At 36.2% G+C, this 72,089-nt stretch overlaps 1 protein-coding gene and 1 pseudogene across 1 annotated transcript; both read left to right on the top strand.

The window, feature by feature from the left end:
• Positions 1–21,666: 21,666 nt before the first annotated feature.
• LOC141487301 (uncharacterized) lies at positions 21,667–25,376 on the top strand. The gene is made up of 3 exons (XM_074186219.1): positions 21,667–22,173; positions 24,432–24,653; positions 24,711–25,376. Exons 1-3 carry the CDS (start codon positions 22,003–22,005, stop codon positions 25,356–25,358), a joined length of 1,041 nt encoding a protein of 346 aa, XP_074042320.1. The 5' UTR covers positions 21,667–22,002; the 3' UTR covers positions 25,359–25,376.
• Positions 25,377–61,144: 35,768 nt separating this feature from the next.
• LOC111506439 (cullin-1 pseudogene) lies at positions 61,145–64,600 on the top strand (annotated as a pseudogene).
• The last annotated feature ends 7,489 nt before the right edge of the window (positions 64,601–72,089 follow it).

Here is a 72,089-nt window from a genome sequence, read left to right as displayed (position 1 = left end):
ACGACGTTTCGATTGTTAGTATCTACAATCGTCTTCGGTTAATGATTGGACTGATTCCTCCGAGAGATGACTATTTTTAGGTCGTTCGAGGATGTTCCTCTCTGTGCAAGATCTCAGCTTGGGACCACTCGATGTTGGGTTGATGGGTCCAAACATGGTCTGCTATTCCTGATTTGCTGGTTTCCCCTCGCTGTGTGTGTTTCTTGTGCTCGGCAATGCGAACTTTCAACAGCCTCTTAGTTTCATCAATATAGGATTTTCCTCACTCACTGGGTATCCGGTAAATGCAATTCTTGGAATCGCAGTCTGCATTTGGTGGCCTGGTTTTCCTGAGGCTGTTACGGATACTGTTACCGGATCTGAAGCAGGTTCTGATGTTGTACTTGGAACCAATTCTTCTTATCCTCTCCGATAATCTTCTGTTGTAGGGAAGTGCAAGCACTTATTGTGACGGCTTTTTTTCCTTGCGAGGCCCCTGCTATCTTTCAGCCAAAGTCTTTTCTACCATAGCTTTGGAGTAGTCATTCTGGATACCCTGTGAGTGCGGAGAATCCTATATTGGTGAAACTAAGAGGCCATTGAATGTTCGTATTGCCGAGCACAAGAAACACACACAGCGAGGGAAAACCAGCAAATCAGGATTAGCAGACCATGTTTGGACCCATCAACATAACATCGAGTGGTCCCAAGCTGAGATCTTGCACAGAGAGGAACATTGGTTTAGGAGAAAATTCAAGGAAGCCGCATACATGTTGTCCAACAATGTATTCAGCCAAGCCAGCGTAGAAATACGCAACATATGGAAATCCATCACCAAGCAAAAAATGGTCAACTCCCGCCAAACGGTCATCTCCCACGGAACCAGTGAAGCGGAAAATGGAAAGCGGGGATAAGTGAAAGTACTCGAACGACTTAAAAATAGTCATCTCTCGGAGGAATCAGTCCAGTCATCACCCTAAGACGATTGTAGATAATAACAATCGAAACGTCGTGAACTAACGTGACTTGGAATCTCTCCACTTTTCATTTTTATTTTCTTTTTTCATTTCTTTATTTTCATTTATTCAGTTGTTCTATTTTTACTTGTATTTTATTTCACTATTATTTCATTTCAGGTTTATTCTGCTTTATATAATAATAATTCTTCTTTTTTAGTTGTTTCAGGGATTTCAAATCATTTTATATAGTAGACAATGGAAGTGCGAACTAGTGAAATTCATATAAAATGTCTATAAAACAAAGCCGTAAATTCACTTACAGATTAATATACCCCCAGATCAAGAAATGGGTAATTCTAACATATTTTGATGAAAGAAAGAGATAATTGCGGGTTTCTTCGGATAAAACAATGTGGAAGTGGCATGCAGATCACATGCCAGGTTATATGATTTCCTTTCCAAGGCAAAAGATAAAGTGGACAAGTTGGAGAAATCTGGAATTCATAAGGTCAACTGTCCGGAGTGTAATAGTGTTAATGTGGAACAATGTGGTCGAAATTTCGAAAAACGGTATGCTGAACATGCAAGTTCCCGAATCTAAACGATACGGAAATCAATTATTTGGAATCCTTGGAAATTCATAAGCATAAACGTTACGGGTGCAGCCTCTTAAATGATCAAATCGATCTGGTTTATCCACCGGTTTTCAAATTAGCATATCCACATTGTCCCAAGTGAACAAAATTCAGGTATTCAATTAAACTAAGTACCTCTATTTATATCTACAGTGGTGTTATATAAGGGCTAATGTGATCAATCATTTTTAGTTCAATGTATAGGTTTGAAAATGTCCTTATAGGATGAAACTGCAGTAATGTTAGTTACAAATAAATGTGGTGAAAATTATAGAAAGTTTCAATTCTCTTTTCTTTATTAGTTGTTTTTGCTTCAGTATCAGATTTCTAGAAGAGATTTTAAGTATATTTAACTACCCACTATCGAAAAAATGGCATTGCCGAAAATCAAAAATCTATGAGAAATATACAATTTTCTATGACATGAAGAATTATGCAGCAGAAAATGTGACTCCTTGTCGTTATAATCTATATGCACTTCCGAATCACCCTGGATCTACCTACAGCGGACATTATACAGCATTCTGCAGACATCCTTATACTGGCACGTGGCACGAATACAATGATTCACACGTGTCACCAATTTCACCAAAATCGCTTGTGAGTGGAGATGCATACATCCTCTTTTATGAAAAGGAGGAAACAAGTTCGCACCTTTGAGCGTTTTGAAATGTTATTTTTGTACTGGTGTTTTTAATGTTATAATGAAATAGTTATGTAAGAAAAAAAATGCTTTAGGTATTGAATCACAGAATTGAATTGACAGATATATGTTTGAAAAAAAAATCTAAGAAAAATATGATTTAAAAACTCTGAAAGTAGAATCTATGTAGTTTTCGTACATTTATATTTTTTTCGATCTATATATCTATACCATTATGCTGACTTCATGGTGAAGTCAAAGCACAAGGAAAAAAATTCTTGAAATATTTTGTATTTGATCGATTGAAATCTCACAAACATTTGACTGGATGTTGTTGACACGTTTCACCAAACTTTATTTTCGAACTCGTGCGTACTTTCTTCAAAATCTGTTATTAACTGGCATCCTTCGGAAAATGTTCCAGATAGCATTCCATCGAGTATTTTTAGTTTCGCTGGCATGTTTATTTTCTTCCACAAAACTATTTGTTAATAGAGCTCGCGGGGTTTTAGCTACACCATGAATGCGACGTTCTCCACGCCTGCTGCTTTCAGCTCAAGACAAATGAAGCATCTGTCATTCCTTCTGGAATATTTTTCATTACGCTGTAATGAACGAAGTGAGATTCCTTCTGAATGATTTTTGAGACAAAGACGAATCACTTCAAATAATTAATGTTGATAATTGGTTGAACTAATCAGAAAGCCCGAAATATTTCAGCTTGTCAAATCTAGGAAGCGACTTCGAAGTGTTAGTTTAGGATTTTCTCTAACATACTGTTTTCGTGTTTCGATGTTTCGTGTCCCAAAAAACGGTCCTATAGGAAATCCTATCAGAAAAGCTGAATAACTCATGACATCATTGATGGAAGCAAAAAATTAAAGGAAGTGTTCTGGCTTCTCTCAAATTCCCAAAACTCTGAACCTCACTTGATTGATCAGTATGAATCAAGATTGCGAAAGCACAAACATATTGTGAAGTTGTCAAAAAAAACTATTTTAAGTCTAAAATAAACCAGTCAGAAAACAAAACTAGAGAGACTTGGAAGATTATAAATGAAGAATTAGGAAGAAGCACAAACAACTCGAAAAAAATAATAACTCCCAAACATGATGATGGGTCTACAAATGACTCAGATAAACTAATCGAACTATTTGCTGAATATTTCTCGAACGCAGCTAAAAATTCCGTATCTAATAACTCCGGCCAAAACGTGTCTTTACCCTTTACTGTTACTGAAAATATAACCATTATTGAACCTTTCCAATCCTATCCGGTTACGGAATGTGAGATTACAAATGCCTTTTCAGAAATGTAAAACAAAAAAAAGAACTATCAATTGTACCTTCAACATACCTACTCAATAAATCAATCTCTAATTCAAAGATACTATTCAGAATTTCTGAAAAAAACACACGTTATACCTGTGTATAAAAAAGAACATCCCTCAGAAAGGGACAACTATTGGCAAATATATTTGCTTTGCTCGATATCAAAATATTTGAAAAAGTTGTAGACATTGGGGTTATTGGTCATTTAGAAACAAATAGGCTGCTATGTATGTCTCAGCATGGTTTTAGGAAAAATAAATCTATCTTATAGAGAAGAGAGTGATTTTATCACCCCAAATAACGTTATTGACAAAATCTCTGAAATTACTTTTACAGTTACAGAATCATATTCATAACTATTCAATGTTCAAAATATTATTTTAAGTGACGTTGTACAAATTGATGTTGTTCTTGATTCTAAAAACCAAATACCAAATAATGGACGTTGTTGATAAATACCTACAACGCTTATGTTGTTTTTGTTTCGTTCAGCAGGATTTTTCGTGTTGAGGTAGAGTTTGTTCTTGTCTTTTTTTCCATTGTTCATTTTGCAATATGAGAAACTCGTGAAAAAATAACTTGAATTTGAAAATTAGTGGTGAACAAAGCGGTATTCTCACTCGTTATTTCATAATGTGCTCAAAAAGCTGACATTTTTCAAGGAGTTTGATTCGAGGAACATTTGAAGTGAAAGGAACAAAAAAATTCGGATTATTCGACGAAACAAATTTTGAAATGACTCTTCTTTCAAATTATCTACGAGAACAATCCGTTCAGGCTAGTTTCAACTCACCTACACCCAATTCTGGCAGTTGAATTGCCAACAGCATATGCAGAAATAATTTCAGTGAAGAATCCTGCACTGACACCTGTCGGATATAATCCAACACCCGTCGTGGTATTAGCCAGGGGACTGACCTTAACGGATTGTTTAAAAAAATCTGTTCAAAATCTGTTTTTGAGTTAAACGGTTAAAGTTACTGTTCTAGTTGATAATTTGATTTCTAGCCAAGTATTCCTATATTTTATGTACAAACACTTCTTTTCAAAACTATAATTACTATATTTACTGGTGGTTTTCCCCAATTTTCAGTTATCTTTATCTGATATGGTTTGTCAGAAAATTGGGGATGATTGAATTATCATTAGAAATTTCTCATTTACGAATTTTTTGTAACGAAATATTTCCAAACCCTCAGCAATTATTTCAAAATCATTGAACTGTGAAATAAGTCAAGCCAATTTAACACATCAGTAGTCAAATCAGTTTGAAATGTTCTTTAGATGAATTTCATGAGTCAATTAACTCAGGAAGAAGAATCGGTACGAGAATTGTCATTAGTTAATTTCATCCGTATTAAAAAAAAAAGTTATTTGGAGAACACGAAACATCCATAATTATATTCTCAACAAATCTGTTGAAGTTTTTTGATATTCTTGAAAAAATAAGAAACAAGACACTTCTTCAGTTTTTTCGATATCTCCAAAACCGGGCCTCACATTTTCCACTTTACTTCATCGATTATGAAAATTTCATTTCATGGTAACTCCTTCATCTTGAAAAATACTAATTTGAACCCATTAAAAGTGGCAACCTGATAATACTTTCCAGTTTCCATTCAAAACCTCCGAATTCAACAGCTTCCTGAGTTTTTATGTTGTTACAACCCCAAATTCAATCTTAGTATACCTACCTTTTTCATTATCCTGAAAATGGTCGTGATGAACCCGAAGCGGCACTGAAACCGAGGAGATATGAGAGCTTTTGTACTCACGTAGTGGTAAAAGTGAGACATCATGCTATACCTGAAAATGAAAGAGGTCACAAACATAATGGAGTATTATTACTACGTAGATGTTCACCCGAAAGATGTCGTAAAAAGGATGACTTTCAACCGAAATTTCAGAATCATCTTTGTTAGCGAGATCGGAGTATCATACGCGCCTTCACAGGAAAATTATACCCTTCCTGGGCTTTTTCACTACGACTTCAAGGAAATATATGTAGGAACTCGAAATTTGTTCAGCTTACACCTGAGTTGACGATAGCTGTTGTTGAAGCTGATGGAAATATTGAAGATGCCAAACAGAAGAACGATGGAAATCTAAGCTTCAGTATGGAAAATGAGTTTGTGTGGCACCCCTGGTAACCGAAGGCCCAAGTTCACCCATTTGTTTTATATAAAAGATCTTGAACTTTATGCCTCTTGAGAAAAGGCTATACATCAGTCCTCGAGTATGGTGGAAGAGTACCAACACGCATGCTATCAGTATGAAATTCTGGATAGACAAATGTGCACGGGGGCATCTCAAAAAATAACGATGCGGGGACTAGTGAAGCATCCTGCATCATCTTGACGCCAAAGAAACGTAGACTCGCAAGAAGTAACAGCAGTGAAGAATTCTCTCCGCGGCAAATATCAGCACAAAATCCAACAGATCTGGTCATTGGAACTGTCAGGTATAAACAAAGGTGCTACAACGAATATGCTTGACGTTTCAATCTTAGTCTACTTGTTTGTGGTAGTAAAGAGTAGTGAAGATTTCGATTCTGATCGAGGTGATTATAACTTTGTCACCGAGTTGGAACCCGTTCAGCTAATTACAGATATAAATGCAGCAGAAATTACTTCACTCCTGCGGCAATACATAATAATCGGCTTTATCCATCGAAAAATTACAAATTCAACACAGTGTAACAATCGATGAAAGGCGAAGTTCAGCTTGTGCTGTTTTTCAACTCAACCTATAAAATACATGAAAGCACTAATGCATGGGGTCTTCTACCACAATGAAGACCTTGGTTTATCAAAGCGACTGACATTCGCTTTCTTCAAGTTGAGTGAGCTGAAGTTGTAAACTTAGGGGTTTATTTTGACCTGCCAGGATGAATATTACTGAAGTTTTTTCCCAACAGCAAATCGTTATTTTCAACACCTCGACACGTGTTTCGATCACCAAGTGATCATCTTCCTCTTTGAAGATAATCACTTGATGATCGAAACATGTGTCGAGGTGTTAAAAATAACGATTTGGTGTTGGGAAAAAATTTCAGTAATATTCATTACTACACCAAAGGTTCCAAACAGTGCATCAAAAGTACTGCCAGGATGGGTAATTCAATACCTTACTCTAACGCAGTCGCGTGATGGTTATAGAGGTTCCTGACACAAGGTCTAATGCCTGCCGCGTCTGAGACCATGGTGCACTTGCTGTGTTGAACATATGCGGTCTGAGCCTATAGCAGCCTTTAGACTGCTTTATCACCACCTACGGTTACTCTTACGTTATTGATGTTGCCCTACGCTTCGGTGGATATTGAATCCGCTGTGGGGAAGAGGAAGTGCCGAATTCGTTGGAACTTTTCGTTCCCCACCCCCAGGCCTATACAAGCTAATGAGCCTGATGTAGTCCTTCTCGACCACCAGGGCAAAAAGATTTTTCAGCTCTTGACGAGACGAATATCGACAGAAAGGGGAAGGAGAAATGAGTAAAATATCGTAGACTCTATCTAGACCACTATGTCAAGATGGTTGTTCTGATTATTGGAGTCCTTGGTGGAATTATGGCCTCTCAGCTCTCGAATCTCAAAATCATGCCGGCTTGCCGTACTGAGATAGAAATCTCAACCGGACAAATGTAGAAGGCTGTCATTCTTGGCTCACTGTACTTACTCAGGGCTCTTGATTCGCACTCACCCCACGGGGGTGTGTGGAGTGGTCGTTGGTTGATTATGCTGGTACGCTCTCCTGAATGTATCGATGGGATAGGACTTGAGCAGCGTGAACTTAAGTAGAGTAATAATAATAATGTTTATTTTTATATAATCGTATACATTGATGCAAATTACATACAGTGAATTCAAAAATAAATAAACAAAATTATTACAGAAACCATAGGGATCTATAGCTTGTTGGTGACAAAATATATTATAAATTCAGGAAATATAATATAGCAAAACAAAGCAAGAAAAGAAAATACCAGCAATAATACTTGTATGAAATTTAAAATATTCTGAGGATTGCGCTTCGATGTGTGACGCGAAAAAATTTTTTCATTATCTTTTCAAATAAACTAAACGAATCGACTCTGTTACATATATCTTATAGATATTCGGGAAAATAGTTGTAATTTTTTGTTGTCAAGTATATAATGATATGGAAACGCTTATTTTCCTGGTACATAATGCGAGAACATGTAGGTGTTCCTGTAGTTGTGCTCGATACTCTGGACTTTTCTTTTTATAAACATAAACATTTAATTATTTTAAAAATAAAATAAATACAACAATAAAAATTAATTGGCGCTCCGGGGCGACTTCATTGATTCCAGTGGCGCATTTGCTCTTTCAGCTGCAGGAAAACCCGGAAAAACCTGCAGCACCACATCATCTGAAGATCTTGATCTGACAATGTCCTCTCTCTCATAAAACAAAATGTAGGGTGTCTCCAGAGGCTCCAATAAATTCAGTGCATCGCCAGAACACTTCGTGACACGACTATCGTCAAACTCACACCAGTCCGTTTCTTCTTTGACCAAGGAGTAATAATGACCAAATTCAACGCCAGAACCACAGTGAACAATGACTGCATGAATATTATAACAGTGGTCTGCTAGGTTGAAATGTTCATCTATTTCGAACTTTCCAAGGAGTTTCTTGCTTCCGTTAGAGGTTGAGTCTTGTTTGAAAATCATCAGTGTTATTATTAGATTGACTGGTGCCTCATAAACTGTAAACATATATATTACTGTTAACATATAACTGCCTTATACCTGGTTATTCACTCTCAGCGAGAATACCATCCGAAAGGTGAGTTTTTTGGAAAATTATTATTTTTTTCAGATGGATCTCTGCTGCACCCCCACCCACATAGCAATAGATATTCCAGGTATATTTCATGATGAGTAGTAAACAGTTTGAGCTTCAGAAAAATCTTAGTTTTCAGAGATTCTTATGATGCACTGTTTGGAACCTTTGGTGTGATAATGAATATTACTGGAGTTTTTTATCAACACCAAATCGCTATTTTTAACACCTCGACACATGTTTTCGCTATTTTTGACACCTCTACACGTGTTCCGATCACCAAGTGATCATCTTCAAGAGGAAGATGAAACTAGAAACTATCGCGAAGCTAATGCTATTTATGCTATGAAGATATACCCTACAGGTAAACCCTACAGGTGTATCACCCATACAGGTATATCAACCTTAATTAATTTTACAATTTTGCCTACCACCCATACAGGTATACCACCCTAAGTTATCCCACAATTTTGCCCTATCTATCATTTCACAAATATTTAAATGTTATAGCTGTATATAAAAAACAATTTTCAGCTATATAAGAAAAATTAATTTCACAATATTGCCTATCTAAATCTATTTCTGCAATGTGTCCTTATGTAGTAATCAGTGAACCCAACAATATTATTTTAACAAGCTATACAGTATGCTATTTGGTATAAGTCCGTCATCGTTATTCATAATATTGTTGCAAAATATGATGGGCGACTGCTGAATTTTCAAGTCTTCCATATTGTAAGTGTTCTATGTGTTCCTTATATCTTATTTTAATAGATCTTCTTGTCTGTACATAATATTTTGCATCGCAATCCTTACATTCAATTTCGTAAATTCCAGACTTTTCCGAATTCTTGACTCTGTCTTTTGGACTTCCCAAAAGGCTCTGTAGTGTATAACTTGATTTAAAAACCACCTTCATACCTAGTTCCTTGAAAATCTTTCCAAAGTTCTTGGTGGTATGGAACTGAGATGTATTTATCTTGATTTTTGTCCTTTCTGAAAGTCGAGATTTCGTTGATTCTTAACTTAACCTAAACTTTTTCTTTCTTATCATGTCATCTTCAATACCCCTCGAGAAACCGTTAGTGGCTGCTATTTCCTGTATTGTACGTCTTTATTTTGTGAACCTATCATGTGTTAGAGGGAAAGTCAAAAGACGATGCACTAAGAAATTCAACCCAGCACGTTTGTGCTGTCCACAATTATGTGAACTGTCACGAATATACCTGTACGTGCTTGTTTCTTTTCTGAATATATCGAATTCTAACCCTCCATATTGGCTCCTCATTACCAAAACGTCAAGAAATGGTAGTTGTCTCTTATTTTCTAACTCATACGTGAATTTTATTGATGGACATCTATTATTTTAAAAAGAAAAAAAGTCCTCAATATTCGATTTTTTGGTATCTTTGGTATCGCGAAAATATCATCCACATACCTTAGCCAAATCCTAGGAAAATACTTCGACTTTTCTTTGGTTTCCATTTCGAATCTGCTCATGAACAGGTCTGCCAGGTAGGGGGACAAGGGGTTTCCCATGACCGTTCCTTTCTGTAGTTCATAAAAGCAACCTTCTACCTGGAACCGATTTTGTTTCATACATAAATTAGTAAGAGAAACGAATTCCTCGATTTCGTTATCATTGAAATTATTTTTCTCTAGTAATTCCCTGAAGTATTGCAAGGTCTGTGGAATTGGAACGCTAGGATATGAGGAACTTACATCAAAAGAAACCAAAAAAACCAAAAGATCATCACTTGGTGATCGAAACAGGTGTTAAAAATAGCGATTTGGTGTTGGGCAAAACTCCAGTAATTTTCAGAGGTTATTCACACTACACAATAAAACGAAGAATATCTCATGTCATCATTTATGATAATACTAAGAAATATAGTGCTTACTTTATTTCAGATAACAGTTTCATTGAGAATTATTGGAATGTTATCAATACTACTTACTTCAAAAAATATTCAATCTGTTTCCCTGAATCCAATAATGAATGTGATTAGGATTGCATCGTTGGTATACTTGATATCTGCAGATATGAGTTTCTGGAGATCTGAGGTTTTCTACTGTGCCATAGTATGGTGATGTCACTTGCGAACAACGTGAACTTGCCTTCCATATTCAACGATGTCAGATCATTTATTCACGAAAAAAAAATGATGGGACTAAGGATAGACCTCTGAGGGAGTCCACTGTATGAACTAACTGCAGTTCATAATGAAGTTTCACTAATTGGTCTCCTATTGGTGGGATATGATTCAAATCACTCATAAGTTTTTTCGACAATTTTCATAATGAAACAATTTTTTCAAGCAGTATTTCGTGACTATCACAATGGATCAACAAATCGGTATGAAATTTTGTGGAAAAATGGAATTAGTTGCTGAAAATACAGGTTGACATTGAAAATCCATGAGTTCTGTAGAATAACAATAATATCCAATAAATCATACCCAAAATTCTACTCTGTAACCGTAAAATGTGACAAAACCATTCCAACTAATTTTATCGTCGGTTGGATTCATTAATAGAATAGTCTCATTGAACGCAGCAACCGCGGGATGAAATTGAATAGAGATTTCGAGTAAGACAAAGTCGGAATATTCACGTAGCATCAAATAGTCTAAGAGCTGGTGAAGTATTTCTTTATCAGGAAAATTAATGAATAAAAATTAATTTCAATGAACTGTGCGAAACCATTTCCAATATTATTAATGAATGACTAACGACATCCATCAAGGAACGTTCAATACTGCAGCAGAAATTGAGGCAAACTGACCATTGCTATTACAAATTCAGATCTGTAAATACTTAGGAAGAGCATCATTTCAATATTCGACTTTGGTTTTTCAACAAACATAATCACAAGAAGATCAGAGTCTTTTTATTGCAGGAAAAAGTACTTAGTGCACTGTTACTCTACTGGAGAGCATTTTGAGTATCCATTCTCCCACTACCAGAGGTACATTCCTGTAGTGTAGTTGCTGGGCAATTGTTGAAAAGGTTGTTTCATCGAACGCTCCCTTGATATCTATGAATATACTCTGGATGGATTCTTTTTTGTCTAATGATCTTTGGTTTCTACCAACCACATGGTGAATGGCCGAATCAGTAGACTTCCTGGAGTATATGCATGCTGATTTGGATGGAGTGGGTTATAAACAAATACCTCATCTTTTATGTACCGCTCCCATAGCCTCTTCATAGTTTTCAAAATTAACGATGTGAGACTAATTGATCGGAATGCTGTTAGTAAGGTGTAGTCCATCCTACCTGGTTTGGGTATAAATACCACTCGTACTCCTCTCCACTCACTGGAAATATACCTCAGAGCTAGAGAGGCTCTGAATATTCCAACCAGGTGTGGCATAAGAATATCCAATCCCCACTGAAGTAGGGCTGGTCTTATACCGTCAGGTCCTGGTGACTTGAAGGAGGAAAAGCCCGATATGGTCCAACTTATCTAGGCTCCATCAATTACTGCTTTAATAGATTGCCAGTCGTATTGTGAGGGTGTTTTTGGTACTTCCTTTCAGTTTGTTGTTTCAGAAAAGACAGAACCTGGAAAGTGAGTTTCCATAAGAATCTCAGCACTCTCTTGGAGGTTGGCGGCTTTGTCGCCGTTTTCCCTTGTCAGGATGCCGATACTCTCAGGGTGGTCATTTAAGAGTGCCTTCTGTAGCCTAGGAGCTAGGCTTCTCTTTGTTTTCATCTGCAAACTTTTTTGAACTCTCTGAGTTCGAATCTTGTAAGTATTGCCTTGTTGCAGGTCGTTCTTGCTGTCTTCCTGAGGTGTTCCACTCCAGAGCACCACCATGTATTGGTTGTGTCACATCTGTTGGAATCATCCTCACCGAACAGAATTTCTTGTAGGCAATGTATATTTTGTTCTGAATAGATACCGTGTACCTTTTCAGTCCTTCATTATTGCCAGGAGTCAGTATATCTGTTTCTTGCAGAGCTCCTTTTAAGAGTCGATTGTAGAGAGCTACAATCGGGTTACGGGATTTAACAGTGGTCCTTAGATTCTGGCTCACTATATAGGTCAGCCAGCGGTGGTCTGACATAGAAATATGGTCCGACACTTGCCAGTTTTAGATTTTGTTTGATATTTTGGATGTCGTCAGCGTGATATCTACTAACCTTTAGCTACGGGAGTTAATAAATGTCGGTTCTGTGCCTCCTTTCAAGATTATTAGATCTTTCTCAGTTATAAATTCATACACGGACTTACCTGCCTCAGCTCAAGTGGTGAGAGTTTGAGTCGCAACCCAATATAATAATCTTCACTCTCTGGTTGCAGTAGTGATTCAATAGTACCTCTATTTCTCTGTTGAATAACTAATATGCATTTTGAAAAACTTGAATATTAAAACATACAACAATCAATTGTGCAAGTTTCTCATGAATATAACTCAAACTATAACCAACAAAATACGGCAGCAGCTCTCCGACTATAAAGCCCGCCAGGCGTAACTTATTTCCAGACATAATTAGTCGCGGCCCGTCGCGGCGTCACGCAGAGCGCCCCGCCTGCCTTCTAGATGTTGCTGTGACATCTTCATCGTCATCCAGCATGCTGCGAACCTTTCATTAATTCAACGTGTCCGATCTTTGATGGTCCGCGCCAGATGTTGGAGCGCGGCCGTATTAATAAGTAACTTTCTCGATATTTTGCGAGTAATACGAGGTTCATTAACGTCGAATCTTATCTGATTTGTTGGCAAACTAGCCGCGTGGTGTGGAAATTACCATTCAGAAGTTTTATCATGGACCCGAACTTGGCTCATGTAGGCTTGAGAGAGTTTTTGATAGATGAGCATAATATTTAGAGGTATTTTTCAGAAATGGCGACAATGAAATAACTTTTTCAATAAACAGTTTTATCTTATGGGGTTAGGTCCAACGAGAGTGGGTCTATTCGATCCTCTACCGCAACCCGGAAGGGTTCATACCTATTCACACTCGACCAAATAAACCCAGCTTCTCAACGAAGCCGATTGTTTGGCAAAGCCTGAAGCGATACCAATGACAGGTTCTGGTCCAACGAACCACTTCTTTGCATGGGAGTCAGCGGCCTCATTGGCTTCCAGGCCAGTATGGCCAGGAATCCAGACTAGAGACAATCTATCGAGAAGAGTTGTATATGGCAATTTGCTACCAATTTAGACGTTGCTCGGTAGGAGCCAAGAACTTTCAACGCCACTTGACTGTACGAGAATATTTTTATCGACTTGTGATGAGGTTGGATTCTTCCAATCTCCCCGCATAAAATTCAATAGCATAGATATCCGCTAGAAATACAGTCGGAAGGTGTTTTTGATCCTTCTGTGAACCAACATGCATTACTCAGCTACAATTAATCTAGCATAATAATCATCTGAAAATAAGGGTTAATTGATGGATGTAACCGTTACTACGTGGTAGGAAATCATTATGAAAAATGAGAACTGAAACTTTCTATGTTCCATGCATCTTACCACTTTTATTTGTAACTGACGATACTGCAGTTTCGTTCTATAGGTAAGGGCATTTTCAAACTCATACATTAAACTGTTCATTGTATAAGTTTGAAAATGTCATGTCATGAAAATGTGCAGAAACGTTGGTTACAAATAAAAGTGCTAAATAATATAGAAAGTTACATGAAGTACTTGTTCACAACCCACTTCGGCCCTTCACCATGTGGTTGGCAGAATCGAGAGATCTGCCAACCAGATCAAAGATATCGAAGAAGCGTTTGATAAAACAACCTTTTCAACAATTATCCAGCAACTACACTCCAGAAATGGACCCCTGGTAGTAGGAGGATGGATACTCCAGATGCTCTCTAGTAGAGCAATAAGTATAAATCTAGAAGAAATCACAGTGAAAGGACTGGTCATGAGGGGATGTCCACAGGGAGGGGTCTTGTCACCCCTTCTCTGGAACATAGTTCTGGATACCCTAATTAATCACCTTAACAAAAATAGATTCTATACAATTGCATACGCAGATGACATAGTTATCTTGCAGACCGGCAAATTTGTAAACACACTGTACGATAGAGCGCAGGATGGACTCAAATTAATAGAAACATGGTGTGAGGAACACTCACTGTCGATCAATCCCAAAAAAACTGAGATGGTCCTTTTCACCAGGAAAATAAGTTTAACGGGCTTAAAACCTCCCGAAGTCTTCGAAAGCAAACTAAACTTCTCTGAAGAGGTGAAATATCTTGGTACTATTCTCAACAAGAAGCTAACATGGAACTCTCATCTACAGAGCAGAGCAAAAAGAGCATACGTGGCTTATGAGCTATGTCGGAGGACATTGGGACGCGCATGGGGTCTTTCACCCCATGTGGTCGCCTGGATCTGCAATAATAAGACCTATGTTACCATATGGAGCCATTGTATGGGGACCGAAAGTTCTACAAGCAACGGCCATCCAAAAATTATATCAAATACAGCGACTGGCTTGTATAAAAACATCACAGGAGCCATGAGAACAACATCAACCGCGGCAATGGAATTAATCACGGGTCTGACCCCTCTGGATCTGTACGTTAAGGAGGTTGCGTTAGTGGCCATGGTACGATTGCGTACGGCTGGTGTGAACCTCGAAGTAGGAATGGGTCAATTGAGGCTGGGCATATAGCGGGAAGCGCTTACTGCGCAACCTCTGCTGCAGGCAACAAGTGATGCAATTGAACCCAGGTTTGTGTTTAATAAACCCTACGAAATACAAATTAAGCAGAACACAGAGTCAAATGCTACAAATGCAATACGGATTTATACAGGCGGCTCAAAAACCAAAGAAGGCTCAGGATGTGGAGTGTACTCCAGATCACTGAGCCTGAAGATTAAGTGGGGAATGGGAAGAAATACCAGCGTGGTCCAAACAGAACTGGCTGGTATCTCAATCGCCACAAAAGAAATAACAAAGAAAAGCATTTCTGGCAAAAATATAACAATTTGCACTAATAGCAGACAAGCACTATTAGCCTTGAGCAGACAGTGTGTTACCTCAGGGCTAATACTAGAGTGCCACCAAGATTTAGCCAAAGCCTCGGTAGATAATAACATTATCCTGAGGTGAGTTAAAGGCCACGACAGGAGTAAAGGTAATCGCATTGCCGACTCTTTAGCCAAGGAAGCGGGTGGACTAAGAATTTTAGGACCCTTTGGCACCTACGGCCTGATGACTTCGACAATTACGGAACTAGTCAAATGTTACACCCATGCTCAATCCTTGAAGAGATGGGATGAAATCAAAAGATGTAATCTTGCCAGGATCAACTTGGGCGACCCTGGGAAGCTAGTGCCGAAGAAATATCTGGCGATGACCAGGAAAAATCTACGCCTTACAGTAGGATTTCTGACTGGCCACTGTCAGCTAAAGAAACACCTACATAATATGGGGCTAGTGGACACACCTCTATGCATGATGTGTAACAGGAAGATGAGACTGTCAGGCATGTCCTGTGCGAGTGCCCGGAGTTATCGTCAATAAGAAAGTATGTGTTCGGCGAGTCTTGGCCTACACCTGCCGATATGAAGGAGATGTCTCCCAGCGACCTGTCCACCTTCCTGGAAAGGACAGGATGAACGATGACCTAGGAGGACAACCCCTCGGGAGGATGTGCAATGGGTCACATGTGGCCTAAGTGCGTGGGCTTACACTCACCCTCCCTACTCTACAGATACAGAATATAGAAAGTTTCAATACTTATTTTTCATGAAAATTGGGATACTTCACAAATGAACATATAAGGTCTTTGAAATTCTCATTTGATTTCAGTTAAATAAGGTATCACATCACTTTGACCGTTTTTGTAATATATTCGTTTTCATACATTTTAGAGACAATTCAGCTATTATAAATTGTTCTATGAAACATTTATGAAACAATGACGTTAATCTGATAAAACAAACTTGCTGGTAACCCCACGCAGATAGGCGTTGCGTACGCCTATATTTTGTTCATACATTTTTTTTGAATATCTCCTAATCAATATACAGATATATGGGAAAACATCATTATTGATACAATCATCATTATATCTTTCATGAACAGGTACATTGTTTCTCTATTCAGTTTTTATCTAATAATAACATCGAATGCATAAACAAGAATAACTTGTCTTTTATAAACAGGTACATAGTTTTTTCATTCAACAATTTAACGATGTTTGCTCATATTTATTCTCATGACTAATTTTAGACTTCATGACAGAAAGTTTGTTATGATATCAAAGTGTAGAGAGATCTTTAACGTTACACCGTTCTGAGAACAAATCTGTTTTGATTGAATATGCTTCGGCACAATATTTCTGGTTATGTTCCGCGAAAATTAAATACTGCTAGGAAGGAATCCATCAAATATTTCACGATGCTGACAGATTTGTTCGTTAACTACATGGAATTTCAATGAGTTCATCGCCAAGAAAAACAACCCTGGAAGGATGTAAAAACTAAGGTTTTTCAGAGACTTTTGACAGGGAACAAGGACAGGAATATGCCTTTCATCACCACATCACACTATCAGTCAAAAAAAAAATCATTTGTATGAATATGCCGGGAAAATGAAGATCTCATTCAGTGACGAGTCGAAATAACAAGTTCTGATACAAAAAACACCAAAATAATATTTTATTTATTAGATTTACCTGATTATTACAGAGGAAAATATTGTAAAATTGAATTAGGACTAGTACATGAGGCAATATTATGAAATTAATTTTATATAGCTTGTTAAAAAAAAAGCTCGTTTTATTGATATTAATTTGGTGAAATTAATTAAACAACAATAAAAATTAATTGTTGCTCCGGGGCGACTTCATTGATTCCAGTGGCGCATTTGCTTTTTTAGCTACAGGAAACTCCGGAAAAACCTGCAGCACCACATCATCTGAAGATCTTGATCTAACAATGTCCTCTCTCTTATAAAACAAAATGTAGGCAATAAATTCAATGCATCGCCAGAACACTTCGTGACACGACTATCGTCAAACATAAACCAGTCCGTTTCTTCTTTGACCAAGGCGTAATAATGACCAAATTCAACGCCAGAATCACAGTGAACAATGACTGCATGAATATTATAATAGAGGTCTGCTAGATTGAAGTGTTCATCTATTTCGAACCTTCGTAAGAGTTTGGTGTTTATGTCAGAGATTGATTCGTGTTTGAAAATTATTAGTGTTATTATCAGATTTACTGGTGTCTCAGCTATACTTGTTTCCTTGTAACAGATAGTTAGTTTGGCGCATGTTTGGCAATACATTCGATCATCACCTGGTTAAAAGTTCAATTTTCAGATGATTCAGCAATAAGCTTTGCACGGAATAGTTATTAGTCATAATAGGAAACGCTAGTTAAAGTTCCAGAAAGTAATATTGGTTTTTGCTACCTCTTAAACATTCACTAAAAGGAAACGAGTGAGGATTTTTCCAGCAAAAGATTTACAAACAGAACACGAAATAGACTGTACGGAATCATTCAATACAGAGCGGTCAGGAGTATTGATTCTGCTTTTGTTTTGCTCACGAAGAGTATTCAACAAGAACCCCGAGAATTCGGAATAATCCTCTTGTTGTCTAATGCATATCTAGTGGACTCCAACGATTCCAGAAAATCGGTTGGAGGAAAAAATGATAGATTCTTACAAAACTGTAGCTGCATGAACAGGTGTTTGAGTTTGGTGAATAAGCAGAAAACATTCTCGTTCTCGTTCATCATTAAAACCTCGTTCTTAAAATTATTCATAAACAATACTTGTAAAATGCTATTCATGTAGCAAGTGTTTCCTAAATTATCTAATCAAATTTTCTTTCCAAAGTTTTCAGGATAACTCTCTACTGATTCGTAAGAAAGAACATGTTTCACATAATCTGCATAAGAACCATTTCTCAAGCTGCGATCGATCCTTCCAAGTGATGTAGGGGTTCGTAGGGGGATCGATTCAGCTCTTGCATCATGAAGCTCTTCCACTGAAAGGGAACCAGAACCATGAGGACTGCAACCCATATTTGGGGGGCAAGAATGACCTAAGTCCATTGACCGCACTAAAAAAGAAGAAGGTGGATCAATCACTTGCGAAGTAACCTTAATAGGAGACTGATGAATATTCACATATCTCGACTTGTTGCGAAGAGATTTCAGTTCCGTACTGAAATTAGGGCAATGCATGATCTTACCAAAATTATGTGAAGTATAGTTCCAAGGACCGAAGCAGCATTACCACGTTGAATAGCAATACTAATTCTTTCTACCAAAAAAGAGGTAGAACTGTGATCTTTCGTTGCTTTCGTTGCTCAAAAGTTACAACCGCTACTGGATGGAACAGATCGTTGTTACCAAGATTTTGGAATTTTTTCGTTTCAATTTTTTGTCAGACAATGCTGCGGTTCCAGCAGACTTCGAATTTTCGGCTAGATGGGTAGCCGCGACTGTGTCAACGCAAGTGAAGTCCCATACCACAGGTTTACCGTATTTCCATGATATAAGAGACATACCAACTGGTCGTTAACCATCATCTCTAATAATTGAAATAATATTTTAATTATTAGATTTACCTGACTTTTACATTAGGACTCATTGTAAAATCAATTCAAGACTAGTAGATAAGGCAATATTGTGAAACCAATTTAAGGCACTCTGGCGTAGGTACCTAGAACAGGTATCTGAGGTATAAATATTGTATTGAAGTGCTAAAATAGTTCTCAGTTCTCCAATGATGGAGAATTAGAAATCCAAAAACCTTTCTCCCTCATAAAAATATCCATTCGAAATTATAATAAATTTCTGTCTATTGTTCCACACTCGATCAATTTTCACAAAAAATCTAAATATTCTCCTTTTGACTGATTTTTATTCAGTTTGTTTTATTCAGCTCTCATCAGTGTCAACGGAGGGACTTTTTTTCTCGCGAAAAGGTCAGAATACAAAAAATCTTTGTCAAGTCCTCGAAAGATAACCATTGTTGATAGTGCATATTCTCTGAATAGTCTCCGCTCATTTGTAAAAACATTCAATACCCTGCTTTCAGCAAAGGAAATGATAAATCTTCAAAGTATGTTTGAAAACACCGCGAATTCGTGCAGAAACGTTTCACACCCCTCTCTTGGGTTCTGATCCCCATTTTCATCCGAGTTTCTGCTACATAATCAATTACAAAGAGAAATATTCTTTGAAGTACATGGGAATTCTTCGAAATGAAACTTTTGAATACTTTCAAATATCTGTGTACAAAACTTTCCGGAGAACTTTGAGTAATTAAAGAGTAGCGAAACCCTACAAAGAATCGCTAAAAAGCTCGGCAAGGAATTTCTTGAACAAAGTTGAAAGCAGAACGAGATAAAAACTGCAACGCAACGTAAAAAAGTGCAGAGTCATTAGCGCTTCTTTTCTGTGTCAACAAAATGAGGCTGCTGCAGAAATTGATTGAGAAAAAAGTTTTTCGGACCAATCAGTTCCTGGAGCAAATTTAATTTTCTCGCTGAAATAGTAGTCCCTGCCACTTGAAATGATCTGAACGGCAAATAACTATTCGCTGCTACGTCTATAGTTTTTGTTGACTGGAGCACTGGAATTCTTCCAATATTTTGTTCACAGGCGTCTCTTAGGAGAAGCTCAGAGAAAAAATGGGGCTGCAGTTCAGAATAGTGAATAGTTCATCACTGGACAGACTGTGACAAGGTACTGTGAAAAAAGTAACTTCGGGGTAACAATATTCAGTCTGAATTGATGATTTTCAAATTGACGAAATTGATTATTTCTTTCAAACCGATGACATGAAAAAGCTGAAGGCTATTTCAACAAAATAGAATTTCACAGCGATGAAACGTGTTTTTCAACAGCGACAAAACTGATAGCTATAACTCTCAGGATCTATTATTGTATCATTCTCATTATCTGAATCACTGTTACTGTCCTATTCAAATCAAATCAGTGGAATCCAATATTCAAATATGAGGGTGATTGAACATCGAAATCATGCATGAATGCTTCTACAGAAATCCGCAGAATTTCTTAAGTTTTGACTTCCATTTTCTAATAGCATATGATTTGAAATCTCTGAAAGAACAAATACAAATGAAAATTGAAATGAATAGCTGAAAATAACAATCATATCAAACAGAAAACACTGAAATGAAATGACAATAAAATGAAAATAAGCAAAAATTTCAAAATTGAATAATTAACACGAAATAAAAATTGGAAGATTTCAAGCCAAGTTACTTAACGACAATTCAATTGTTAAGGTGATGAGTGGACAATTCCTCCGAGGGATGACAATTAATAGGTCATTCGAGTGCTTTCACTTATCCCCTATTTCCCCTCCTCGCTTTACCAGGTTAGCGATCGTTCAGCGGGAGTTGCCCGTTCCAATCTGTTGGTTATCTCTACGTTAGTTTGGCTGAATGTATTAATGGACAACATAAATGCAGCTTCTTTGAACTTCCTTCTAAACCAGTGTTCTTCGCTGTGAATGATCTCAGCTTTATGAACCAAACATGCTCTGCTATTCCTGATTTGCCGCTTTCCAATCGCTGTCTGTATTTCTTGTGCTCGGCAATGTGAAATTTCAATGGCCTATTAGTTTCACCGATATAGAATTCAACGCACTCACAGGGTTTCCAGTAAATGCAATTCTTGAAACCGCAGTCCGCGTGAATCATTCAAGGATTTCCTCTTTTTGTGTAATTTTGAGTGATTTTACCAATGATGAAAATTTCAAAATCGATATTTCCCATACGTTAACCGATTGAAAAAATCATTGCGAATGGAATCTCTTGACTTTGTACTTTTGTGATTGTCAAACAAACCTTCAATTCTGTTGTGAAAAAACAAGTCAATTAAAATCTGTTTTCCGTTAATCAGCTTAGCAAAAAATATACTACGAAGTCTATTACGGATGGTCCGACCCGTCACCTAATGAAAACCTTATCTATGATCATAATGAAACAATTTTCACAAACTTTTTTTCATCTAGTCGCGTCTTGCTAATACCGTGACAAAACGCGTCTATTGATAAAAAGTCGATGTAACCAGGTGTCGATAATTAGAACATGAGGGTAGATTGAGAGTATAAATTAGAACTATTGTCTTGATAATGGTATGAAATTCACAAAAAATCAATTAAGTCTTCATGTTCATGTAACCACATTATTCACTCCTTGTACTTGCACCACAGACTGTTAGGAGAGAACCTCTAACTTCAGGACTCGGTGTCTTACTTGGAGGTAACTTTCACGAGGACCCTCGAGTAGGAGACCGACCTTAGAGAAACTCTGGACAGAGTCCGTAATAGTTATTTATGTATCAAGGGAATTAGGAGGGCCTTAATTACCGATGGCAAAGTTTGCGTCCCGAGGGCCTCTGGCCCGAGGGACAGCAATTGCCTGAGGTTATTAAGGCTCATTAATTCCCGTGGTACATAGATAATTTTATTTCTGACCGATTTCAATAAAATTTTGTTCATTTTTGAAACGGAAAAATGTACCAATTCATTACCTTCCCGGTATATTTGAATCAGGTACCGTTGATTATAGTAGAGTTTTCTTGTTGCTAGGTTGTTGCTATGTTACTTGTTTATAAACAGAACTTTGTTATCAAGCTGTGTTTGCGGTGAAAACGTGTTTTCTACCCCAAATATAATGGAGGATATTTTGAAAAAAGCTGAACAAGCAAGAGAATCATTAATTCCATCGAAAAGTGAAGCCGTATACCAAAAAGAATACAAGATATATCTGGACTGGCTGACACGGAAAAATGTTATGCCAAAAGATGTCACTGAAACTGTATTTCTGGCATATTTTCAAGAACTGGTAAGGAATTTTCTATGTTTTTCGGTAGATTTGGTAGTAATTGTATTTATTTTTTTTTTTTTTTTTTTTTGACGAATCTCTTTCTTTCTAAGAAAGTTCAGAAAGAAAGAGATTCGTCAAAAAAACTGTGGAAGTTAGTTAATGAGGTTGTTGCTAGAAATGAAGGAGACAAAATATGTAATGTAAAAGACGATAATGAATTAATCAGTGATGGAGAACATATGGCGAATATATTCAATAACTACTTCATTAATGTAGGTAAACAACTAGCTGATAGGATAAATAAACCAAGTACCTATGCAGAACAACGAACAGTGAGTTGTCAATCGATATTTCTGTATCCAGCAACTGAAACAGAAATAAAAAATATTATAGGTCAGGAATTGAAAGCTAATAAAGCCCCCGGATTTGATGGGATAACTTCTGAAACGCTGAAAAAAATAGTCCATTATATAAGTTACCCTCTAACAGCGATAATAAATAGTGTACTAGAAACAGGACATTTTCCAACCGCCTTCAAAAATAGCATTGTTACACCTGTTTTCAAGACTGGAGATAAACATACTGTAGCGAACTACAGACCGATATCCTTGATATCAAGTCTAGCTAAAGTTCTAGAAAAAGTAATAAAGGTCAGAGTCAATACATTCCTTGAAAAAAATAAATTACTCTCTAACTCTCAATTCGGATTTAGGGAACATAAATCTACTCAAGATGCGATACACTCCTTAACAAACACTATTTACAATAGCCTAGATAAAGGAGAACCAGTAATAGGTATTTTTCTAGACTTGGCGAAGGCATTCGACACCGTTGATCATTCAATACTTTTAGAAGTACTAGAAGATATGGGAATTAGAGGTACAGCACATTGTTTATTCAAAAGTTATCTAGAAAATCGAAAACAGCAAGTTAAAATTAAAAATAAATTGAGCAAAACACAAAAAATAACATGTGGTGTGCCTCAGGGAACGGTGTTGGGTCCTTTGCTATTCACTATTTATTTAAATAATCTATTTCTACTTGAAAAATATGGCCAAATAACCAGTTTTGCCGATGATACGGTTGTAATATATAAAGACACGAACTGTTATGACTTGAAATTGAAAATTGAAAATGATTTCACAAAAATAAAATCTTGGTTAGATAATAGGCTTTTATCAATCAATTTCAAAAAAACATTTCATCTACCATTTAGCAATTTTGAAACTTCCCTCCCAAACTACAACATTACCATACAAAATTCATTTGTTATACGACCCACAAATAAAATAAAATATTTAGGAATTATGTTGGATTGTTGTTTTAAATGGAATATCCACATTGACTATCTGATACAAAAACTGAGATGCATACTGTACAGATATAAGAAAATAGTAGAATATTTGAATTCAAGAGAAAAAATCATAGTGTATCAGAGTCTTGTGGAATCACATTTGAAATATGGGATTATAGGTTGGGGCGGTGTTTCAAAAACATATTGTAATACGTTACAAGTGTCCCAAAATAAATTTTTAAGAATCCTGTTGAACAAACATCGAATGTACCCCACAGAATTACTATTTTCTGAAACAAATCTTCTTGACATTCGACAGCTGTTTTATATGCAGGTCAACATATGGCAATACGCAAACAGATTCAAATTAAAACGTATCATTCATACTTATGAAACAAGAAATAAGGATAGATGTGTTGCACCTACTATGAGAAGAAATATCGGACAAAGGAGTTATTCATACCTGGGAGTGAAATTTTATAACAACCTACCGGAATATGTCAGAAGTGAAAATAATATAAGAAAATTCAAAAGGAGCCTCATAGCTCATATCAGAAGTAGATCCAGGAGAGAGATTCGTGAGTTGATTGAAATACAATAATGATAATGATAATAATCATAAATATAGCTACACATCGCTGAGTGATTGTCAAGATAATACTGGCAAACCATAATTGAATGATGCTGTCTTGTTTCTACAATTCAAATTTTACCTTTTATTCTTCTTGTTTTTTTATACAAATCTCTTAATTTTCCTTATTGTTTTTATATACTTATATACAACCTATGTGATAGAATATTGTGTTTAGTGTACTAAATTAATTATTGTAAAAGATGTAAATATGTGTTGTGTTACCACGTACAAGTTGTTGAAGCTCTCAACAACTTCTGTTGGTTCATTGTAATGTTTATTGTTTTTAACGTGTATTACTTTAGTATGTTCATTTACTATCAATAAACAACATTCATTCATTCGTTTCAGTCAGAAACGTATAGTCCGAATTCTTTATGGACTAAATGGTCAATGCTAAAATCGATGGTGACTATACATGAGAAACGAGATATCACCAAGTTCAATGAACTACAGGCTTTTTTGAAACGGAAGAGTAAGAGTTATAAGCCGAAAAAGTCTGCTGTTTTATCTCCTAAAGATGTTATCAGATTCCTAAAGGACGCTCCTAATGATATTCATTTATTGCATAAGGTAATTTTTTTCTTATTTTCCTTTTTGTGTGTATTTATTTCCTTTTTTTTGTTATAGGTTGTTTTGATTATGGGTTATTTTGGAGGATGCAGAAGTCAGGAACTTTTGAATATGAAGATATCGGATATAGAGGACCGGGATTCCGTTATGGTAGTGAACGTACCGGAAAGTAAAACTGGTGTATCGAAGAAATTTACAGTTGTGGATGAAAAAGAGTTCTCAGCTTTGCCTTTATTAAGACTTTATATGTCTTTGCGTCCTAAAGGTATTGAACGATTTTTTTTGAGATTCCGACAAAATAAATGTACATCTCAGCCAATTGGCAAAAACATGTTTGGGAAAATCCCCAGCAAAATCGCAATGTATTTAGGATTGCCAAACTCATCTTCCTATACGGGACATTGCCTTCGTCGCACTTCTGCTACTGCTCTAGCCAATGCAGGAGCAACTATGACTAACTTAAAAAGACACGGAGGTTGGAAAAGTTCCACGGTGGCGGAGGGGTATTTGGAGGATAGCATCGAATTGAGAAATAAAACGGCGCGTATGTTGTCTACTTTGTCATCAGAAGAGGCAGGTACCTCGACTGTAGTGAACAGAAGCTCCAGCCATACAAAAGAAGAAATTGTTTCCAGTGGCGGAAGTAATTTTCAGGGAACATTTCAAAATTGTACATTTATTATTTGTAATGACGTGAATAAATAAAATATGGTTCAGTTTTCATTTCTATTTATTTTTACTTGTGAAAGGTAGAAGGAATTATGAAATCTATAATGTCCCAAGGGAGTTATGACCCTCTTTATTGATAGCGTAACTATGACGATATAAGCTTATAATATCCCGGTCAGAAATAAAAGATCTAATCTCCTAGATGAGGCAGTAAGACTCTTTCACATATGTACAGAATGTTCATAATACCGATTTTGAATTTTGAAGTCACGATCTACTGCACGCTCTCTCAGAGACGAACCCACCGCATACTAACAACCGAGAAACGAATACTACAAAACACCATAACCTTCTATTCTGAGACCATTCCCAAGATTCATGTAATCTAATAAATATTACTCCAATCAACTTGAGATTTAAGGAACTACAAGGACTCTAGGTTGCGAAGAGTATGAGAAGCAACAACACCGCTACCATCAGCACCCTCACCACCTGTTGGACGCCATGTGGAGAACCTAGAAGGATACCAAGAAAGAAGCTACCGTTCCTTCCAGCAAGAGCAGTGGAAGACCCCACTGAGCAAATCCAGGACATCCCTCAGCAGTTCCCACTGGCGATCATATAGAGGAGTGCGCACGGCCTGGAATACCTTGAAGTCTCAGGCATACTTCCCCGACCCAACAAAACCCCGAACCTTCAAGATGGACCACAGTCATGGACACAGACACTCCAACCAATGAAGCAACTACAAACTCTTATAATTTTTATTAAAGTTATTTGTAAAGGAACCCACCCCTGGAGAGGCATAAGCCTATACTATAACAGGGCCCCCTCCTCCAACCACAAATGAATAAACATCGTAATCGTCGTCAATTTACTCACAAAAACGATAAATATGGATACCATCTACCTACTTTAACCTCTTATGATTTGTTCAACACGAGAAAATTGAGAAAAAAGCTCAAGAACAAACATTCTTCTGGTCATGATGAGGTTCCTTCTTTCCTCATAAGTAAATGTCTCACCAGTATAATACAGCCTCTAACGCTGTCAATCTGTCATTTGTAACAGGGTCATTTCCGAAAGAATTAAAAATTGGGAAGGTAGTTCCAATACATAAAAAGCAGGACCGAGAAAAACTGGAAAATTATAGACCAGTAACAATAACTTCTAGTTTTCCAAAAATATTCGAATATTCTTACTTGGTTAGGCTCATTAACTTTTTGAGTAAGAATAAAATTCTTACTGACCAGCAACATGGTTTTCGATTAGATAAATTCACGAATACAGCAGTAATTAATTTTGTCGAGCGTTTGATTATATAGAAGCAGGAGAATGTCCTGTAGGGATCATCTGCGACCTAAGCAGGGCCTTCGATTGTGTTGACCAAATAAATCTCTTATCGAAATTGTATTCTTATGGTATAAGAGGGGTAGCATATGATTGGATTCAATAGTTTTTAGAAAGAATAAAACAATATGTGAGTATAACACATAACAATGAAAATACAACTCTTATACATCACTCCGATTATGCGGAGATTTTCATGGGTGTGCCTCAAGGATCGGTATTAGATCCGGTACTGTTTTTGCTGTACATAAATGAAATTGACACAGTCATGAGAGATACTTTTGTGATGATGTATGCGGACGATACTTCACTGATCGTGTGCGACGAGTCAGATGAAGTTTTAGCTGACAAATGTGAGAATGTGGTACAGAAAATTACCAATTGGTGTGAAATGAATTCTTTATTCCTCAACGCCGATAAAACGCAATTGATAAGATTACACAATCGCCAAAAACAATGCCCTGATATGCAAATCAGAACAGGCAACCTATTACTCGAAAATTCAGAAGAAACAAAATTTTTAGGTGTCACTATAGATTCTTGCCTGAATTGGAGGAAACACTGTAAACTCTCAATTGATAAATTAAATTCCTTGTGTTATCTTATATCACTCACAGGTTACATCCAGGCTGAGATATGGCATATGCATGTGACGTAACTCTACATTGGCATCTGAAGTATTCATAGTACAGAAACGGATTTTGCGAATACTGGCTGGAGTTAACCGCATTTTTTCTTGTAGGAGTTTATTCAGGCAGTTCAGAGTTATGACTCTTGCAAGTCTTTATATTTTTAAATTATCTTTATATACTTTTAAGATTAAAGATAAGTTCTTACTGAACTCAAATGTCCATCATGTGAATACGAGGTAAAAATCAAATTTTCATATTCCGTACTGCAAGCACAAAATTTTATCAGACTCGCCACATGTGATGAGGAGAATAATTTTCAATAAGCAGCCAAAATACATGAAGGAGGCACGCACCGTTGATGAATTCAGTAGAGTGTTGAGAATATTTTTGATTCAAGAATGTTTTTATAATTTGGCCGAGTTTTTTCTTTTTTAATTTATGACGATTGTAAATGTATTTTTACGATTGATACTTTTTTACTCATGATCTGTTTTTACTTATGATCTTGTTTATGTATCCTTATTTTATTAATAATTTATATGTATTAATTTATATACACACATATGTATATTTATAGTGCGTGTGCTCATGATTTTATGTGTGAAATTTGACGATTCCTATACATGTGTATGTCTAATGGAAAAAGATTATTATTATTTCAAAGGGCGGTAACAATACCTGCCACTAGATATGAAATTATGACATGAAAAGTAACTGCATATACTCTCTATACAACAAAATTATCCTTGCCGCGCAAAATTTGCTGTTCATAAAAGTCGGGGGTCCTCATTACTGTAATTTGTCATTTGATAAAAAATTGAGAGAGTTAATTGCGCATGTTTTTGAAATTTTTCACAAATTATTTTAGAAATCACCTTCCAGTCAAAAAAAAAGTTCTCGTGTAATATTTTTACTCATTTCATAATAATCGTCCATTAGGCTATCGCCATATTATGCAGTTCCTCTGAAATTGAATATAAAGAATACGTAAAATATCAAATAATGATCATAATTCAGAATAAACAAATATATTATATTGCATGTAATGCTTACTTCTGGACCTGGAAAACTTTTTATTCTTCACTGGCAGTGGGAGCAGGAAAAATTGGAATCCCACTTCGACATCGTAGGCAATTTTTAAAACCGTACACCATATAAAATTAATTAAGCTCGCCACCAGAATTAATTGGTTTTTATGATTTATGATATTTCTGATGAACGTTCATTTCTTAATTGCAATTACTCTGTAATTGAGTTGACTGTGCCGCATAAATTCGATAATTGAATCGGAAAACGGTCAACATTTTCCTGAAAGTATCAATGAGTTTGAAATTGCTGGTGAAACTTTCAGATCTCGAAAATAAATTGATTCTTAGGGATTCTCGCCAAATAATCATTTGAAGATAACAAATTAAATGCCAATCAGTGTTCCAAGTAACAAGAAAAGACACTATTCTCTCCAACCGTTGTGACCTTAATAAATGAATAAGTCAGTGTTCATGGCCAAACATAACAAAATGCTTCAATAAATCGTAAGATTGATGGTACTCTAGAAATTCATTTGTTGCTCTATAAAAGTTTTATTACTGTTCTCACATAAAATTGTCAGCTTCCGAATTCAGTGTCGAATTTTACGATAAGGGAAGTTTTATTTTATCCAGAAACAGTATTGAAAGTACAGATATTAATAAAATTTTTCTAAATTGAACTGGAAGTTACTGAACTGATTCGTTTATGATAAAAATTAATTTCCCTAATTAAGGTGGCAAGGCAGAATAGATTTTTCATTTTCCGTGGTATTCCGAAAAAGCTATCTTTATATATAACAATAATATTAATAATAATAATAATAAATGAATTCATTGACAGCAGAAATAACATGAAACAATATGGAGAAAAAAAAATGCAAACTTGTCAATAGGATACAACAATAAACATAGCTCACTTTTTCTCTTGCACCTTACAAAAAATAGGATGAAAAAGATAAAAAAACAGAGGGCCTAAATTGTAATTGTAATTGTGATAGCGGATACAATATTTCATTCGAATAAAGAGGGGAGATGAGTCGGATATCGATACAAACATACGAATACTACAATTTTTTCAGCTATAGCCTACAAGAGCCAATGTGTCGAAGAAAATATTCGGGTATTATTGTTTTTCAGAAGATGTTCTTTCAGGCAGTGTCTGAAACTGGGAACAGATCTCGACCGAAAGGAATGTGTGAGTTGTTATAGGATTCAGCTATTGTATACATTCACAAACTGATAAAAAAGCAATTACCAATTTATTTGGTGAAGAAAATCCTTCCCAGATATAAAATACATATTCCAAATCATAACAGCACCATCTATGAACGATCCTTCACGTATCATGCTGTAACAATGTATAATTCATTCATTGAATCTGGAAAAATATACCTGCGAATACACACGAAAGAACCTTCATAAAAGGAGTAGCTTTTCAGGGCGACCTTTCGAATTTGCCATTCATTACACCTCCTCAGATTCTCTATCGATATAGGTTTATTGATTTCTCAGAATGTGCAAGGTTCTACATCCTAAAGACAATAAAAAGCACCTTTTGTATCTCGCGATGATTGCGTGTAAGCTAGAGTAGACCAATTCAGACCAGATCAGGTGATGATTGTTGAAGAGCGAACAGAGAATTGGAACAATATACCTGTGAATACACACGAAATAACCTCCATAAAAGGAGTAACTTTTCAGGGCGAACTTTGGAATTTGCCATTCATTATACTCCCTCAGATTCTCTATCGATATAGCTTTATTAATTTTTCAGATTGTGCAAGCTTCTACATCTCGCGATAATTGCGGGTAAGCAAGAGAGGACCAATTCAGACCAGATAAGATAATGGTTGTTGTACAGCGAACATAGAACTGAAACAATATACCTGAGAATATATATGAAGAAACCTTCATTAAAGAAGCGTCTGAGGATTGGGAGTGTGAGAACACTCAGAGAAGTGTCAGAGAAGGTAAACAGTTTATGCATAATCCCTATTATGACAAATATTCAATATTTTCAAAATACATATCTGAAGCCTATTGCAATAAACAAGATTGATAGAATGATTGTCACGTTTAGATGAAAGGAAAACATACTAAGAAAATAGGCTTTTATAAAAAAATGGAACAGAGGAAGCAAACAGTTTGGGCATAATCTCGATTTTGACAAACATTCAACATTTTCGAAAAACATATATGAAGCCTATTGCAATGAACAACATCGATAGAATGGTTGTCACGGATAGTTGTAAGGAAAACATGCTGAGAAAATTTGCTTTCACAAAGAAATGGGTCAGAGGAGGCAAACAGTTTAGGCATAATCCAGATTTTGACAAGCATTTAACATCTTCAAAATACATATCTGAAGCCTATTGCAATGAACAAGATTGATAGAATGATTGTCACGGATAGATGAAAGGAAAACATACTAAGAAAATAGGCTTTTATAAAAAATTGGACAGGGGAAACGAACAGTTTGGGCATAATCTCGATTTTGACAAACATTCAACACTTTCGAAAAACATATATGAAGCCTATTGCAATGAACGAGATCGATAGAATGGTTGTCACGGATAGTTGGAAGGAAAACATGCTGAGAAAATTGACTTTCACCAAGAAATGGGTCAGAGGAGGCAAACAGTTTAGGCATAATCCAGATTTTGACAAGCATTTAACATTTTCAAAATACATATCTGAAGCCTATTACAATGAACAAGATTGATAGAATAGTTGTCACGTTTAGATGAAAGGAAAACATATGGGACAGAGGAAGCAAACAGTTCAGGCGTGATCCCGATTCTGAAAAATCTGGAGAGGCTGCAGTTTTTCCCGGAGAACAGGAAGAAATGAATAAATCACACGGCGCTTAATCACAAAATGTCGATTGCAAATGATAATTTCAGATTCCCTGATTACACAACATCCAGTTATTCTGAAAACAATGTTCATTTCCGGCAAATATTTCAGCAGTGATCGTTTCATTCTTGTGGATTTAGATGAACTGACTGATAATCAACGAACTGCGAACTTCCTACGCCACATCGAACCCCAACTTCGCCGTCGTGAATTTCAACTTTCCGAGAATCCAAACGGAAATCAACAAACAGAAACTGGAAAGCACAAGCTATATTTACCACGTGTAAAATTTAATCAACTGGTACACCAACGAAAGATAAGTGAATTCCATTACCAGTCAATAATTACGATCTCTTGTTGCTCCGGCCGGAGAATTTCCAGTTTGTAGTATTCAATTCCAGTCACAATGGATGTTGATGAGTCAAAGGGATGTGCTACAACTCACCCTTAACGCACTAGTTGAATACAAATATGGTCTATAACTTCGAAGATTATTGGGAATCGGCAGGATGCCGACGCACAGCGGTGTTTTGTATTTCCGAACACTTTCAAGGTTGAACTGACTGGGGAAATTGATTTGTTATCTTGGAGTTGGGGATGATGAGAATTTCCTCTCCTAGACAAATGGGGTTGGTCTATTGTTTGTTCATAATCGTATTATCAGGGAGGATCCTAGTTTCATGTCTGCCTGTGAGACGAGTTGTACTCAATTGATTGTTATTCGGTGATGTCGATGATTTAGAACCTTCATATTCTTGAACTTTTCAATATTCATGCATCAATGAAATCACTAAGGATATTCAAAAACCCAGTCTCACGGCTCATAGATAATTTTAGATCTATGATGAAACTGGTAGAGAGAGAGTTCCAATGTTTTTGAATATATTGCAGTAATCAGAAACCTGATTACTGCTGCATTTGATTCTGAAAAAGTAGCTTAGTTGACAGCGAGGTGCTTCTATTGGATCAGAGAGAAGTTCAGAATGATGATAAGGAACATTTTGAAGATTCTGGAACACTTTCTTGATCAAATTTGAAGCTGACGAATATTTTACAATATTTTCACAAGCTTCCGTTGTGAGTCACAAGCTGATAATAGTTTGAGTACGGTATTACGCATTTTTTATGAATATGCTGTAGTTTCATTCAGTAAAAACAAATGAGGTGTCCTCCTGAATCACCCCTGATCCTCATGTGTGTGTATCCGTGTCTGAAGGATGTTCCACTTAGCCCATTCAGTGGCACCAATGGAACGAGATATTGGGACTCTCACGTCGTAAAATGGCTTGTCATGAAAATGCCATCGTAGACTCCGTTTTCATAGTAACTCGTGGAAAGTTAAAAGTCCACAGAGGAGATTGATGTCGACTAACTGACCCCAACTGTCCCCCATATATCATAGCATCAGTACTCATTTAAAAGGTGACTTATCGTTAACTCAAGAACTGGATATCTTGTGAATTTGTCTCGCACCAATCAATTGAGCAGCAGAGCAGAATATGCATCAGGAGAAGAAACGAACTCCCCTTGAATCTAATGTGTTCAAAAGTTCAGCTGCCTCACATATATCCTCATATGGGAAAGTTGCTGAGGTGATCGAGGTGTGAGTCTTGCGTCTTGTACATCCGACAACCTCAGTATCGAGCAATCTTCTGTATTCATCTCAAGTATATCATTATAGCTGCAGCAGCTGATTTTTGAGGAGGCGTTTCTCATGTGAGATTCCAAAGGTTCCAAAGAGTGCATCACAAATACCATGATATGTCAATGTCGCCAGATCTGATCAAGTTTTCACTCATGCTGAGTGACCTGAAATGTAACGCACCAGGTAAAGCTATGCTTGAGCTAGACTCAATTGTTCGATTTCAAATAAGTGTGAGCTACGATGAAACATGATGACTTGTAGAGAAGGTTCAAAAATATCCACTCACGATGAACCTACTCTAATAAATCTTCCCTTTGACAATCTTCACAGACTGCTGAAGAACTGGTTTTTCTCAACTGCAGATTTTACTTGGTAACTACAAAACTTCAACCAAATCTTCTTTGAAACCTATATAATATTCTTTGTTTTTGTTTTTTTCAAGGACAAGTATTCCTCTTCTTTTATTCGGTCATATTGATAAGCGAGAAGTGAATAATGTGGTACAGACAAGGATATTTATTTATATTAGCGAGGATATCATACTCAGAATCGGTGGCACCCTCTATGTAAACTTTTGAAGAAACTGATGGAATAGGTGGTTCTGAAATGAAACGGACTTTATGTGTAGAGGATGAGATTATGGAAGGGTATTTTCTGTGCCTTCTGTATTCAAAGCAAAATCAAGCCTGTGGTCAACGATGTAGTCAGGATCGAAATAAAATCAAGCCTGTAGGAGGCATTGCAACCTGAATCAATTCAAAATCAAAATTGAAATTGAAGTTTTTAGTATTAGAATTAGATATAAGTAAGAAATAGAAATCAAAGTTGAATCTCAAAAGTGAAGACAATCCTTGAACGTCTGGCCTGAATATTGGAGCACCTCAATCCCACATAATGATAAAGATTGCTGAAATCCTGCATATCAGAAAAGCAAATAGAAGGAAATTGTTGGTTCATCGATGGTTCTTAGGGGTTCAATGCATCGAACCCTGGGGTATGCCTCTGTATTGTGTTACTGAATAAATTGATAAATATTCCTATCGAGGAAACGGGAACGAATCTTTGAACCTCTGATATTTTTTTCTTTATTTTATCAAAACGAGCAAGTGAGCCTCATTTATTGTTTTATTGGACTGTTCTACATGGAGTGCTTTCTGTGTAAGTGTAAATGAGTACAGGAAAAGGAGTTCAATGTTGGATGGAATTGGTTGATACTTGATGATAATCCATGACTAACGTATTCAAGAAACACTTCATTGTGAGATTTTCACCTAACAGTTTTACAAAAACGCGACACGTGTTTCGCCATACAATGGTTTCTGCGGGCGTGATTTTACTGTAGAAACACGCCCGAAGAAGCTATTGTATGGCGAAACACTGTGTAGTAAAAATCTCACAATGAAGTATTTTCTGAATACGTGAGTTCAATATTCATTAAATCCATTACTTCACCCCGGAATCAAAAAAGTATTGTCATCTGAGTGGAGAGCAACTGGTGAACCTTGTTCAGAGCACTCTAAAGCACAACAAGCTGGAAAGGCTATTCCACGGTATTATGGGATGTGCGTGGTGTAATATCCATAGACAATTTCAGGAAGGAAAATATCATCGACAGTGAATATAATATTTCGTTATTGAAGCGTTTGAAGGCCGAAATTGCAGAGAAACGACCGCATAAGGCGAAGAAACTAATACGATAGATTGCCTTTTATGTTTCGGGATTTGGCAACCCTAGTGTTGTAATCTGGCAACTGACAGCTCTATCGTAAAGTTGGACATTTTTGTGCTTATTTGTGTTTTCTACAGTAACTTAAAAGATTCATCTCAGCCCAGAAATGGAATTGAATCGTGAACATTTTCGTGCGATAATTTTTTACAACTTTCGACGTGGATTCACTCAGCAACAGTGCATGGATGAACTTAATTCAATTTTTGGCAATGAAGCTCCATCATGAACCAGTGTTTATCGATGGTATGGAGAATTCAATCGTGATCTTAGTTCACTCCAAGACGAATTTCGTGAAGGTCGTCCAAAATCAGTTGTTGTTCCGAAAACCATGAATCTGTGCACGAACTGATATTGCAAGGTCGTCATGTGACCTATCGTGAGATTGAGACAACTGTAAGCATTCGTGTGACCAGCATACATTCAATATTGCATAAACATTTGACTGTCAGAAAATTTGTTCGCGTTGGATCCCACACAATTCGTCAATCGCTCAAAAAAAGGCTCGTGTCGATTGGTCGAAGGAAATGCTCAAAAACACGATCGCGGTGCTTCGAAACATGTCTCGTCCATGACATCGTGACAGGTGATGAATCGTGAATTTACGCGTATGAGCTCGAAAGTGAACAGCAGTCGACTGTATGGGTGTTTCAAGAGGAGCCAAATCCTACAAAAGTTGTTCGCGCACTGAAAAACTGGACAAATTGCAACCGTACCACTAGAACACAACGCAGAACAGTCAATTTTGAGTGGTACACAACCATTTGTTTGCCAGTTGTCTTCCAAGAAATCAGAAAAACCAAAGGCCGAAGAAGGATGGATCACTCTTCACAACGACAATGCGAGCTCTCACACATCGGCTGAAACAACTGCATTTTTGAGCACCCAAAACATTCCATCGCCCATCATATTTTGCAACAAAATATGATAGGCGACTGCTGATTTTTCAGGTTTTCCATATTTTCAGTGTGCTATGTGTTCCTTATATCTTACTTAAATAGATCTTTTCGTCACTAATGCTCACTAAGGAATTTGAAACCTTGTCTATTGCGGAACCAAGTTCAAGTATAAAAAACTCTTTAGAGTTCATACAACATACAAAAAACGTGGTTCTGCAAGAAGTCGAGATTTTGGTTTCTTTTGATGTTAGCGTCCCAATTCCACAGACATTGCAATACCTTGCAATAGAGAAAAATAATTTTAATAATAACGAAATCGATGAATTCGTTTCTCTTACTGATTTGTGTATGAAACAAAATCGGTTCCAGGTAGAAGGTTGCTTTTATGAACAACAGGAAGGAACGGCCATGGGAAATCCCCTGTCCCCCTACCTGGCAGACCTGTTCAAGAGCAGATTCGAAATGGAAACCAAAGAAAAGTCGTGGATAATAATTTTGCGATATTTGATATCAAAAAATTGAATATTGACGACTTTTTGAATAATAGATGTCCATCAATGAAATTCATGTATGAGTTAGAAAATAAGAGACAACTACCATTTCTTGACGTTTCGGTAATGAGGAGCCAATATGCAGGGTTAGAATACGAAATATTTAGAAAAGAAACAAGCACGTACAGGTATATTCCTGATAGTTTCCATCACTGTGGACAGCATAAACGTGCTGTCACTACAGAGCCTTTGGGGAAGTCCAAAAGATAAAGACTGCGATGCAAAGTATTATGGACAGACAAAAAGATCTATTGAAGTGAGATATAAGGAACACATATCACACTTGAAATATGGAAGACCTGAAAAATCAGCAGTCGCCCATCATATTTTGCAACAAAACCATTCCATAGACTTCAGTTGATTAAGATTAGTTAGGCAAGTTAACAACAACAGGCAACTAGATGCCTATGAGAGTGTAGAAATAAGTAAACACAATAATATTATCAATAACGATGACGGACCTATACCAAAGAGCATACTATATAGCTTGTTAAAATAAAATAATGTTGTTGGGTTTACTGATTACTACATAAGGACAAATTGCAAGAATCAATTTGGATAGGCAATATTGTAAAATTAATTTTTATATAACTGAAAATTGTTTTATATAAACATATATTGTAAAATAATATATAAGGAAAAATTGTAAAAATTTAGGTTGGTATACCTGTGTGGGTTACGTCGCATTAGTTTCTAGTTTTAATCTTCCTCTTTGAAGATGATCACTTGGTGATCGAAACACGTGTCGAGGTGTTGAAAATAACGATCTTGTGTTGGGTAAAAACTCCAGTAATATTCTCTAATCCCGAAATATAAAAGGTAACCCTCGTATTGTTTCTTCAAGACAACGCACAGTGTCACAAGCCACTTGAAGCAATGTAAAAACTACATGAATTCAACTTCGAATTGCTTTCACACCCACTGTATTCGCCAGATTTGGCTCCCAGACACTACTGGCTGTCCGCAGACCACCGAAAAATGTTCACCGGTAAGAAATTCTGCTCTAAAAGTGATATCGAAATGTTGGAGCGGCGCTGGAATGTAATGAGTGTGTGGCTTTTGATGGATGAAGCCACTTTTGAATAGAAAAACGCGTTTTTTTTAGGTCCAGGACTTTTCAGCCCATGTGTTATAAAAATAAACTCCAAGTCACCCGAAATTCGTAGTAAACATTCTCCCAACTACCATTTAATTGTAATTTATAGTAGACAATATTTAGACGATAAATAATTCCCGCTAAGCGGTTTCCGGTATCCCGTAGTGAAAGAAGATATAATTTGACGATGAAAAACTGGTAGCGACCGTTTAACCAGAACATGTGTAAGATCATGATAAATAACTAAGCGCCGGTCGAAAATAGCTCTCACTTTCGTGTTGTAAGATATGATGTTTCATTAGTGCTTTTTTTCAATTATCTACTCCATTAGAACATCTCCAATATGTCGAGCATACACTAACAAAAACAAAACAAAATATTAGGTGTCAAACTCACGTCTGTCATGGGATAAGTAATGCCGGTAGCGTTACATCAATTTTGACTTTCCCAGAAAGCGTAGAGGATATTTATGGAAACGTTGAATTTTTCTTGATGGCGAGTCAATGTATTTTGAAAATTTTTGAAGGGAATGGCTGGTTTCAAAGTTTTGAAGTGGAATATTCACAATCGATATTTTTAATTTGATGTGTTCATCTTCAGGGCAGCAAAGCCATACTTTTGTTAATCGTTCTAGATTTGTTTCAGAAAATTATGTTCATATCCTCAGAAAAAAACGACATGTTGAGAGATCTATTCGAAATTGCAATACGAATGTATAACGGGAAGAAATCTGAGTAACGTATATATGTTCAAAACACCATCTGAAGTTACATTCTTTCACTAGTAAAGTCGTAATAGGTGATCTTTCACCTACAGAGTAGAGCAAAAAGGGCATATGTGGCTTATGAGCGATGTCGAAGGATAGTGGGACGCACATGGGGTCTTTCACCCCGTGAAATAATAGGACCTATGTTAGCGTACGGAGCCATTGCCTAGGGACCGAAAGTTCTACAAACAACGGTCATCCAAAAATTATATCAAATACAGCGATTGGCTTGTTTAAACATCACAGGAGCCATGAGAATAACACCAACCGCGGCAATGGAATTAATTACTGGTCTGACCCCTCTGGACCTGTACGTTAAGGAGGTTGTGTTAATGGTTAAGTTACGATTGCGCTCGGCTGATGTGAACTTAGAAGTAGGAATGGGCTAAGTGAGGCTAAGCCTATGACGAGAAGCGCTTACTGCGCAACCTCTGCTGCAGGCATCCAGTGATGCAATTGAACCCAGGTTTGTGTTCAATGAACCCAACAAAATACAAAAAAATAGACGCTACAAACGGCTTGAAAACCAAAGAAGGCTAAGGATGTTGAGTTTACTCCAGATCACTATGCCTAAGGATTGAGTGGAGAATGGGAAAATATACCAGCGTGGTTCAAACAGAATGGGCTGGTATCTCAATCGCCACAAAAGAAATAACCAGAAATGGAATTTGTGACAAAACATAACGATCTGTACTGATAGCAGACAAGCCCTATCATCTGGCGATGACAAGGGAAAACCTTAATAGTAGGGTTTCTGATGGGCCACTGTCAACTAAGGAAACACCTCCTATAAGAACAAAATGAAATACAAAAAACAAGATACCTAACAACTATTGTGAAAGAAATCACCGGCACTAAACCTAAATCAACCACAATTGGATCAATAAAAAATGATCAGGGAGTACTTCTAACAAACAACAGAGACATAGCCAATGAATTTAAAAATAATTTCATAGATCTTGGAAACAAATTGGCAAATAAAATAGTCAAAAATAATAACCTGGTTTTTCAGCCAAATATTAAAGCAGAACTGCTTAAATCAATATCACATTATATACTAGATCCTTTAGTTTTTATTACTAATAAATGTATATTACTTGGTGTGTGGCCCGACTCATTCAAAACTGCAGTAGTGACTCCTATCCATAAAAAAGAGATAAAACTGAAATAACAAATTATAGACCAATCTCGCTTATCATCCATCTGTCAAAAATTCTCGAAAAATTGCTAAAGAAAAGAATAAACCCATTTATAACCAAATACGAATTGATTTCAGATAGACAATTTGGCTTCAAAGAAAAAACCTCAACCGAAGACGCGATTCTTGAACTGACAGAATTGATACATAAATCCTTGGAGAAAGGAAAACCTTCTTTATGTCTATTTATAGACCTAACGAAGGCTTTCGATACTGTCGATCATCAACTACTCCTACAAACTTTAGAAAATAATGGTATCAGAGGGAACTGCCAAACGCTTTTTGAAAGCTATCTTTAAAATAAAATCCAAGTTGTGCGAATTGCAGATAAAATTAGCAATCAAAAACAAATAGAATGTGGAGTCCCACAAGGTTCAGTACTGGGTCCTCTGCTTTTCAATTTATATCTAAATGAATTATTCAATTTGGACAGCGTTGGGAAAATAAATGGATACGCAGATGATACTGCGATATTCTATAAGGCAGACACTTGGCTCGATTTGAAAAAGAAAGTAGAAACAGATTTCCACTTGCTCAAAAAATGGTTTGATCAAAGGCTCCTGACAGTGAATCTGGAAAAAACTAATTTTCTTCCTTTTAGCTGCAACCTACCTAATGATTGTCCATTTGAAACTCTTGATGTAGGCGAACAAGGGAAAACAATAAAAATAGATTCCCTGAGAGAAATCAAATACTTGGGCGACTACATAGATAGAAACTCAAGGTGGGAGGGACTCTCATATAGAATATACAATAAAAAACTGCAAATAATGCTTCACAACTTCCGTTCCTTGAAAAATCACTTACCTCACAAAGAACTCAATCTATTATATAGTTTCCTAGTAGAGAGCCATTTGAGATATGGTATAAGCATGGGGATAAGCTCTGCGTGAACATCTCATTCCGTTAGAGGTATTACAAAGGAGATTCATGAGGTTGATGATGTCTAGAAATTAACGTTCCTCGTCAGATCACCTGTATGAAGAGTGTGAAGTTATGGATATAAGACAATCATATTACTATTGTACAAATGTGAAGTATCATTTCAGCAAAAATAAAGCATCATCACCAAACAACGACTATAGCACACGACATCGCGACCAACTAACCTATTCTACTGTTGAAAACTCAATCTCAAAAAGAGCATAATCTTTCATGGCAACTAAGTTATATAACACCGTACCTCACAAAATAAAAAAAATCTTATTCCAAACCAATATTCAAAAAACAAATAAGAAAACACATTCTCGAAAAAGATAGACATTTTAAAAAAATCTGTTAGAGTGAAATAAGTTAGTCTCAGTCAAATTTTTCCCAAAGTTGTATCATACTGTATTGAGTGTAGCATAATTTCATCCATATTGCCTAGATTTTATCTATTTGTACATTAGTATTTTATTCTTATAGAACGTGTAATATTTGTCTAAGGTTTTATATATTTTTCTTACTTTTTGTTTGTCTAGTATTTGATCGGCCTATTTTACCTCAAGCAGAAATATAATTTGCCTAACTATAACACCAAATTCACAAAATTCAATAAAATGTTTCGTAGTTTCTACTCCATGAAGGCCATACATATTTTTATACAAACATTTATGTACTTACCTATTCTTCATAACTTCTTGCGAAACAAGAGCTCTGCTTTTGCCAACTTTTGGCCTATTTCTATGCTATCTACCCTTGCTAAAATCATAGAAAAACTTGTTGAACAAAGAATTATGATGTTTGTGAATAAGCATAATATTTTTAGTAGCAGTCAGTTTGGGTTTCAGAGTTCAGATCATACCTGTTACAACGTACCCATAACCCAATAACCCAATTCGCTGATAACACTACTTTATTTTGGCATTGAAAGAATGAAAGGAAACTGCATGATTTGATTAGCGAGGATATTATGAAAATGAAAGACTGGTGTCATTTAATTGTCATTTAATATCTCAAGCATCATCACCCTCAAGTGCTCCTCACTAGATATCTACCTGTGTACTCAATTAATAGGAAACAAAATATTAGCAACATTTCTGGGATTACAAATTAATGCAAATTTGGATTTTGAAGGTCACATAAATAACCTATGTAAAAAAATTTCATCAGGTTGCTTTGCAGTCAGAGTATCATCAAATAAAAAGGACACTAATATGGCAAAACATATGTACTTCGCTCTCATCGATTCCCATATGAGATACAGTATCTATTTCTGGGGAACGTGTTGCCATTATAGGTTTGATAGAGTGTTTGTACTACAAAAAGAGCAATTAGAAATATGTGTAGAGTTGGATTCAGGAATTCTTGTTGATCTTCATTCAGAAACCATAAAATCTTGACCTTGCCTTCCATACTTATGTTGGAAACGTTATGTCTGATGCAAAAAAAATACAGGACGGAAATTTCCATTTCACCACGACGAAATACCAGAAATAAGCTCAATATAGGTTTACCGATTTCAATCAGAAATTGAGAGGTCTTTCATTTATAATGGAAATAAATGTTTAACCATTTGCCAATTGAGATCAAAGGCATAACATGTACCACTAAATTTAGAAAGTATGTAAAAATTATACTGATTTTAAAGACCTTTTATTCTTTAGACGAATTCTATTCAGACAGAAATTTAAATTATATAAATAATCAATTTTAATTATTGTGTTTCAGTAACTACTGATATTTGAACTATATCACTTTTTTAACTTTTTGTTTGATGATGATGATGATGTTGATGATGATGATGTTAATATTCTTAATTCATCATTGAAATGGAATATGTATATTCAGAAGTGTTTGAGAGCTTCAGAAGATCCAACATAGATCAAATACTTTACAAGTTTAATTCAAGTCTGCTAATGCTTACGCTGCTTGAAATTACATATTATCAAAATAGTTTTGAGGAAACACTTACCAAATAGCCATCCATTTGTGAAGTTCTTCATAGTACTAGCCGTGATACCGTAGCTTCTTCAGCACAATTTCTAGTAAAATATTGCTTATCAATGAACAGTTCCTGTCAAAGTCATCAAGAATATGTGAAACAATATTGAATTGCGAAATTATCAAAGTGAGATACTAGTATATATTCAAACCCTTGTGAAAAATTCGTGTTCAGTGTTCATTACTTTGTAATTTTGCGAATGCAAAAATATTTCAATGAAATTGTACCCATCCGAATTCCAATTCAACGAATTGCAATCAATTTTACCGGCAGAACGAAACATGAGGCTTGCGAAATCTATTGAATTGTTTATTTGGGAATACAATAAATTGATCGATCGAATGATTAACGAAGCGTTGAAACAATCAAATCACAGAGTTTTTCATTCGAACATTTATATTACTCAATTATAGAATCTGAAAAGCGTAACGAAAATCACAAACTACAAATAACCGTTTTTTAACTACAAATTGTTATAAAGGGTACTTATTTATATTTTTTATGTAATTAAGATATATTGCCACTAAGCTAATTCACCACGAGAAAAAGGGGATTGTAAAGGATGACTGCTGCCACATCGGTGTACTGAGCCTTAGTCATCTCCTGATGATGCCAACTTGGCTGGCAAAACGCGCGTCGAGAGACAACAATTTAGTTTTTGTTAGGGAAAAGTGGTTTCGAATGTTTGCAGTTCTTCATATCAAAATATGTTTTCAACCTTCTTCAATAGGTGTCAAAGGTTTTGGTCCCAAATACCGGTAGGATTTCTGCCCAACTGATTTGAGCATTAATGGTATGACGATACTATGATTCCGACGTGTAGCATATATATGGTGATGAGTGGTTAATTCTTTTTTATTTTTATGCTGTACAGCAGTAATATTTATAATAAACAGCTGTTTGGGATCAAATATTCCAGATTCTGAATTAAGTAGATCGCTAAGGTAGTCGCAACCTTTCCGTATGATATATCTGATGAATCTCTTCTGCATAACCTCAAGAGAACGTAGATGAATTTTTGACACTCCACCCCAACCAACTATATCATATCTCAGATGGGGCTCTACTACAACATAACTTTTTCTACACCCGTACTCTAACAATACACTTATATGACCATAATCCGTTTCATAATGATATCCATTATGATACAGATTTTTCATAACGATACAGATTATCAACCAGTAGAAACCCATAATTTTTCAATCAAGAATCCTGTTCCTTTGTTTGTCCTAGATTCTAACCTAAGTAACTAATTGCTTTATTTGTCAAAATCAGTTTTCATATTACCTACCTATATTATCAAAATGTCTGAAAACAGCGATATAGAAGGAATACCTTCGACTCCAATATTTTTAAAAAATCAGATTAATTACAGATGTTATATTCAATATAAATATATCCATGATAATACCATTAAGTTTGTGTTTTTTTTTTTTAAAATATGAGTTAATTACTGTAAATGTGTTCAATACAAATATAATATTTATAGTTTTTCATTATTTATCGGGTTTAGATAAAATAGCGTATGCCACTCTCATGTAATGGTTTTATTAATACACTCGCATATACCATACAAAACTCGCCTTCGGCTCGTTTGGTATCCCGGTTAATGCTCGTGTCTTAATAACCATCATTACATGATCGTTGCATAATAACTATACTATTCTGTGTTTGATTGAATATGTTTGCTTACCGTTTGTATTTGTGAAGTATGCAACGTAATTTTTCAACTATGTGGTCTATGTGCTGGTTCTATCTGATATTGCTGTCTAAAATTATTCAAAGATATTTTATTTTCTTTGTGGGTTTGATGACTTCCGTATTGGAGATTTTGATGTCATATTCTGGTAGAGAGTTGTCATAACTACTGAATGTTACGTAATAGGTTTTGTCAAAGTTAATAGATAAGAGCCTGTGGTTAAACCACAATTTGATTTGATGAAAGTCATGTTCTAATTTCTGTTCCAAATTAAACCAGTTTTCGTCTTCACAAAACAACACAGTATCATCGGCAAAACTCAGAATGTTGGAGTTGATGTCCTATAGAAAAAGGTTGTTCAAGTATGGTCGGTCGATAGCCAAGCGGTTCGGCATGGGTGCTTTGTTCACTCACTCGAATTGACTGCCGTGTTGGTCGGTGGTTCAAGCCCTAGTCTGAACGATCGATCTTCACTTGCTATCGTCCAACCCGTGTTAGGAATCACACGTTAGAAGGTAAGACCTCGTTAATCCTTAGCTCGCACAAGTTTCGACTTCTGAGGGTTGTCGTTCGTAGGGGTGCGACAGCTGGTTAACGGAAAAACAGATTTTAAACAGATTTTTTAAACAGATATATTGAATAGGATTGGTCCTAACACCGTCCCCTGTGACACACCACATGTAATAATTTCCTCTCCACTTATATGATTGCCCACTTCTACCCTTTGCTATCTGTTGTGAAGATAACTTTTGGAAAGATTATTCGCTATACCTCTAATTCCCATATCGTCCAGAAAATTCAGTAAGATTCGACGGTGTCGAAAGCTTTCCTAAGGTCTATGAAAACAGCAATAGAGGGTTTCGATTCATCTAAACATGAATAAATTTGTTGGGTTCGTTTTTTTATTGGGTCTTAAGTGGACATATTTTCTCTGAAGCCGTGTTGTGATTCTAACAACAACTGGTGTTTTTCAAGAAACATATTCAATCTCTTTTGCATAACCTTCTCGAGAACTTTAGCAAGATTAGTTATGAGTGAGATTGGTCTACAGTTTGCTACATCGGTTTTTTCTCCACTTCTATATATAGGCGTTATAACAGCCATTTTGAGAGCTGAGAGAAAACATCTCTGTTCTAATGACATATTCACTAGATGTGTTAGTGGTTTTGATATTCTGATATTCAGATATTCTGTTTTGATATCACCATAACCAGGATACCTTTTATTTTCAAGTTTTGATGTTGTGATTGAATAGCAAAACATAATAGTTTTGCTATTCCAAATTACAAGTGAAGGTATGATAACAAAATATTTCTGTAGGTTCATGTGTATATAGTATGTATCTTCTATTTAATTTCTATTGTCTCATATCCACTTTCAAGGTTTCTAAGTGTATTCAACTGAACACCAGATTGAAGGAGTTGTTGACGTTTTCAAATTAGGCTCAGCCTACGACCTAAATGCCCTCGATGAACAGGTGCCGTTAGCTATGCAATAAACTACAAGCTTCCTCTAATCCTAAATGAAACTAGCATCACTTAGTATCGCTGGCTATCAGACCATTTCATCGAGACCAATATGCATACAAGTCAGGTATGTCAACAGAAACGGCTCTATGTCGGGTAACAGAAAAAGTAGAACATACTTACAAGAACAAGGAAGTACTTTTAGCTGCTTTCTTGGACATTGGGGATGCATTTGACGAAACATCGTTAGAATCAATCATCCAGGCGTCGAGGATAAGAGGGATCGACAAGACAAGCAGTAGGTGGATAAACTGCATGTTTGGAGGAAGATCGGTATATACAAACATTATGGGGGAAACAGTCGTGGCACGGGTAGCAAGAGGCTGACCTCAGGGGGGGGGGGTTTATCACTTCTGTTATGGAACCTTGTAATGAACGAGTTATTATGTCTCCTGGACCACAATGGATATAAAGCACTGGGCTATGCATACGACTTAGTCATCTTGATCCAGATGACTAAGTCGTCTGCATAGCCCAGTGCTTTATAATATCACAATAATCTAGTGAAGAGATGCATGCAGCAGGCCCTGAATATTATTACAAGATGAGCTGAAGAAGATGAGCTCAACATAAGCCCATCCAAATCCACCATAATATCATTCACCAAAAGTACTAAAACAGAGGGTCTCGGACCTCTAAAACTTCGAGTTGAAGAAATACAAGTGTCAGGGGAGGTTAAATATCTGGGAGTTGTTCTAGATTCCAAACTGACCTGGAGTCAACACTTGAGCATGATAAAAAGGAAAGCGGAGGTAGCACTGCTGCTCGCCAGATGCACCAATGGAAAGACGTGGGAGCTAAAACCGGACATGGTATATTGGCTATACATGATGGTGGTTATACTCATGATAACATAGGCATCTCTGGTCTGGTGGCCAAAGATGAAGCAGGCGACCGCTATCAACAAAACTAGGTAAAGTGCAAAGACTTGCATGTTTCGGAATGACGGGGGCAATGAGAACTATCCCAACAGCTGCCTTGGAGACACTCTGAATCTGAATCTACCTTCTTTACATTTTGTGATAACGGGGGAAGCCAGGATGGGCCAATTCAAACTGGAAAAGTTACCGAACTACAATAAATCGGAACGAACAAAAATTTCGGAACATGTGGAACACATATTGAACATGTGCACGGACCACATGATACCGAAGTACACTTTTAACACAAACTTCACGGCCAAAATCATAAGCCGTGAAGAGTGGAAGACGATTGGTCGATTGGAACGTATTTGAAAGAAACACCTGGTATTCAGATGGATCGAAGACCAAACATGGAACGGGAGCTGAAATATACCGAGCGGATAAAAATTTAAACTACAGTTATCCGCTAGGACTATACACATCCGTCTTTCAGGCGAAAGTGTATGCTATTTTGCAGAGTGCAAGGCTTATTAAATTGAAATCTCAAAGAAATGAGCGGATCAATATTTGAACAGACAGCAAGATCACACTGACAAACCCGAAGGTGGCATCAAAACTGGTCTGGGAATGCCATGAAGAACTAAATGAATTTGCAAACAGGAACAAATCAACTTTGTACTTGGTGCCAGGGCATTCAGGAATCACAGGTAATGATAAAGCTGATGAATGCGCTAGACACGGATCATCAACTTCATATATAGGTCCTGAACCAGCTCTGGGGGTACCAAAATCATTGGTACGAAACCAGATTAGGACATGGACCAATAAGAAGCACACAAAAGTTCTGGACAAATATACCTGACAACAAACACAGTAGAACCTTCATTAGGAAACCGTCCAAGAAAAGAACCGAAGAACTACATCAATAAAGTAGTAATCGGCTCAGAATAATTACAAGGTTACTAACCGGTCATTGTCCGCTTAGAGAATACCTGAATAAAATGGGGCTGTAAAACGGGTACCTCAGCTGCAGATTATGCAACGAAGGAATAGAAACAGCTCTACACATCTTTTGCGAATGTGAGGTACTGAATCACAGGAGGTAGGCAATACATGGACGTGAAAAATTACGTCCAGAAGAATATGACGAACATCCAACACGGAACCTGTACAAACTAGTATAGGGAACGAGACTATTGGAATGGGTGTCATGAGAAGATGGGAGAATAAACGCAATAAGCCCAAGAGGCTGCAGTGTTTTCTGGATACTTGGACTGAATGGACAAGTGAGACAGCTCCCGAAGGACAAAAAAAAAACATCCCTTGATAAGCCACAATAAACCCTTGTGGACTGCGAAAGAGGGTAGAATAAAACCACTCACTTTAGACCTAGTAATCTGCAATACATTTCTTAATGAATATCACAAAAGTGAAACATATAGAAGTACAGTTTCATTTTAAAAAGGTCATATCCTGAGGCATTCGTCATTTGTCACAGTTTCAATTTCCTTCATAAGAAATTCCACGCTTTCCATATTTCTCTCCACCATTTTCACTTTTATTTGATTTTGTATTTTTTATTCTGTCGTTCTTTCATTTTTATAAGTTTTCTCATATCGAACTATATTGTTTACTGGAAAAAATTATGTACGGATTCTGACCCGTCAAATGTCAAAGAGCTCATCAATTATAAAGGCCATATAGGCAACACATGTTTGAACAAAGTTCCGGCGCCATCAAGATTCAACCGATACATCAAAGTGGAGAAACGTCCATTTCCTATTTGGTAATTATTCATATTACCCTCTAACATGGAAGTGCCTCATGAAATTAATAGAAGCAAGTGTTCCTGATAGGCCTAGATGGATACTTCAGCTTTCTCCCCCTTGAGTTGGCATTGACTCTGACGGAAAGTTTCGTCGGAGGAAAATGTGTAAGGCACAAGATTTTCCAGGACCGAACTGAAGCGATATTATTTGAAAAAAATGTTGAATTCTGTTCTGTAAGGATATTAACAAGAGCACGTTGACTTGAGAATTTTGTAGTTTTTGATACCTCTTGAGGAGCAGAGATCTTTGTCCAAATCATGAGGTTTATTTGTAGGACTCTGACTTCTATATCGCTATAGCTTCTTTATGCGCCTGAGGAAGCTATTGCGAAATACGTGTTTTATTAGCTGTCCAGTTGTTGGTATGTTTGAATTCCTCAACCAACTCAATTGTTTCACTATATATTTTTATGGTTTATGGATCGATTAGATTATATTTATATTGAGTGGTTATGATCATTGATTTGGTTTTGTTCATATTGAGTTTCATTTTATTGATATTGGGGAATTCGGATATTCTAATAAGCATATTATTGATTTTTTTGACAGCATTCGTTAAGCTGATAAAAATTGAATATATGAAATATCGTGGAAAATAGACAGAATTGTGTTTTTGTAGTGTATCCTCAGTAAACATGCCAACGTGTGGGAAGTGTCCAAGTATCACCTAACTCCAAACCAAATTTTGAAATCATAGTACTTCTTAACTAAAAGATATCGGCATTTTTAGAAGTCATGATTTTCGAAGAAAAAAATTGAAATTAATTTTTATTTCGAAAACGGTAACAGATAGGTATAGGAAAATATCAAGAAAAGTTGTCGGGCAATTGTTGGAGATTCCAAAAATAATATTATATACAGAGTGTTCCATTTGAAAAATCAAAGTTGCTACTGATTTCTAATAGAAGCGGCAACACCGCATTGTCGAACATATTTTAGTTGGCTAGAGAATGTCCGAATATGCCCTCCATTAAATTTTCAAAGTGATCCGTTGTCTGGTTCACCAGAAACGTCTAATGTGCCATCCACCGTGAATCAGCCTGTATATAAATCTCAAATCCATAACCACTTAACAAGAGCGAGTAGCTCCGAAAAATTCCACCTTCCTCGAACTAATTTGACTAGTACGATGAAATCTTCATTTTATAAAGTTTTGAATGAGTATAACAAGCTCACACTTTCGTTGAAAGATTCAATAAAACTTTTTATTTTTTTTTTCTGATTGATTCGGCCGTTACTTGATGAAGATCCATAGCAATTTCAAAAATTACAATATAAATAAGCTAATATCTTAGCGAAACATGTTGTAATATATTTTTCAAATGAAGTTTGTTTGTTTTCCAATTAAAAAAACACATAAACTATATGAAATATCATACTTGATTTTTTTTCCTGTTTGGTAATATATTTATTATGTATATCCTCATGTTGAAATCATTTTGGAATCATTGAAAAATGGTTTCCATTATTTTTTTTTCTTCTATCATATCACCATTTTCGTTATTTATGTCATTCATTTATATATTTTCAAAATGATGTATGTATATTGGAATGTTCTAAAAAATCAATAAATATTATTATATTATTAATCCTAAGGATTAAGTTGAGAATAGGAAAAAATACCAGCGTGGTTCAAACAGAAATGTCTGGTATCTCAATTGCCACAAAAGAAATAACCAGGAAAGGAATTTCTGGCAAAACATAACAATCTGTACTGATAGCAGACAAGCCCTATTAGCCTTGAACAGATAACGTGTTACCTCAGGACTAGTACTAGAGTGCCACCAAGATTTAGCCAAAGCCTCGATAGATAATAACATTATCCTGAGGTGGATTAAAGGGCACAACAGGAGTTGTGCCCTTTAATCCACTGCCCTTTAATCCCTTTAATCCATTGCCGACTCTTTAGCCAAGGAAGCGGCTGGACTAAGAATTTTAGGACCCAGTGGCACCCACGGCCTGATGACTTCGACAATTGCGGAACTAGTCAAACGTCACACCCATGCTCAATCCCTGAAGGGATGGAATGAAATTAAAGGATTCAATCTTGCCAGGATCACCCTGGGAAGCTGGCGCCGAAGAAATATCTGGCGATGACCAGGAAAAATCTACGCTTGACGGTAGGATTTCTGACTGGCCACTGTCAACTAAGGAAATACCTCCACAATATAGGGCTAGTGGATACACCTCTATGCAGGATGTGTGAGAAGGAAGATGAAACTCTCAGGCATATCCTATGCGAATGTCCGAGATCATCGTCAATAAGAGCGTGTGTGTTCGGCGAGTCTTGTCCCACACCTGCCGATATAAAGGAGATATCTCCCAGAGACCTGTCCACCTTCCTGGAAAAGACAAGAAGGACAACTACTTGGGAGAATGTACAATGGGTCACATGTGGCCTAAGTGCTGTAGGGCTACACTCACTCTCTCTACTCTACAGATGCAGATACAAATAACCCGAAGGCGCAGATTTGTTTCCAAAATTATCAAGAATATACCGTGAGATTCTGAAATGATGTGGAATGTTCTGGAGCATTGAAAACCATTCAATGATTTTCCATTCATATGAGTATAAAAACCAAAAATCCGGCTATCTTCAATAGGTTTGTATTATTCCTTCCACATAATCTCACATCAACTCCCTGAGTGGAGCCAGTTACTCCATCTAATGGTTACTAATAATAATGACCTTGACAAAAATTCGCTCAGAAGGAAGAACGTTTTCTACACTGTAGAGTCTGGTAAACACCTATTGGAAAACAACCATTTCTCCGGATAACACCCCAGTGGATATTAAATTTATATTCTTTCTGCGAGTAGTCTCATAAATGATATGGAGTAGATCACGAACAACCGATTTCGGGTGATCTAATGTCTGTTTTTAGGAGATCTACTCGCAGCAAAACGTCTTCAAAATAGCGGCGCTTTCCCTTCCACCACGCGCGATGCGTCATAGTCCTCAGTTCTTACAGTCCGAATTCTTTGATCCTTCAGCCATTCAGTGCTGTAATTGAAATTTGGATAAATATAGTGGATATGTAGCTAAAAGACCAAACTGCTTCTCCTGATTCTGTTGTCATTTCAAAGACGTGTTTTTGTCGGAATATTGCCACTCCTCCATTTTCACATATGGGGAACTGTCTCTACATCATTCTCAAATGAATATGAGGCAATAAATCATAACAAAATCACCTTGTACCATGCTCTTCAGTGCACAAATACTATTTTCAAGCAACTATATAACACTCTCTCAATCAAAGAGGATTCAGAGTTCATTTTATTCCACTAATATTGAGACCAAATACTAGTCATATGCACATGAGTCAGTCCGTCCCATATCGTTTGAGAGCTTTCAGAGTATAATTAGTTTATTTAGATATATTAAGACAGCCCTTTCATTTCTCACTGAATGAAACTCATTCACATGTTTCTCTTTTGAATAATGGATCTCCAAGTGCGAAGGAAATGAAACGAAGTCGTTTGTATTGTAATAGGACTTTTACAATACTGTGGTCTGTTGAACATTCCTAGCAGTGGATCAATGTACTCGTAGTAGTTTGGATTTACTTTTGGAATTCGTTCCCATTATGTATTCATAAACTTATCAAACACTTTTCAGAATAACTTTCATATTCAGTTCCTCATAACTTCATTTGCTTCCTGACAACAATAAATAGAAAATGAATCCAAAATACACCAATATCGTACTATTTCCATTGACGGAAAAAACTTCATCAAAAAATAAAGATGATTTTCATCCAGTGGAATATATATCTGTGGTTTGGTGCTAGAAGTTCTTTTTTCAGTACAGGGTGTAACGAAAGTACGTTAAAATTATCAAGTAACGTATTTCTGAGACAATATAAAATACGTCTATATGATCTTGTCCAGAAATGCTTCTTTTCTGAGACACATAATGTTGGAATTGAATATGTTTGCATAAAGAATATGCATAAAGTAAGATCAACACGAAATACCCGTGTTTTTTTGACGCGGGAAATCATAAATTCGTATTGATATTCATGTAATATCTAGAGGGCGCTGCGTACACTATTATTATCTATTTCAAATTGCCCTATCTTTTTTGACAGTAAACTTTTGGTACTTTCCATGAAAAAACTCAATTCTCACACCTTTCCCAAGTAAAAAAGGTACACTCCGTCAACAACGCTGGAGATGATAGTTTTCGAGATACCTATTTATAATTTCATAAATTCCAAAAAAACTTCATAGCCATACAGTGAAAAAGGTGAACAACATACCGAACAAAACTCTGTCTTCTGATAACGAATTTGAAGTAAAAACTGGTGAAAATCCCAGTAGGTATTCCCCACATAAAAACAATGTAAATAAATACAAACCTATACTTGGTAGCAATAAATCCGCAAATTTTAAAACAATTCCAAAATTGGGACATTTGCACGTTTCTCGTATTGGTGCTGATGTAAAGTCTGAAGATTTACTCACAAAGTAACTTTTCCTTTAGACAAGGTCCAGGAAGTATACGAACCAACCATCTGGCCAGAGGGATCCGTAATCAGGAGGTTTAAGTTTAGAGAAAATTTTCATCCATCCAAACAAACTGCAACTACAACTTAGTTCCAGTTATATCAAATGATACACAAGGAGTTCTCAGTTGTCAGGATTTTTCGAAGCCCAGTAGCAGTCAAGTAGTTGACAAGAGTACATGTAAACTTGAAATCTGTGCTGAATTGTGTGTGATGCACTTCAATGTACAGGGTTGTTACAATAAGTCACTTGATTTGGAGATAATTTTAGACAAACATTCTCCAGATATTCTATGTATTAGTGAGAGCTGGTTTAAATCACAAGAGTGTTCATCTTTTCAAATAACTGACTATAATTTAATCTCTTTTTTTTGTAGGGAGAAACGTATCAGGGGAGGGGTATGCATTTTTGCTAAAAATCCTTGCAAGTAAATAACATTCCTATAGAATTTAGTATAGAGCAAGATATTGAGATATGTGCAAGCGTTAAACGGTAAGAATAAAACTATCATAATTTTATCGGTGTATAGATCACCTCTTGGTGATACTTTAACTTTTTTTGATTCATTTGATCGATCACTTGAGATGTTGTATAATAAGTATAAAAACTTAGAATTAATAGCTTGTGGTGACTTTAGCATAGATATGTTAAGGTTTACTAATGAGAGAACTGACTTCATAAATATACTTGAGCCACATAACATTAGTGCTATTATAAGTGAACCTACTCGTATATGGGGTGATTCAGCAACTTGTATTGATAATATTTTGTCTACTTCTAATCCTATTAGTTACTCCATTAATCATTCCTATATGTCTGATCACACTTTCCAGCTGGCAACTTTCTGCTATGATCAGGTTGACCATAACCAAGAAACTCACAAGAGATGTTTCAATGACTACAATATTGAGAAGATTTCTAGTTTACTGCTGGAGACTGATTGGTGTTCAGTGTATGACTCAGTTGAAGCAAATTCTAAGTTTGATAGTTTTATAATAAAGTTTCCTATTATTTTGATAGTTCATTTCCAAAAAAGGTAGTCAAGATAAAAAAATCTGGTGACTCCAGGTGGATAACTACTGAGTTGAGAGAAATCAGTAGAAGGTTAACCGAGTAATCTGAGCTGAACAAAGTATATAAAAATGGTTTATATCAGAGGGAATATCAAGAACTTAAAATAATATATCAGGATAAATTGAAACATGCTAAGAAAACAAGCAATGATGATAGAATCTCTTCTGCTGATAATAAAGTGAAATAATCCTGGAAAATCATCAAGGAAATCCAGACTGGTTATTCTGGCAATGCAATACCTTGTCTAGAAAGTGCTGAAGATGGGGTCCTTCTTTCTGATGATTTTGCTATATGCAACCTTTTTAGTGAGTATTTTTCAACTGTTAGCGGTAGCATATCCAAACCTGATACTAAAAATATCAATCCAGCAACTAAGATGGAAATTGAACAAGTTATCAAAAAAGTTTGTAAGAAAAAATCATCCGGTATTGATGAAATTCCTGGTCTTGTTATAAAAAACGTTGCCAATGTAATTTCTGAGCTTTTGACTCATATAGTTAACTCCACTTTCATAGAGGGGAGGTTTCCTGATATACTGAAAATGTCAAAGGTTTTGCCAATATATAAAAATAAGGGCTCGAGATCTGACTGTGCATCTTACAGGCCTATATCGCTACTTAGTCAGTTTTCTAAGATTATTGAATACTGTTTCTGTCAAAGATTATATGATTACTTTGAATCATTCAGATTATTTTCTTCTAGTCAGAATGCTTATAGAAGAAATAAATCCACTGTTGGTGCAATTGATCAACTCATGAAACATGTGCTGGAAATCTTGGAAAACAAACAGCAGACTCTGGGGTTATTTTTTGATTTGAGCAAAGCTTTTGACCTCGTTGACCATGACATACTGCTACACAAATTGCAGTTTTATGGTATACGTGGTCCTGCATTGAATTGGGTTAGATCTTACCTGACTGGCCGTAGTCAGCTGGTCTGTGTGAATGGAATTAACTCTGTTAGGGAAGGTATAGTAAGTGGGTACCTCAAGGCTCTGTTTTAAGACCTCTTTTATTTTTGGTTTTCATTAACGATCTTCCAAAATTTTGTTCGAAAGCTTCCATTATTATAATTTTTGCGGATGACACTAACATCTTGATATCTGCGGAAACTATGTCCTAAGTAATTGTCAAAGCTAATGAAGTAACTGATCAAATTGGGGAGTTGTGTTCTACAAATGGCCTGCTGCCAAATCTCAAATGCTCAACTTTTTTACTAAAAATATAACTATTGATAAAAGCTATTTGGTAAGATTAAATAATGAAACTTTACATCAAGTTATTTGTACTAAATTCTTGGGTGTTGATATTGATAATGAACTTACCTGGAGTTTCCATGTTGATAGTGTCAAACTGAAGCTCAGTAAACATATATATTTACTTCGTAGGTTGAAACAAACAGTCTCTTTTGATGTTCTCATGCTTTTATACCACAGTTTAATTCAGTCAGTGATTTCCTATGGTCTTGAACAGTGGGGCTTATCAGCTAAAGCTGATGAAGTGTATGTTATTCAGAAAAAGGTAATCAGAATTCTGGCTGGGGCATCTTCAAGTGCAAACTGCAGGCCATTATTCATTCGTTATAGTGTATTAACAATGCCTAGTTTGTATATCTATCAAACTCTGATATATATATAAGAAACAATATTTCAATTATTCCTAGAAATGAGCAAATCCATGAACATTTCACCAGAAATAACCTTCAACTTTATCAGCCTTATAGTAGATTGACAGTATTGAAGAATCACCCCATGTGCTGTGGGATAAAACTATATAATAAGCTTAGTAATGACATTAAGTCCTCAAACATCAATGTCTTTAGAAGGAAGCTTAAGGTTTTTCTATTGCAGAAAGCATACTACTCTGTGGATGAGTTTCTCCTTGAATCATAATCATAATTTGATTGTAGCTTATTAATTTTATTTTCATTTAAGTTATGCTTTGTATTTGTTTTTTTATAATAGTTTGACCTGTTGTATCAGCAAGTATTTTATGATGATGTTTGCCTAATGTGATTGTAAATGAAAACTGATTCAATAAATGTTTGATTAATTGATTGATTGATAATTTTCTATATCGATGCATATTACTCAGCTTCTAGGGCGCTAAGTGAAGTTGCTGAGAACATTACAAAAACTGGGTACGTGGTGGATCTTGTCAAAATAAACAACCTTATCGAAAAATTATTCGTATTTGAAATACAAAAGTTTTTCTAAACATTGTTGGTTTTTGTCATAAGATTTTTGCAATTTTATTCATTTGTATCTCGATAACGAATGAGTTTTCGATAAACATTTTGGAAAGAAAAGTTGTTTATTTTGACGAGCTCATACTCAATTTCTGTAATGTTCTCAGCAACTCCACTCAGTTCCCTAGGAGCTAAGCAATATACATCTATGAAGAAAATTGTAGATATTTCGAAAACAATCATCTTCAACGTTGTTGAGGAGTTGTACTTTTTTTACTCGAAAAATGAGGATTATTTTTTTTCATAAAAAATACCAAAAATTCACTTTCAGAAAAGATAGGGTCTTTTGAAATAAATAATAACAGCATACACAGCGCCCTCTAGATCTAACATAAACATTGATACGAAATCACGGTTCATCACACCAAAAAAACCTGGCTACCAAATACCGTGTAGATAACTTATTTTTTGCAAAAGTTATTTCTAAAAAACGAACAAAAATTTCAGATTCCACACCCTGTATCTTCAAGATGAAGCATTTTTGGACACAAGTTTGTGATGACTTTTTTCCCTAAATTGGTCTCGGGAATACGTCACTTGAATATTTCATCGTATTTATGTTACATCCTGTATTTTGCGTTTTAAGATAAATACTAATAGAAATGTAAAATTTCATGAGGGCTAAATATCGAAGCCCATCCGACAGTTTGGGAAACCTTCATTTTTATCGTGTTTTGAAAACAAAAAAACACCTGGTATCGAACCTACTAACATAAGAGGGACAAATTTTCCACCTATCTTCGGTGTTCCAGACTATCAAGGCTGCAAGTGTGTACAGTTTTCTGGTTACGAGCAGGGTTCCAAGCTTTTGAAAAGCAGTCTTTGCAATTCCTGCAACATGATTGTGCCAAGACATATTGGTGTCCATTTCGACCCCCCAACAAACTTATCAAAGCAGAAAGTGGAATTGGCTGACTTGACATTATTATATCCGGTTCGCAAACATTGATCTTTTTGGAAGAAACCCATGCCTGGCTTCTTGTGGTATTGAATTGAACCTTGTTACTTTCTCCCCAATCAAAAATCACCTCTAGATCCTTATTAAGATATGCAACCTCCTGCTGCTGGTGAAGATGTGCATCCACCGCCGATGTCGTGGAATCTAAAAGGAATGATGTCCAGGAATTGAAAACATCAACAATGCAGGGTCAGGCGCCGAATTAGAACCCATTAATAATATAGTACCAAGCACCAAAAAGGTGAAAGGCATAGGAAGAAACAAAATTGCAGTGAAAGAAAAAACACGAGAGAGGAAAAGAAGTTCTGAGGCATGGTCTAGAAATGTGCGTCAAGAAGCCAGACTTCAAGAAAATCTTCACCTAACAATATCCAACAAACTTGTTTCGGGTAAAATTTCAAAACCAGCTTCTTCACCAACCAAGTTGTCGCCTTCAGTAAATGAAGAAAACGAATTGCATCTTGGTTGGTGTTGAACAGAGTATTCTAGCTCTTGTATTTGAGAAAAGTGTTCGTTTTTGATTTGTTCCACGCCTTATGTTTCAGTTTTTCTATTTCTTGACGAATGATTGTTGAGGAAACAAGGTTCTACTGAGGATCTGAAAAAAATAGCCACGTACCTATCAATATTTTCGATATAGATTCTATCGTATCCACCAAGGTGAAAGAAGCTTGAAAAATACTTAAATTTCAAAACTTTCTCAACATCTCTGGCCTAATTTTTCATTTCTATGATAATTCAATCTACAGACTCAAGCAGAATAATTCAGGTGGAAAATTAGAGAGCATCCAAATAAAGAGCCATTTCCACATTATGGTCAACCGTGAGTAAGGAATTTTTTTGAGTGTTCTGACGAAAAAATGTCAAAGATTTCAGCTGCCGACAATAAAAATTTAATCTTTATGATGAACACAGACCTCTATGAGCTGAAAATTGAAGACATTCTCCAGAAGGTCCAATACCTGAACTTTATGTGGGACCACACTGAAAGGAAAATCTACTGTCACTCAAATTATCATCTTCCAGATAGAATATTATATCTGAACCACACGACAACGAGCTTTTTCAAGTATGTGAATTACTAATAATTTACAACTGAAATATTCATCTCTGCTACGTCTTGAAAATATTATGAAATCATCAAATCCGTAGTAATGAAACTTCGTGAAACTTTAACCCCCTCTCAATAAAAATTTTCATCCATTCTTAAAGCAATTGAGAAGAATGAAAGAGGAACAGAGTTTAGGAATTTTTGAAAATGTACCCATTACATGTCATGTGTTAAGGTGTCTATGTATTAATTACTAGAGAATTCGATGAACTTGGGGTTTCTTGAAGGAACTCCAGAAAAATTTGTATCCTTGAGAATTGAGGAGTTGACAAATTTATAGATTTGATGAAAATATAGACCATTACATCATTCTAGTATTCAATTACTCTCAGAACTTTATCGGAGGTTCTGTAGATGATGATCTGAATCAGGATTCAAGTTGCGGGAGGTTTCGATAAGCAGATCTCAACTCATTAGGATGTATACACAACTTTTCTTCCCACAACTTTTACTGCTAGGAAACTAGTGCTGCTTTGAATTACTGAAGGTCCCATCTCTGATGTTATCCATATCAACCAAGATGCTAAACTGGCAATAGTCATGGTGTGCTGTTTTTGTTTCTGTAATGCATTATCTGCAGCTGAGGTCTCAGTATCCAGCTCTTCAATCATTCTGAGCACAGCTGTTCCAAAGTACTACTTCAGTTTCTTTCTGAGATGATATTATTCTGGAGCTTTGCCTTTTTTTCTTAGGAATATATTTCAGTATTCCTCACGTATTTTGACTCTGATTGTCAAAACTTTAGTATCAACACAGCTAGTTCAAAGCCCATATATGAATCTTCTATTACCGTGTTTTGGGACATCCTGCTTTCATTCGCCAATACTTTCAGTTCTTTACTGGATCCTCAGACCAATTGATGTCACATTCGGATTTCATTTTCATTCCATTCCTATAAATGTTTTTCGATCGAATCTGATTTGATAACCATTATAACTGCTTTTATGACTAGTTATTCCTGGTCCAGATGACGTGGTCTACCAATCTACCAACGATGAACAGTTTTTTATCATCTCTCATCAATTCCCATCATATTCTCAACGTCAATCAATATGAAAACCGATGAAATTAGGGATTGTAGTGAACCGCTCCGCCGATTTCATATCTCAATCCGGATATTCGGCTCTTTGGTAAAAATGTCACGCATTCTGTTCTGCACGGCAAACATGAATCGCAATTTCATTTCGGAGAACGGTTTTGTGCAAAGCCCAAAATTTGGTTAGTGTTAATTAAGGCTGCGGCAAGGTGTCCAACGGCTATGTGGTGGTTTGTACGCTTGTCGTTAACGGAAATATACATGTGGCCTTGTACGAAATGCCGAACCAATGATAGCGTTCGTTTAAATCTATTCGTTAATTGAACCAAGTGAAATGGAGAGAATTCAAACACAGTGTTCAACTTGTAAACAATGTGAACAACTACCGCTAACAGTAAGAGCTAGTTTTCTCTAGCATCTACAGCGTCTTTCATCAGGCGCTTCCTATCTTCAAATTTGAATAAAGCAAAGTGTGTATGGGATATCGTCGAAATTATTAATTGTTGCATTAATCAGGCTGAACTTGAACGATGTTATGGGTTATCGTGGCTTTGTGAACCTCTTTGAGAACTGCTACAAAAAAGCCTAACGAGGCAAATCGTACGATCTCACGTAGCGCTGCCCTGTTGAAGCCACATGTCGTTGGTATCCATATCATTCAATTCAGGCCAGAAAAAGTTAGCAATCATCGACCTGTAATAACGTTGGTTGGGGTAATCGAGCGCGTCCCCAGGTGGCGGATAGGGGAACAGCCAGGGGACTAGAGGCCCTGTCCGGGAAGTCAATGTGGCCTTACAGACAGGGTCGCTGGACTCTTGGTCAGTGGAAGAAGTAACTAGGGTGACCGAAACTGAAACTCCTCAGAAGCCTTTGCGAAACATGCCACCGTGGATCAGCCTACCCAAGCTAAGGTGTAAGGAATTGTGCCGACATCTGAATGGCCGTAGGGTAATATGCGGTCACTAACGATCTCCTTGGGAAACTGGGCTATACCCCATTGTAATCAGCCTACCTCTGTTAAAAAGGGGCTCTGCCAGATGTGACCAACTCTTCCCTTGCTACTCGTGGGAACACACATGAATGAAATAAACACAAGAACACAAACAACAAAAACCAATCCCGAAGCTGGACAGAAGTGCTCACCTCAATCTGAGGCGGTGGCTGGGGATGAACAGAAATGTCCACCCCAATCTACCGCTTGGAATGAGGCTGAACATAGCAGATCACCTCGTGATGTAATAGAAAGGCCAAGGCGTAAGCGTATTTGCGGCACCGAGGCCAGAAGGAGAAAGAGAGCGAAAGAGGCGGGAGTAGCAGCAACTCTAAGTGCACCTTTCTCCTCCCCCATTCCACCTCCAACAGCAAGGGCACTTTCTGCGGCGGGCGCTAAGAGCTTCACCTGGAATAAAGGCAAGGAACCGGCTACCCCTGCAGAAATTGCACACACAATAGACCTGCAAAGGTCGCAGTGTAGTGACTGTTTAGCACAGAAGCCCTGAAGGAAAGCTCCCTCCTTGGATGGAATCCCGAGAAGGTTGAATAAACCGCGCAATCACAGTAATGTCGCTGCACCATCCAAAACATTCGCGAAGGCCACCGTGAGACACCTCAAGGTTGCCAAAGAGAGTGTGTGTTCGGTGAGTCTTGGCCTACACCTGCCAATATAAAGGAGATGTCTCCTAGTGACCTGGAAAGGACACGATGGATGATGACCTAGGAGGACAACTCCTCGGGAGGATGTACAATGGGTCACATGTGGCCTAAGTGCTATGGGTCTACACTCACCCTCCCTACTCTACAGATACAGATACAGATCGACCTATAGCGCTCGTCGTTATCAGTGATAGCCTGGCCAACGCTATTCTCAAAGAAATATGAACCAATGACGCCGCCTTGACACAAAAAAGTTACTTTTTCGAGATGCATTGGACGTTCTGGGATCTCATGTGGATTGATATCATCACAAATTCAACAATTTTCTTTGTTCACTTATCCATTCATCAAGATAGGGCCTCATCGCTGTAAATGATTTTTCGATGGAAACTAGGATCAGTTGCCAACTGCTCCAGAGCCCATTCAGCGAATACACATGTCAATGGTCGTTTACTTCCAGTTCCTGGGTCAGTTGAATTTTATATGGGTGGAGGCCCAAGATAGGATGGAAAATTGGCCAAGTTGTGGTCTGTGAAAGACCGAGTTCTTGTGAGAGACTGCCTGCACACTCTCATAAATAGCAGCGATGTCTTTGGCAGATCTTGCGTTTTGTCGACGTACGAGTGTTATAGCGACCCTAAAATGGGTGAAGTACGTTGCCCTAACAGAACACTGTATTTGAATAAACAATTATATCATTTGCACGTATTGTTGGATGCTATATTTGTTCCCGATAATTTGGCAAAACAAACTGAATAAATGACAACTGATTTGACAGCTGTAGCTGCAACAAGATGATCGTTATCAATAGACAAGTCTCCGTTGGAAGACCCTATATATTAATCTCGTCAAAATGGTGTCGATAACTGGTCAGAGATGGAAGAATTTTCAAACTTCGTGTTCATTTCTGAACCCTACGTTGGGGTGCTCCATTTCAAATTGAAGTTCTTGTTGTCTCTAAGATATTAGCGCCATTACGATTTCAGTGACCAGAGGGTTAACCGTAATTTCCAGCATATTAAAATACAGTTCCCCTGTTGAATTTCGATCAATAAATAGAGGTCCTACAAAATGGTTTCCCAATATTCCTGCTCAAACATCATTTTTTTCTGGATATTTGGTATGTGTTTCCCAGAAAACGTGAGGGTTGGTGTCACTCCAATAACGGTAATTTTGTATGTGAACATTGCCGTTTGAAAAAAATCTACATTCGTCACTGAAACAAATATTGTGGAGATAGGTAGGATGCTTGCAGTGGTTTCCGTCATGATTTCGCAGAATTCTGTTCTTCGATTAGGGTCATCTTCAGTTAAAAGGTATACCATTTTAATTCTATAATTCTATTCCTCTTCAAAAGTCTCCACGTGTTAGGAATCACACGTAAAAAGGTAAGACCTCGTTAGTCCTTAGCTCGCACAAGTTTCTCAACTTCTGAGAGTTGTCGTTCCTATGGGGGCGGCAGCTGATTAACGGAAAAACAGATTTTAAACAGATAAACAGAATAGAAGGTTACACCTCACAAACATTTGCGACGGAATAAGTAGACTGTTCAGGATTTACAAATGCAATGTTCATCTTATGAACATCTCAACAAATCATGCTCGTGAACTGTAACATGAGGTTTGAACTATCTTTAATCCTATACATTTATACTATATCGGAGAAATATGACTTGTCCCATATATATAATGTAGTACAAATGTATGATAAATATATATACCTGTTCGCATTTGTATTTGACATTGTTATATTATTTGAAACTCTTCAAATTTATTCATTCACTCACAAATTCAAAATTCAAATTTATTAGCAAATGTATCAAATGAATGTCTATAAATATTAAAAAATTCTAATTACATGTATAATATTTTAACACAGTCTGCTAAGTGTAAACATTTGTGTTTGACAGGGTTAGTTGAAAAATAAAGATAATGTTAACTGTTAATAGATATTGTTCATGAAGCAATATATAGAAAAGGAATAATGTATCAACAAAAGTATTTTATTATGAATGAGGGCGAAATAAATTATCTGTTGAACTGAACTATTTCAATGTGAGCACATTTTCAGTTTTTTCACTATTATCTAATATCCAATTATGTAATGTTTTTTTGAATGCTGTTGTTCTCAATTTTTTAATTTCTTGTGGAATTATATTGTAAATTTTACAACCAATACATATGCAGTGTTGTTGCCTTAAATGTAGACTACACTCAGCAATTTGAAAGCTTTTATTGGTCTTTGATCTTGTATCATACTGATGTTTTATCATGTCAGTAGTTGCAAAATGTTTTTTTTATATAGATGGTACTGATTTTGTAAAATATTCGTCTGATATTTAAAATGGAATATTTTCTGAATAAAACTTTCGATGAAAATCTGAAAAGTTTTTTAAAAATTATTTTTATTGCATATTTATGAATAGACTTGACATATTTTAACGAATTTTCATATGAACCACCCCAAGATATGATTCCGTAGGTCATAATATTGGAAAATAATGCATGATAAAACATCATCATAGTATTTTTACTTCAAATATATTCCTCAGAAGTCTGAAATTATAAAGACATTTTCGTAATTTTTTGATTGATATTCACAAAGTGAATGTCAATCAAAGTGTATATAATGCATATATTTTTCCTATAACCCGAGGTCAAATCCCACTGCTGGAATTTTATATTGGTAATTTTTCTCGAAGGGTAGTGATGAAAAGAAATTATATAACAATATAAATTTATGTGAACGGGTTCTTATACAAAAGCATTTGAAAGTCTTTCATTCAGAATTTCAGCAGCTACTCGATGATGACAAAGACGCAGATTTGGGTAGAATGTATAGCCTTGTCGCGATGATTCCTGACGGTTTGGGGGAGTTGAGGACACTTCTTGAACAACACATAGCGGGGAGAGTGCATATAATGATCCAAAAATATATGTCAACACAATTCTAGAAGTCCACAAAAAATACAATGCTTTAGTGTTGGTAGCTTTTAGCAATGATAGTGGATTTGTAGCAGCACTGGATAAGGCATGTGGCCGATTTAGCAAGACCCCTGAGCTGCTTGCAAAATACTGTGATCTTTTACTGAAAAAATCAAATGAAAATGCGAAAGAGGCAGAGCTCGAAGATACGTTGAATCAAGTGATGGTTGTATTTAAATATATAGAAGACAGATATGTTTTTCAAAAATTCTATAGCAAAATGCTGGCCAAACGACTGGTTCAACACATGTCAGCTAGTGATGATGCGGAAGCCTCTATGATCTCAAAGCTTAAACAGGCTTGCGGATTTGATTATACATCAAAGCTGCAAAGGATGTTTCAGAATATTGCTTTGAATGAACAATTTAGGAATCATTTAGTTAGAATCAACGAATCATTAGGTATAGATTTCAGTATTCTAGTATTATCTTCAGGTTCTTGGCCTTTTCAACAGTCTTTCAAGTTTGGTTTGCCTTCCGAGCTGGAGCGAAGTGTTCATAGCTTTACAAACTTTTACTCGGGTCAACATTCAGGCAGGAAACTGAATTAGCTTTATAATATGTCCAAGGGGGAACTGAAAACAAATTGTTTCAAGAATAGGTATACTCTGCAAGCTAGAACATTTCGAATGGCCATACTACTCCAATGTAATTTATCTGATAGTTGGACAGTGGCCCAACTTGAAGACAATACCCAGATCAAAGCCGATTTTCTTGTTCAAGTTTTGCAAATTCTGTTGAAAGCCAAGCTTTTTCATGTGAGGATGACGACAATGACCTCAGTCCAAACTCGATTATAAATCTTCATTTAGGATATAGAAATAAAAAACTTCGCGTCAACATTAATATTCCAATGAAGACGGAGCTCAAAATGGAACAAGAAACCACTCACAAACACATAGAAGAAGATAGAAAGATATTAATACAAGCCGCAATAGTTCGAATTATGAAGATGAGGAAAGTACTCAAGCATCAGCAACTGGTTGCTGAAGTATTCAATCAACTCTCTTCTAGGTTTAAGCCAAGAGTCCACATTATTAGGAAATGTATAGATATTCTAATTGAAAAAGAATATTTAGAAAGGATCGAAGGACACTTACAGTTATCTGGCATGATTCAAAAGTGTGGCGTTATGAAAATAATTTATTTTTGACTAATTAAAAGAAAAGTTTTGTGACTGTGGAAACGTGGCATGTATAATTGTAAATATCTAGGATTGTATTTTAAATCTTTAAAAATTGAAGAGCTACTAAATAAACAATTGAAAATTAAAAAAAAAATTAAATTCATTTCTAGGTTGCAATGATCATTGTTATTTGTGGAGGGAGCATGCTGAAAAAAATTTATATATTATTTGTGAAAAGTACAGTAACCTGAGACGAAAAAATGTTGACAACTCCTATTTTTTTTTAATTATCAAAATGGGAAATGCAGTCGTCAGGTTTTTGGACTTAATGAGGTGGGTTACCAACCAAAAATTATTGCCAAATTTTTACATTTGGAAAACCCCGAAATATATACTGGGCACTGCTTCAGATCATCTGCAACCATCCTATTTGATGTAGGGAGTGACCTAATGTCATTAAAGCGCCATGTTGGCTGGAAAAGTCAGACCGTGACCGAAAGTTATGTAGATAATTATATGGCATTCATGAGAAACACATCAAATGTACTCATAAATATTATTGAAAACATGTATGTTCCCACTGTTAGAAATTCTCAACAAAACGGAATAAGACCGTCTTCCTCCCACATCGACGGCGGAGTATCATTAAATAATTGTAATAATATAACTATAAATTTACATAATTATAACAAAAATGAACCCTAATGAAGTAATTTGTAGGTAATATTGTCACCAATTTTTAAATCATTTCAGTGTTCGACCGAAAGTTCGGTTTCGGTTTCGGTCGAGTTTCGGCAAAAAAAAAACGGGTTTCGGTTTAGTTTCGGTTTCGGCGGCAAACCTGCCGGTACTACGACCGAAACCAAAACTGCATTCGGGAGTTCCCGCACTGTGATAGGTCATGTTCGGCGTGTTGAATTTCATACATGCGACGAAGATATTTTGCTGCGTCCACGTAACTAATCATGTCGCGACTTACTTTGTGATTCACTTTGTTTATTACATAAATATTAAGTACCTATTGTGATAGTATATAATAACTTAAATAAGTGATTTTATGTTTAATTTTTTTGAAAAACCATCAATAATACACAAAAGACGGATATACACCTACTCAAATAAACACCTCACCTATTTTGAATATTTTTAAAATGCAATTAAAATTTTTTCTTAAATGAGGGTTTGTTATGTTGATTATAATATCGAAGACACCATAAAGTTGTGATTTAAAGGTAAAACAATAAAGACTGACTGATTATAATAATGTTTTCTTTATTTTTCCCCAAAAATAATCCTTGTAAGGAAGTTTCTTCGGTTTCGGTCGTAAAAGCCAGTTTCGGTCGGACACTAAATCATTTGATTGTGTTTTCACTGACTGAATGAGTTCATTATCCAAAGCCATAATCTCAAACATATATATTGTACCATTTTTTTCGACGGCCAGTCGTAGAAAAAGTATAGTACTTACCTCGAGGATAAGGCCAAATACGTCCACTCGCAAATTATCGCACTCTGCTAACGCCTCGTGCTTACAATTTTTCGCTCGTGGGTATAAGGTTCTTATTCTACTTGGTACGTAATACCATATTTCCACTTATGAAGAACAAAAACAGAAAAAACTCTCGACCATTCAGATATATCCAACTATTGATGAGAGCCGACAGTATGTCAATTTGTTCAGATTTTTGATCGCTGAATATACTTTGTAAATAGTTGACCCAGTTGTCATTTTTTTAATGAATTCTCTGAAAGAATACTCGTTTGACTAGATATTTGATATGTTACATTGAGCAAGTGAACTCTCACATGAAATGATTTGCCTCCAATAAATGGATATATCTATAAACATTTCCTGATGCTGGGAACTGATTCCTCGCTTTTATGAAAATGGAGTTTCAGAGCAATGAAAAATTGAAAATTACAGCCCGTGATTGATATTGAAGTGCTAGCACGAAAATTTACATGGAAATAACCTGTATAAATCCGTGTATACGAAATATAATATCCATTGAAGAGGATTAATATCTGCAGGATCATATTTCACAGAGCGTTCAGAGGTGTATTATAGTAAATAAAGAATATATTGAAAATTGATATATGAAAGTTCACAAAAATATAGTCGATTGAGTTTAGATGGTGTACACCAAAATGAATTATATTTGAGAGGAAACCAAATTGTATAGCATGTTGTGCCTTTTGAAAAATTATTCAATATCATCAACAGATGGTGAAAAAATAATGAGAGATTAACAACAAAACAGTAATTGGATGTGACATTGGATTTTTTTCGAAGCTGTTCAACAATGTTTTAACTAATGAAGAACTATGCAATAGACTACCTACGTAAAAACTACATGTTTTATATTTTCTATAGTTTACTTTTGATAGTTTTTCAAATTGGAGTTGAAACGATGTGCATGACGTCATTTACATTTCATATAAACGTGGCAATACCGTGAAACTCATTCATATTGCATGATTTGATTTTTTCTTGTTCCGGTATTCCTGTTGTTTGGAATGTGTGTGGGATATCACGAAACAAATACTCTACATCAGACACTTTATTGTAGAGATATTCGCCAAAATCATTCACATTCTGAACCGATGTTTGGAAGGGAGGATAAATTTCTGTGACGTCACAGGCAATTTTGATACTTCTATTTCTACCCGAAATGAGAAAATTTGCGTGTTATTTTCTGATAAATTAAACGTTTTCTCATATAACCAACATATAACCAATGATTATCGGAAGGAAAAAGAAGAATTTGGTCAGAGTATAACATCAGAACCTGCTTCAGATCTGGGAACACTATCCGTAGCAACCTCACGTAAACCAGACCACCAAACGCGGACTGCTATTCCAAGAATTGTATTTACCGGATACCCTGTGAGTGAGTGAGTGGAGAAGGTGTAGAAGAATCTATGTAACTAAACCAAAGACAAGAGTCTCACTAAGTTTAGGTAAAACGGCAGCAATACCTCACTGCTCAGAAGGGTTACTAAGGCAAGAACTTGAGGGAAAGACTATTGCAATATACTCTGATAGCCATGCAGCTATAAAAGCAATTAGCTCCATGCAGGTCAATTCCAAACTGGTCTCGAACTACCTAGAAAAGCTACAAGAACTAGGTAGTCTGTCATTGGCCTGGATACCAGGCCACACAGGATACAAACAAGGGCAACGAAGAGGCTGATTCACTAGCACGAGAAGGAGCATGATGCTTCCCCATTGGCCCGGAACTGTTTTGTGGTACAGCAAAAGCGCTGCGAAAAACTTGTAACAGCAACTGGAAGGAATAAGGCGCCGGGTATGAGACAGGCCAAAGAGTTCATTAAAGAGTCATCGCCAAAATTCATGGAGTACCTACTAAGTCTGAATACGCGTTCAACTAGAGTTCTGGTCGGGCTATCGACGGGACACTGTAGACTCAACAAACACATGAACAACATCGGACTGGTAGACACAGCCCTATGCAGGCTTTGCCAAGAGGATGAGGAAACCTCCGTACACATACTATGCTATTGCGAAGGTCTGTCAAGGATAAGGTTTGCAACATTAGGAGAGGAAAAACCACAACCCTCTCAATATATGGGGAACTTGAGGTCTGGCCTATAGAGTCTAGTTACAAGAACGGGCCTAGACAAGGAACTCTGGCATACATGAGGGCACACACAATAGACCTGCAAAGGTCGCAGTGTAGTAGCTGTTCAGCACAGAAGCCCCATATCAATCTAATCTAATCTACCGTGTGAGTGCGGAAAATTCTATATTGGAGAAACTGAGACGCCATTGGAAGTTGGTATTGTCGAGCACGAGAAACACATACAGCGAAGGGAAACCAGCAAATCAGGAATAGCAGAGCATGTTTGGATCCATCAATATTACATCGAGTGGTTCTAAGCTGAGATAATGAATAGGGAGGAACACCCGGTTGGGAGGAAATTCATAGAAGCCTCACACATGTTATCCAACAATATATTCAGCCAAGTTAACATAGAGATACGCAACATATGGAAACCCATCATCAAGTGGAAAACTTCAAACTCTCGCCAAACGGTCGTCTTCAGCTAAACCGAATGACCCACGAATAGTCACGTCTAGGGGGAATTAGTCCAGTCATCACTCGAAGACGATTGTGGATACTAACAATCGAAACGTCGTGAAGTGACTTGGCTTCGAATTTTTTTATTTTAATATTTTGTTTTATTTCAGGGTTCTTTGCCTAATATAATTTTGAGTTTCAGCTATTCCTTTTAATTCAATTTGCATTCGTTCTTTTAGGGATTTTAAATCATTAGACAATGGAAGTCCGAACTAATGATTTTCATCATAAAATATTATCAATCAGCTTCAAACACCCTGTACAGTAATTGGAGGCAAAAATAAATTCCACCACTCGCAAAGAAGATTTATGATTCGCTCTGTACGTGGATAACATTTCCAGTGGGATAAAGCATCAAGTAATAAAGCTCGCTTCTTCGTTCGATTTTCACTTCAAAGTTGACAGATTGAATTTCACTCAGGGCTCTCGCCACTTGATGCCAGTGAATTATATCTCTTCATTATTAATACCGTTCCCTTAATCGAGGAAGGCTTGGCAGGCATTAGGGCTCGAATAATTTAAGACATTCTAACACATCCGCCCAACACTTGATCTAAGCAGTCCGCAAGATCCCGAAACTTATAATCTCCGTGAAAATCTCCTTTGTTATCTCAACACCAGGAGTGTACTCGAGACTGCCGCATTGTCCTAATGCCAAAAGGGTGTTAAAAGACCCCAATCTGACACTTGAAATACACCACCGGACACGGTCTCAGGAATTGTGTCGCCTAATTCTTTCTTTGTGGCTGTGAGTACTTCTCTCTTTGGATTTCTTTGAAGTTGGATGGTCCCGTTTAATGAAATTGACAGGTCCTCCCAGTTTTGGTCAAGATGTTTTTGAGTATGTCATTATTCGTTCTTTGTCGCGCTAAATAATTATTGTTGATGAAAGGGTACACACAAAATGAAAGGGATTTGGTGAAATTGAAGTTCTCAGCTTTTATTCTTTGCGACATTTTTGGCAAGCTGATATTTGAGCACCATATTTTTCATCATTCACATTCTGACTTGATATTATGAACTGTATTAATGATGAGTACCCTTTATATCATGACCAGCAAGTCGTTAAATTAATCTCGCATCGTGAAACAGCTCAAAAATTATATTTTAGAAAAAAAATCCACGATATATTGAAATTCATTGAAAAAATCCCAAAAATATAGCATGTAAAGAATTTTCTAACTATATCACTGCCAAAAAAAACGAAAAATCATAGAATTAGGCGTTTTTAGATTCATTACCGATTTGTTGAACGTCCTTGTATGACTGCTTTCCAGGAGTACCTCAAGGTAGTGTACTTGGTTCCCCATTATTCATTCTGTATCTGAATGATATATAGTTATTTATAGACTGAGTGCTTCAACTCAATTGCAGATGATACCTTATTGGCCTGTACTGGAATAAATTTAGAAAAAACTGTTTGCAGAATGAATAAGGTTTCAGAAAAAGAAGAAAAATATCTGAAAATCAATAAAATGAAACTCAACGTTGAAAAAACTAGAGCTATATAATCGCTACTGAATTCAAATATAATGAAATAAATACAAACAACATAAATATAAAAATTGAAGATGAACGTATACAAATAGTAACATCAGGGACAAATTTGGGATTTCAACTTGATAATTGCTTATCACTCGACAATCACTTCAAGTATATTGAAAAAAATATTGCAAAAAAATATATTTTCTCTCAAGAACGCCAATAACTTATTAACAGATACAAAAATCATGGTATATAAATCAATAATTCAACCCCATTTTGACTACTGTGCCTCTATTCTATTCTATTTTAATTTGAACAGAGTGCAACAAATACAAAAACTACAAAATCGGGTAATGAGAATAAATTCAAAATATGAATACACCAATATCTATCATGCTATCTGCTCTACAATGGCTCTCAGTATCCAAAAAATTATTCTATTATTCCATGGTTTTCATTTATAAAATATTAACTGAAATGACCATACCATACTTGCTATCATCAATAACTTTCAATAAGGACATTCATCGCCATTCTACCAGGCACAACAGTCACATTCATATAAATAGAACAAATACAAGAAATAGTATGGGTAGTTTCAAATGTTTTGTCCGATTCAATAATTCGCCTGATTCAATTAAATCTACTTCATCATTGAAGATTTTCAAGAGCGAACTAACAGCTCTTGAACTAACAACTTCCATCATATATTCATGATGGACTTTGAAAAATTCCTTTTTGTTCAGTTCAAATTATGTATGCATATAAAGTTGTATTATTTATATAAATTTTGTTGATTATATTTTAAGTTAGCTAACCTGTATATTAGGAAATACTAATTCAATAAATGAATTAAAATTCAATTGAACTAATCTGTTAGGGACCGCTTCAACAGCTGCTGCAAAAAAACTCTCAAAAATTATTAATATTTTTTTTGATCACTGCAAAATCAAAATAGTATTTTTAATACGTGTTTTTTATGTAATGGTGAAAACACATTCTGAAGATTATGACTAGCTTTCACTCACGGCATCACTCGCATTTATGCCATTAATTATGTGTCAGTACAATAGAAATATATCAATATGAGGACTATATTTTAATGCTTGGCTGGGATTATCAATTTTTTAAAATTATTACATACGATGAAGTTTCGAAAATTCGAAATAGGCTTCATTGAATTGCAACAACAAATATTGAAATATATTTCACTGTAACAAAAATAACTTAACCTAGCATAACCTAACAGAACCTAACCTAACCTAAGAATAAAAGTGACAGTAGGAAATAACAATAAATATAGAAAAATTCCAAACAGCTGAAACTATAGTCAATTGGATTGGATTAGATTGGATATTGTCGTGACTGTGAATAATACAGTGCGACGGTATTACGATACTAAGGGTTGGAACTTCATTACTGGCATGCTAGATGACGTGAAAGTAACTAGATTTTGAGATTTTTTTGACAAACAATTTTTTTATTTCAGATATTTCTTTTTTTTTAAATAAAAGTAGCCTATGTTACTTCTAATACCTCCAAGAACATTTGTATAAAATTTCATGATGATCGGTTGAGTAGTTTTCGCGTGAAACCGTAACAAACAAACTTACAGTCGCATTTATCATATTAATAGGGATAGGAATTCATTGACTGGCCCTGGATGCCGAAGTATGAATCATGCGGCGCTCCAAAATCATTCTTTCATGTTATTCAGTGTTCATGTGAAAGTACTTATTTCAGAAAAGTTTTTCTTTCAGTTTATGTTTTTTTGAAGTGTACATTTTAAGCCTTCATGAAGGAAGGTGAAATCAGTAGGGAGAATATAAATATTCACTTCGCTCATGCTGAGGAAAAACTAACCCATCACCTCATTTCCATTCATCGCAA

This window comes from Leptinotarsa decemlineata, unplaced genomic scaffold (genome assembly GCF_025532065.1).
Source record: "Leptinotarsa decemlineata unplaced genomic scaffold, Ldec_3_MD MMD2_tig00078422_RagTag_RagTag, whole genome shotgun sequence".
Lineage (NCBI taxonomy): Eukaryota > Metazoa > Arthropoda > Insecta > Coleoptera > Chrysomelidae > Leptinotarsa > Leptinotarsa decemlineata.
The sequence above is the reverse complement of the archived record's forward strand: the minus strand, read 5'-3'. Positions and strand labels throughout refer to the sequence as shown.

Coding starts and splice junctions, on each gene's coding strand:
- LOC141487301 (XM_074186219.1), top strand. CDS start 22,003: ATGGAGGATATTTTGAAAAAAGCTGAACAAGCAAGAGAATCATTAATT. Junction 22,174..24,431: donor TGGCATATTTTCAAGAACTG/GTAAGGAATTTT, acceptor CATTCGTTTCAG/TCAGAAACGTATAGTCCGAA. Junction 24,654..24,710: donor ATATTCATTTATTGCATAAG/GTAATTTTTTTC, acceptor TTTTTGTTATAG/GTTGTTTTGATTATGGGTTA.